General features: G+C 38.0%; 1 protein-coding gene and 1 pseudogene across 1 annotated transcript; both read left to right on the top strand.

Annotated features, from left to right (window-relative positions):
* The first annotated feature begins 20,770 nt into the window (after nt 1-20,770).
* Nucleotides 20,771-57,610, top strand: LOC140243845 (uncharacterized). Its single transcript, XM_072323517.1, has 4 exons — nt 20,771-20,866; nt 38,176-38,268; nt 49,497-49,650; nt 53,591-57,610. The coding sequence occupies exons 2-4, from the start codon at nt 38,266-38,268 to the stop codon at nt 56,740-56,742; spliced, it is 3,309 nt and encodes a 1,102-aa protein (XP_072179618.1). The 5' UTR covers nt 20,771-20,866; nt 38,176-38,265; the 3' UTR covers nt 56,743-57,610.
* Nucleotides 57,611-60,160: 2,550 nt separating this feature from the next.
* Nucleotides 60,161-62,617, top strand: LOC140243531 (uncharacterized; annotated as a pseudogene).
* Nucleotides 62,618-72,089: the final 9,472 nt, after the last annotated feature.

The raw sequence follows: 72,089 nt of genomic DNA, 5'->3' as shown, positions 1-72,089 counted from the left end.
TGTACATTTTGCTTCAAAATGCTACTCCTTCACCATTTCTAACCCGATTTTGATTCTATTTGCTTTATATGATGGCACTAGGTAAGGACTTCAAAACTTCTACACAGAATTTTGACCTTTGACTTCTTTGACCTTTGACCTTGATTTTTTACCTATATTGTACATTGCCTACAAAATGCTACTCCTTCTCCATTTCTAACCCGATTTTGATTCCGTTTGCTTAATGTGATGGCACTAGGTGAGGGCTTCAAAACTTCTACACAGAATTTTGACCTTTGACTTCTTTGACCTTTGACCTTGATTTTTGACCTATATTGTACATTTTGCTACAAAATGCTACTCCTTCGCCATTTGTAACCCAATTTCAATTCCGTTTGCTTTCAGTGATGGCACTAGGTGAGGGCTTCAAAACTTCTACACAGAATTTTGACCTTTGACTTCTTTGACCTTTGACCTTGATTTTTGACCTGTATTGTACATTTTGCTACCAAATGCTACTCCTTCGCCATTTCTAACCCGATTTCGATTCCGTTTGCTTTATGTGATGGCACTAGGTGAGGGCTTCAAAACTTCTACACAGAATTTTGACCTTTGACTTCTTTGACCTTTGACCTTGATTTTTTTACCTATATTGTACATTGGCTACAAAATGCTACTCCTTCGCCATTTCTAACCCGATTTCGATTCCGTTTGCTTTATGTGATGGCACTAGGTGAGGGCTTCAAAACTTCTACATAGAATTTTGACCTTTGACTTCTTTGACCTTTGACCTTCATCTTTTTACCTATATTGTACATTTTTCTACTAAATGCTACTTTCGGCGGGGACATATATTACGCACCGCGTAATTTCTACTTTTCCTTGTTTTTTTATAAAACGCTGACACAATTTAAATTCCACGGTGACCATTTTCGCAAGATTCCCAGGCCAGCGCTAGCTCCAAGTTATCAACTGAACCACACAGAAATGGGTGCAATACATTTGTAATACACATGCTAGCAAGCTGAGCGCAGACGAGTTGTCGTTCTAGGTGTACATTGTACCGGTCATTAGCAAACTGACAACCCGAACAGCTGACAACAGCTGTCATATTACGTAAGAGCATGATAAGGATATCTGCCTGTGGCAGACCATTCAAAGTGAACTCAATTTTCTCTATTCTTTCTAAAGTTTTCAGTTGTATATTCTATTGAGAAATTCTATGGTCATCCGTTTTACATTTCGACCGAAAAAATTTGACCCATGAATAACGAAAATACAGGAATAAGAAGGAGAGCATTGTAGAAATTTGCCGGGGCTGACAATGTGTAATGCATGCGTACTGTAGCGGGAAAGTCCCTTAAAGGCATAATTTACCATTTGCAGATGAAACCAAAACTCAACATTAGTGCTTTTAAATAGTTCTAAAATGTGAGTTGGGGATAGAAATAGCCACTGTAAAATTTGAATCAGTAAAATCGATGTTAAGTATTGTTCAATATATACAAAATGTGAACAATAGTTATAATGAAAATGTTTCCAGACTAAACCGTCTACATCAGTTACGGTTTATTGAGAAAAATTCTGATATCTCCTTATGTTTTAGGCTTTATTGCAAAAATTTTATATGGTAGGATGTTTTGTGGTACGACAGACCTACACATATGCATGAAATGTGATATCTTGAAAAAATTTTAAATCACTGCTCCCAGAGGTAAACAGGACCTTTAAGAGAGGGGGATTAAAAATATAAATATAATCTGATCTACGAGAGAGACCACACAACCAGAGTTGGGAAGACTTTTGCTTTAGACTAGCTCTCTGTGTGCTGCGCGTGCCTCTACGCAATCTATCAGAGAACACACTTACAGAATTGGAAAGTCTGGTACTTTAGACTAACTTCCTGTGTCTTGCGTAATGCGTGGCAAGACTCGATCACTAACAGCTGCCACCACCCAATGATCGAGTACATGTAATTTTATATACGGAGAACTGAGACCCCGTTATAGATCTTCATCGAATCTTATTTCAGCACACCTCACTTCTCCATGTGTAGCAGATTAACACCAGCACCAGCACCTACCAGCAATCATCATGGATTACACAGGTGAGTTGAAAGCTCACTGCAATCACATTCTAGCTCTTGCTTGTGCTTCTACTATATTCCGGCATGTGTTTGAAGCTCCTTGGTTTGATCAGGACATGCACACTTCTACACACACGTGTACTGTAAATAAAAATCCCCTGGCGAGCATGCAGTATGGTAAGGCGCAATGGCTAGGCTTCGGTTGTTTGCCGTATACAAACTACATATGATATAGGGTCTAATCTAGCTCACGAAGTCTCGGTACTGGAACAGTTTGTCTTGACCGAAAGATCGGTCTGTATCTGTCCGTCGGGGAATGTTCCGCGGAGGCTGCGTCTGGCTTCACGGATCCCCTCCGTATACATTTTCCATAGAGACAGTGGTTAAAAAGAATATCCACACAGCAATGGGTACTGGAACCTTCCGTCTGTCTACGGAGGACGGCGTTAATGGCAAAATACAAAAGAGTCCTCCGGACAGACGGATCTTTCTGTCTACAGTTTGTCCTACTCCACACTCAATGTCATTTCAAACGAGATATCAATCTCACAGCGTGTCACATTCAGAGACACATTCTCGTGATCCAGGCAATTATTTCATTATAGGCTCTGTTCCGATATAAATGATAGAATTGACATTTTTTTATCATGGACATTCTGTCCATATCATATATGACTGCATGAGACAAATCAACGTGCACAACGAATGGCATAGTGTTGTGACAACAAATATTGTTCACTGCCTCTACATTGTAATAACTATAATGATGACACCTTTTTTTTTTACGACAATAAGATTAGTTCACATCTAGAATATAACACTAATTACGTTATTTTAGTTTAATCTCTACAGATATTATTGGGTTAGTCTAGGTTGTATTTAAAAGGTAAATGATGCTTGTATTCCCATCAAGCCTATGTAATGGCATAATGCTCCTAAATCTTGGATAATATCAGGTCAACCCAGAGACACTGCCCTCAGCACAACGCAACCAGCCGTGAGCTCCACCAAGTTTACTTGTAAGTTGTATACAAAATGTATCAGCTCCCCAGTCACCTCGCCGGGATTTTCAACGGCACCTAACCCTTCTGACTACAACACTAGCTCACTTTGTCGGCTCAGTGTGCATCGCCAATAAAATAAACCAATTAACAATGCAGTCTCGAACTACTTAAAGCTCCTGAACATTGCCCGAATGCCTAGATACCAAAAATATAATCCTTGAAGAATGAACTCAAACGGTCACGAATTCCAAACAACATTGTTACCTGTATAGGTAATAGACTTTAAAGACATTTCCTCATGCCGTCAGATCGTTTGAGGCGAGTCCCCAACTGGGGTTCCCCAAAGTGGAGTGCGTATATTTGTCGTTTGGGAGTTGGGAGTCGAAGTACTTGTCCATTGCAAATAAACTTTCTGCTCAGACGTGACAAACCTGGAGGCCAAGCCAGGGTTTGATGACTCCAGCAGCTGTCGTATTACGTAAGAGCATGATAAGGATATCTGCCTGTGGCAGACCATTCAAAGTGAACTCAATTTTCTCTATCCTTTTTAAAGTTTTCAATTTTATATTCTATTGAGAAATTCTATGGTCATCCATTTTACATTTCGAACGAAAAAAATTGACCCGTAAATAACGAAAATACAGGAATAAGAAGGAGAGCATTACCAGTTTGCCGGTGCTGACAATGTGCTAGTGAGTTACAACGGGGAGGTGAGACTACCTCCCTGGTTTATTACAATCAGCCTGCTGACTGGATCATTGAGAAAGCAGCTGTCGTATTACGTAAGAGCATGATAAGGATATCTGCCTGTGGCAGACCATTCAAAGTGAACTCAATTTTCTCTATCCTTTCTAAAGTTTTCAATTTTATATTCTATTGAGAAATTCTATGGTCATCCATTTTACATTTCGAACGAAAAAAATTGACCCGTAAATAACGAAAATACATGAATAAGAAGGAGAGCATTGCCAGTTTGCCGGTGCTGACAATGTGCTATTTGGCAGTGAGTTACAACGGGGAGGTGAGACCAAGGAGGTACTAGGCTCGCCTAGTACCTCCTTGGTGAGACTACCTCCCTGGTTACAATCAGCCTGCTGAGAAAGAGAGAGAGAGAGAGGGAGAGAGAGAGAGAGAGAGAGAGGGGAGAGATGGGGGAGGGAGAAGGGGAGAGACAAAATGGAATGACAATAGTTCCAGTCACTGCAGTACAGGCATGCTCTGTCTGCATACGCTGAATGTCTACACTCACACACACACACACACGTACACACACACACACATGCACCATGGAGCTACATAGCCCATGCCAAAACCAAAACAATCTCCTCCTCTCGCGGTGCCCCCCCCCCCCTCCTGTGGTGCTGTGGCGATGACTGATGCTTAGATTAGGCCAGGGTCAAGAAACAGGTGTTTTATATCTTTGATTTTAAGTCATTGATTGCCAAGATATGCACTGGCATTATTTACGGGGGTGTAGCCTCTTCAAACGAGAGATTTGCGTCATGTAGACCGTTTTATAGCTATCAAAAATACAACTCTTAACCTTATCGGTTATCAAATTTTACCATTTAGCATTCATTACAAATATTACAGCCATATCCAATTCGTATGCAAATTGTACATAGCAGAGGTAAGAAACTTGTGTCGTAAATACAACACATTGTGTTGTCGTAGATCGAAATGGTAGAAAATAGATTAGCTACTGATTGGATTGTTATATACTAGTACACTAATGATTGGAATTAGCTATTTACATGGTACAAATGCTGGCTCTTATCTATTTACATTTAATTGCTGTGCAAGCTTATAATAAATCACAAATATACAAGCTTATTATAATAAATGGAAGCTTAAGTTATATAATAAATGGAAGTTTATATAATACTAAACTACGAGACTGTACAGTGACGTGTCCACACTAAGTCACTGCCTCGCGCAATGTTATCATTGTGCAAACTGTCGATAATAAAATATGAAAAGATGTGCATAAGAATTCGTCTCAATAAACTATGTTTACAGTACTATGACATGAGTATATTAAGTCTGAAATTATATGACTCATATCTTGTAACTGATAAAGAGTTACATTGTATGTCCCAAAAATATTCCACAAAAATATATCAAGACATAAGAATAAATGGATCATGACAGAGTTCATATACAACAAAGACAATAAAACAATAAGTCTCATATTATACTGCAACCAGAATAATTTAGCACAACTAGGACACTTTGTCCCTATAGGAGTCCTATGTATAACTTCTGACAAGACAATATCTTGAGACAATTCGTCCCATGAGACAATTTGTCTCATCCCAGAAAATCAAGACATTCAATACTTGTATCTGATAAAAAGAGACAGTTCATATAAAAAGAATTTTGTCTATCTAGTGCAGCTAGGACACCTTGTCCTTAATACATGTATAATATCTGACAAAACAATATCTTGGGACAGTTCGTCCCATGAGACAATCTGTCTCGTCCAAGGAAATTGAGACACTTACTACAAAAGTATCTGATAAGGATAGCAAGTGATAAACATAAATGTCCCTCAATAATCATTTAATGACAATGCCAGCATATTCTATCAAATCTATTGTCCTGTTAAAATGGGATAATAAAAGTAAGACATACCTTGAGACTGTAAACTTGGAGGAAGTAAAGATGAAAGATAGTTGACTGCTTACAGCTTAACAGGAGCTTCAAGTCAGATCACCCAGATAATTAGATTGTCATTTAATTTCTTCTCTATTTATAGGCTTATATAATATTTGCGCCAGTTTTGATACACCAGGATGCTCATAGAAACGATGCCCTAAATTCAGACTAAGCCCACTGTCTATCTCATGAATATTAATAACTAAGGTAACTATCAACTAGTGCGTTTGTTATGTATATGCATAGGAAATGCACATACAGCGCTCTCATAGCTGCAGATCGCGCAACGTACTTATGAATATTCATTAGCACAAAGAATATGCTGTACTCGCTAGTCTGTTAATCACGGTGTGTGACCACTACATAAAATGATAGTCTTCTTTTCCAGACTCTGGCTTACTCTGGCTTTAGAGAAATAAGGAAAGAGACCTCTCCGTCACAGTACACAGATCAACCACCTGCTTGCATCTACGTCTACATGCGCAATATGCCCTCAATCGCGCATTGATATGATAATCATTGGGATCGGCAATAGATTTTATGTTGATGTACAGTTCAAAAAGTATGAGGTCTCTGTGACAATTATGCTAAGAGATATAAAAACTATCAATATTTTACTTAAAAAGGCCCAATATCAGAGACTCCAACTCTCCCGTTTGCGACGGGAGATCTCCCGCCAAAAACCCATTTTTGCAAAATCTTCTATTATCCCGCTTGAGATTTAATTTCTCCCTCCCTGGCTCTGTGTCTCCCGTTGGAAAGGATTTCTCACTTATTGCTTTTGTATGTTGAAAAAAAAAAGCCTTTAATAGCACCAGAGAGCATCAAGAACCCTAGGAACTTCACGTTTCGCCCACATCAACTTGGAGTCTCCCGTTTGCTAGGGGTTTCAGGCGGGAGAATCTCCAGATCAGAAGGTGCTTTGGGTTGGAGTCTCTGCAATATTAACACAACTACAAAACTTGTGAAAAACTACTTTTTGTATCGCGAATGTATGGCGTTATGCCGGCGGTATTTTGGTAACCCGGCCGTCCCGTACACACATACCGTACCGGTACACGTGCGTGCATGCAAATACTGTAAAACCGTCTGTAATACTGTGACACAGTGCTCTTTAGAGTCTTCTCTAGTTTGACTATTAATATTAGTATGCATTGCTAATTTTGTGAGTTAGCACAAAATGCTCCGCAATTAAGGAGAAACACAACGTTAGTTTGTTGATACTTGGAGGAGCATTTATTCAACCAACCATGGTAGTGGTACAAGTCACAGTTATACTGCTTATTATCATAGATGGCGCTATTGCATGTTAATTCAACAACACCTTAACTGGCGTAATCACTTCTTTCTTCCTTACAGCAATTAAAAAATACAAAAATTAACAGTTTTACATACCGCAACACTTACCTAACTTCACAATACAAACTAATAGTGACATGAGAGCAAACACAATATGAAAATCCTATTTATAAAGTATAAATGTTTAAGTCACCTAACAAATAAACGAAACTTTTACACTATACTTTCTCCAATTAACATCATAAATCAGCATACATATTAATACCAATGTCCTTAAATGACTTACATGTAGGGTAACAAAAAACCAATATCACACCTTGTATCTTAAGAAATAACTGCTTACAGTCTTCAACATGGGAACAATATGTTATGCAAGCATCACACTGCACAAATAGCCATTTCTTGGTATCATAGAGACTATCAACTTTCATACAATTGATACAAATATACCTTACAACTGCTGCTCAAACAATTATTATAAACAAAATCTCAAAACAAAGCAAATCGTTGTTTTTGTTTTTGTTGTCTGTGACATCACCTAATAGTGCAACCAAAAAAATTCCAAACCTTGAAAATATTGATAAAACATCTGATCGCATCGGGCAAACATGAATATAAAGTGGATTTATCATAATTGAAAGAGAAATAAAGCTGGCGCCATAGGAATGGGAGAGACTGAGGTGACAGACTAAAAATATACCGACATATCTGATAAAGAAGGCATGTGATTAAAAAAAGGGGGATGCATGAACAATTATAAAAGACGTGTGAAACATTATACTCTGTATAAAATACAATATAAACTGACTGTTAAAATCGTACTATACAGCACTTGGAAACAATAGCACAATTTGCCTTGACTAGCATTGTACGCTATCTGATAACAAACAAAACAGCTTGGACCCAAGGACCTTATCATAAAGATTTCCCCTGCATAACAAAAACATGCCAGTAGTTAACACTCATAATCTGCATGATGTCAGACAACCTAATTAAAAAAAAAAAGAAGTCTCCTTCCTTGGAAGACCTTGATATTTCCCCATAGAACAAAAATATGCCTGTAGCTAGCACATATCATCGGCATGACCTATTAAACAACAAAAGAATGAATGTACATTGTATATAGTACATGTGAAACATAACATCAAATGTTTCAATAACAAAAATCACAGTCCTTGAAAAAAATTTACTACCCAGGGGATCGAATGAGCACCATGCAGGCACTAGTTACTACGCAAACTGTACATTGGTTATCACATGGTAGTGTAAAACAGCAATACTAAAGTTCAGACTACATTGTATGTCATTGACGAACAAAACCCGGGGGGGGGGGGGGGTGCTTGAGGCACAGATCTATTTGAGAACATAATCGGAGAGGTAAGGCGAGGCATGTCGGCTGCAATGGGGATATCGTCAGCTAGGTGAGGGCTCACCAGGTGTCTGACAATTGTCTGGAGGAGCGGGTGGGGGTATAGGTTCATCATGTGGGGTAGACAGTTCATGTGGGATATCAGGAGGTTCCGGTTGCCGGAGGTCAGGTTGCATCGAAGTGATAGCACCGGGATGCAGAGGGGGCATGTGGTCATCCGTTACTGTGGAAACCTTGGGAGGATGTGGCGGGGGTCTCGCTCTGTTGCATCAACGATGGGTAGGTCGCTCACATCATCACCATCAGATTCAGGGGACCAAGAAGGTAAAGTGGGGACATTCAGACACATTCAGAACCTTCAGACAGTCAGAACGGCGCACATGGTAAGATGTGGACCGAAGTTGGTTACCGACGAACCTGCGAACGTTGCACCACTCATCCTCAATACTACAAACGAGGTAGCGGGGTCGGGAATGCATCTTGGATCGATCAGTGCGGAGATAGACAAGATCACCGACGTGAATGGTGGTGATGTCTGGTGAAGGGGGCGGTCGTGTGGGTGCCTTCGACTTGACACTTGGAGCATGCAGTAGCACGACGTCGGTTGTGTTGAGTAATGATGATATCTTGGTCTTTGATAGGAATCTGTTCACTTGTGAACTGATCACGTTGAGTCCAAAGCTCCCGAGCAGATAGGCCATTACCACGGAGCCGACTGTTGAGGCGATTTGTAGCAAAAGCAAGGGCAAGGGGGGTAACTGGGCCACCATGTGGATCATCACGGAGTAGTTCGTCTTCCAGTTCCCGTACTGCTTTTTCAGCGACAGGGTTCTTGTTGACGTTTGTGGGTTGACCAAGTTCGAGGGTAATCCCCTGTCTACGAAGCAACTCGTCATTCCGGAGGGCTGCAAAGCCCGGGGCTGGATCTGTGCGCACTACAGCAAGAGGGCCCTCTAGCGGTCATAAAGGTGGGCACAAATGGAGTAGAGCATTGCGGAGGGAGCCAGCACGTTCATCCGGGATCAGCATGCATGAGGCATACAATGTCACTGTCTCTCTGATGACGAATATGAGCTGTCGTGCACGCTTGATGACATCTGCTGCAAATGATACACCCACCACACATGGCGGATCACTTGTGGATTGGGGTGTGGCATCATTAGGAACATTCCGAAGTGAGAGACAGCAGTGGCAACCTAGGCTTACCTGCTGAATGGCAGCATCAAGGTCCAAGGCATAGAAATACCGAGACACCACTTGTTTGAGCTGGTGTGGGGTAGGGTGACTCAGTTGGAGATGGAGGGGAGTGAGGATGCCAGGAAGCACCCTGCGGGGAAATACAATACGCTCTTGCCGTGGCTGGAACGCGCGTTCTTGCCGGACAACAAGGAGGCCATCACTAGCAATGGTAGCGACCTGTAGGTAATGCTTCACATCGCGAATATCCGTCAATTTCTTTTAAGGGCGGGTACCCTGCTTGAGATGGGCATGTGTACGATGGAGGTCTGCGCATTCAGATTGAATCCGTGCCCACGCATTGCGGGATGTGAATGACATGCGTGTACGTCCAGGGGCCCGTTGCATAAAAGTTACAATTATGGTAACTTTGCCATTCAATGGTAACTACCATGGCAATAAAACAATACTCAACAGCCAATCAAAATCAAGAATTCCATGGAAGTTACCATTGGATGGCAAAGTTACCATAATTGTAACTTTTATGCAACGGGCCCCTGATAGAACTTCGTCTATGGTATTGCGGTGAACAGCGGTGCCCTCCAACTGAGCAATGAAAGAGCAAATCTGACACTTGTGCTCTTGACATGGAGGAGCATTCCTACTGGCAAAATCAGCTGGTACATTCGCAGAGCCAGCTAGATGGCGAATGGATACCTGGTACCTACTCACAGTTGTTCGGAATGTGGAAACTCTGGGACTAGCAGAAAATTCTCCACGGCACAGCTTTTCATAGGCCTGAATACATGGTTTGCTGTCAGTAAGGATACAGACAGGGTGATGTGACTGAATAATGAACGGGCTGAAATGCTTGGTGGCAGTGGCGATTGACAGCTAGTGCCTCCACCTCACAGGGGAGCCAGGTGACTTGGCGGCCATGCAGCTTAGCACTAAAAAAAAACCAGCCACAAGGGGTTTCTTATCTCTTGTCACATACATGGTGGCACCGAGGCTATGTTTCTTGACTGACCCATCTGTGACAATCCACAACTGGTCGGAGGGGCGTGGCAGAGTGATAGTCCGTGAAGACTGAATGGCGGACTGAGCCTTGGTGAATGCACCATGCAACTCTCATCTGTCCATTGGATGCGGTCTTGTGACTTTAGGCCAGCAATGGAATCGTCAAGGGGGCTCACGTACGAAGCACAGCTGGGGAGCACACGAGCAAGCATCTTGTACGCGCCAATAAACGATCTCATGCCCTTCACCGTAGTAGGAGGGGAGCAGGTTGACAATGTTGTCATCCTGTGTGGACTTGCACGGAGGGTTCCTTCAGACCAGATCCACCCTAGGATAGTTGTAGTCCCGGGACAGACAGTAAGTCTTGGTCGGGGACAGGTGAAGGCCATTGGCAGCTAGGGCCTGCAGAACCGTATGCAGAATGATGTACGTGTGCCATTGACGAGACTTACATTGTTTTGCTAAGTCAGTTGATGCGGTATTAACAACGTATGTTTTTATTTGTGCAGATTATTCTTAGAAATAAGGGGTCTAGTAAAATGAGTTTGCATGAATTGCTAATGCCGCTCCTCCTTTTAGGGTAAGATATGAAGTATTAAACAAAAGTAGAAAGAACTCTAGATTTACTGGAAAAAATGGTTACATGTAGATACATTGTTTTGCCATCTTATGGCCACGCTGCTTCAGTTTAATGCATATGTATCACTGTGTCATGAAGACATGTTCAACTTTGAATTCTACAGCCTTCTTATAGTATGGGCACGCCTAACAGCATGGCCAACTTTTGACTTCCCAGCGGAACCATAGGAGTACACAGTGCCATCATCCAATGATATCTGCCGCTAAGCTGGTCGAATAGCCACATCACTGCGCTCCATAAATGGGGTCCCAGCAAGGACCTCAACATCCAAATTCTCTACAACCAAGCCCTCAAAATGGAAAACATGACTATCACGAGACAACGTGAGACGGGTTTCACCAACGACCTCCAAGGGGGATGATCCATCGGCTTAGTGGGCAGACTGGGATGTGGGAGCCACACTACATCCTAGTGCATGTGCAGTAGAGGCCCGCATCATGTTTCCAGTTGCACTGCTGTCAACAGTGACACGAACAACATGATGATTGTAAAAAGCGTCAAAGTAAGGAGACTGACGCACCTGAACACGGAGTGTAGCAGGGGAGTCTCTGGAGTCTGGCCCAGACACCGCATCTGGGTCAACCTGAGTGTCCTGGGGTTCAATGTCATCCACAAGCATCTCATCACTATCAAAAATCTTAGCAACCTGGCGGGCTTTAGCCATGTACTGCCTGTCAGATTCTGGGAGGTAGGGGCATACACTAAGAAAGTGATTGCTGGGGCGGCCAGCCTGGAGACAGAGGGGGCATGACCTAGCAGGCTTAGCGCGAGGTCGAACACGAGATTGTGGTTTAGCGTGCCTAGGGTTAGATTGATTGCGAATGCGCGGGGGAAGGGCAGCGGCGCGCATGGCCCTAGAACACTCAACTGACTCAAGGAGACTAGTGAGGGCCTGAGATATTTCAGGCTTAAGAGAAGCAAGGGTACGTGAGCGGAGCTCTGTGCCGTACCACTGTTTGACTAGCTGGGGGAGATCAGGATGAAGCAATTGGAGCCAATGCAACACTATGAAGTTTTTGATAGTTGGGAGTGAGCTCTTCGTCTTCTGTAATGGTATCACCATGGTGAGTAATACCTCCACCTGAGGTCAGCAGGTTATCCTCTACAAAGGCAAGTATCCTTTGGTACAAGTCCTCTGGCCGTTCATCACTTTCCAACTTGATGTTAGAAAAATCAAGAAAATGGGCACCGGTAGACTGAAAACCGTAATGGAGACGAATTTTCGACCAAATGTCATTGAGTGAAGTGGAACTGCGGACTATACAGTTCCTCGCAATCACAGGACAGAAATTGGCTATCTGTCCTAGCATTAGATCAAGCATGACAGCCTTTTGCTGAGCTATTTTGCGAGAATCTGTGGGGACAGAGCTAGTGTCATCAACAAAGCCCCGATCAGGATTTGTCTTGGTCTTTTTGGACCATGTCACTGACTCGCCTAGGAAGGGTGCAAAGTGCTGGTCGAGGTTTAGGGTGTACAGGAGATTCTAAGTCTCCAACTCTCAAATGAGGTGATGGTTTCTATTTTACCCAAGCACCATTGCTTTGGCACTTTGGCCGTAGCACACGCCATTGTGGGTGTGTGGGACTGTACCGTACAAACAAACTAGTTGCTATTGAAGTCCTAAGTAAAAACTTACGTTTACGGTGGACTTGGCTGTTTTGTCTCAGCAGAATTTCTTCCTGTGATGGGCAAGATTTAACTTCGGCTGTGGGTAGTATCCCAGCGCTGCCACCACGCAATTAAGGAGAAACACAACGTTAGTTTGTTGATACTTGGAGGAGCATTTATACAACGAACCATGGTAGTGGTACAAGTCGCAGTTATACTGCTTATTATCATAGATGGCGCTATTGCATGTTAATTCAACAACACCTTAACTGGCGCTCAGTGTTGGGGAGAAAACAAGCAGTGGATGAATTGGGGAGGTGGGCTAATGGCAAAAATTGTCGGCATAATTGTAAATGAGGAGGCAAGTTCCAGTTCCAGCGGCATCACCGCCAGTATAGTGCTAGCGGCACTACTACTAGTATGTACTTGGGTGACCCGCACCTCGTCATAGTTAATGTTTGCGCATATCTGAATCACATTTCGCCACTGAAATTCTTTGAAACCCAACTCACATACAGGAAAAATGCTGAAAATTCCAATGGAATCACAAGTTCACTGATTGATATCGAAAATTTCTGCTATCGTCGTCAAACGCGAACGATGCGAAAAAGTTGCGCGCTAAGGAAGGGGCCCGCAACTTGTCACCCGCGCTCCCATAGACAAAGCACGTAAAAGACGTGTGCGGGTGACCGTGATTATCCCATAGACACTTAAAAGATGCGTGCGGGGACAGTGGTAATACTTATAACACGTATTCCAATTGAATTTCAGATTTTCGCGAAAAAGTGTTCAGTTTACACCACAATTTGCTTGGTTGTGGTAGCCCTGCCAAGTTTTAAGCGTACTGAACACAGTCCCGGGCATAAATTTTTGTTTAGTGCGCTTAAAACAATTTTAAGCGGGGTGACGGTATTTGGGCCCCTGACGAGGTGCAGGCACCTCACTATACCCGCTACTACTGGGTGGCCTTCCTGGGTTATCCCGATGATGGAGCCATTGTGGAGGAATCTATGATCATGAAGCCTGTTCTACCGTATGAACAGCAAGATAGAGGTGAGTCTCTTTTTCTTCCTTTAGGCTGCATTCACATAGAAGTATACTCGTTTTTGAGGGCACAGGAATAGTTTGAATTGAACGATAGTCCGCTGATTTCCCCACACCGGTTACGGTTCACAGGCACTATTTGAAAGTACCGAATAGCATAAGAAATTAGAATATACATAGCAAAGTGGGAGCTTGTTCGATTTTCTTGCAGCGTATACCGTCTCTCGTTTATGAAATAATAACAATTTTGGTCTGGATTTGCCCAAGCATGTAGACTGAAAATACATTCTGATGCAGTTTAGAAATTGTTAATAAGATTTGCTGGGATGTAGGAGGGAGAAATCCTCACCGCACTGCCGCATGGGATGGTGAGTTGATGGTGCGGGTAACGCTGTACTGGGTGCCTGAATAGCGAACACCGTATACTTCTATGTGAACGCAGCCTTAGTGCGCATAAACCTCTGAGGAGTATCGAACATATCGTCGCACAGCAGTCAACAGTTGGTTGTCTGATGTAGTGATGGCGGCTGTGGCTGCGCTGTACTGCGATGCCGAGGCCAAGATCACAATCACTGTATGACAAATGGGTCTTTTTGATCCCATCTAATTTAACATTTATTTAAAATAGAGCAGAAATTTTCAGGAATACATACATTATTGGTTGATGAAACATTGATAACTAACATTAAATCCGGCTCAGGTCCGATACAATTGTGAGTTCCATGAAGCAGTATTCTACTATTCTTCACTTCATCGGCATAGACCTTATGGCAAATAGCATTTGTCGCGCAAAGGATTGTGAGACTGAATAGGGGGCAAACGCCAATTCAATTTTCGGGATCGCGAAGCCACGCACCGTACCGCCGCCTGCACGCAACGTAGTCTCCCGTTTAGGGTTTGGAAAAGAGACTAACTGTGAGCAAACGTGCCGAGTGAGTGCGAGATTGTGTTGGGTTAGCCATTGACAGGATAAGATGTTTGTGTGCGCATGCGCTGGCCGTCAATTCAGTGTAGCTCTCCCAGGTTCATCTTGACCAAGTCACAGTAAGTCATCAATTTGAACGGAAGACTACAGTGACAGAAACAAATGTTGCACGAACTATGTTGTCAATAATTCAACTTTACTGGTAAGTCATCAAATTGAAGAAATTTTTCTATCTTAAGTTGATTTTTGTCTGCGATACTACCTTGTTATGATCCTGAATGCTACAGTCAGTCGCAGCGGACGACTGTATTAAGTCCCCCAAAACCAACTAACGTTTTGAATTTTCAACCGTCATCGAGGCAGTGCGAATCGGGCGTTCTCATTTTCACCAAAATTTCACCTTCTCATATCTCCGCTATACATTGACCAAAATCGCTCAAACTTTCAGTATCAATGCAAAATCATGATTTCTATCTACATACGAAAAATCATGAGAAACGATCGAGAACTTTTTAAGTTATTCAACATTTCATGTTTCGCTGTCTCGGAAAACTACCGTCTGATTATTTCCAGACTCATCTGGATGCACCACTTAATATTCATGAAACTTCACATATTCATAAGACATGTGTGGACGTTAATGTAGCCCTGTTCGCTTTGCCGAAGACCTATTTTTGAAGTTACAAGTGAAGATAGATGAGGTATCTTGTCAGAAATCTTGGAGCAGCAAACGGAAATAATGACGTCATATTCTAAGAAAAACTGATTTGCGCTTGCGCAATGAATGGACTTTCCCCATGCTGCTTCGATCCAGCGAGCTGATTGGTCGATGCAATGCAGCGTACTGTTACTGTGCGATGCGAAGTGGCTGCTGCGGATGCCTAGTAAACTGCACATGCATGCTATGAGAGTGGGACGCGGGGTGTCGATTAGTCCAGACTGGACGATTTTAATCGTTCGCATTCCCCACACTTCTTAAAGTGGGGTTCCCACTATCGTGCGATCCATTGCGAACGCCGTAACTGATTGTGGAAAATTTGTTGAAATCGTCTGAAATTTCACGTTTCGATACGACGTTATGCGAGTCAATACGTGTTGATACGCTTGGATGTGATATGGTCACGATTGTCTATTTCAAGCGATATGATCTGTCACGATCTGGTCTGCCGCTCAAATACGATCCAACAGGATTGTCCTGATTGAGTTCTCGATTGGTACTGATCTAACATGACCATTATGATCAGGATCCCTGATCTGGTACGTGTAGCAACGTACTGATACGTTCCAATACGAATACCGCGAACCAATAAGGGCTGCTGAGATAAGATACGATATCTTTTACGATCGGGATCAGAAGCGACCCCCATTTAAGGCGCGATTGGACCCGAATGGGAATATTATAGTCCGGCTGACGATAGATTTCATTGTTTCCCTTAAATTATGCAGAGTGATTAGGCCTATTAATTTTATCCACAACCATTGATGATGGCAAGGCTTGACAGGTTGACGATGATGACAACGTAACCTTTGCAGTATTGCTAATGACGATTATGTTATCAGAGAGAAAGCAGCACCCAGGCCAGCCATAACCTCAGATATTCCCTCGTCTAATATTAAACGTAAAGAAATTAACTCTTTATGTGCCATGGTGGAAACCCCCTGTGTGCCACGTTATTTTGAGACAGTAAGGTAGTCATGCTTTGAGAAAGAATTCTGTTTTTCCAATTTGTATAACTTCTACAAATTTCTGCTAAGATGGGAATAATAGTAGGCAAAGTTAAAGAGGAATGCCAAGCTTTGTTTCGATATAAATTGTATGACGAATCTATGTTAAATTTTTCTTTTGAATGACCAGTTGCTACATTACTGTAAAGGCATGACTTTTGCACATAAAACTGTGACAAAAACTTAGAATGTTCGATTAAATCTAGTTGGGAACACCGCTTGATAGTCAATCACCACATAGACGGCAAGCCGTATATGAGAGGAACAAAAGCACGAGAAACGCTTTCACTGTGCCGCCGGATTAGCAGTGATTAGGAATTTATCGATCGGTTTTGGCGGCTTTGTTTGTTGAGCAGAATATGCGAAGTTGGCGCGCCGTCGACTGAGTCGGACGTGCGAACGTGGCACATAAAGAGTTAATAGATTATTAAATCGACATGCTCACCCTCCCTCCTCACAAAAAAAGAATGAAATAACGAACCCAAATACATAAGATCAGATGATTGCCCCTCTTCCCCAGAAAAAAACACAAAAACAGCAAGACTAAATGACCTTTCTCTCCAATACATGAAGAAAATAATTACATGATGAAATGGAAGCTAAGAAAGAGGATGGGATCATTTTGAATGTTATGTAACTTAGTATTGTGTGTTATGTACGCTCGATATAAGAAAGTTGGCCGAATGGATAGTATTGCTTAATGTGTGTTCGATTTCATAGGATTTCATAGGATAGTATTGCTTAATATGTGTTCGATTTCATAGTCGCAAAGTATGTGTATCATATGCCTTTTTATTTCAAAATGTCGTTATCTCATGGGTTATTAAAAGTTTGGTTTATTCGGTTTTATTTAGTGTTTTACTTAACAATGTTTAACATAACTGATACACACACATAACAGAAAAGTGACTCCCTAATCAAAATGATGTCTCTTTTTAACAAAAAAGGAGGTTTTACGCAAAATTATTTCGCAGGGGTATATTGCTACACTTATTGAATAACTAACTGTGAAAAATAATAAGAGTGATCTTCATTGTCATAATCATAGGAGTGAGCTCACATCCACGACAATGGTCACTTTTACATTTGCAGTAATAATAAGAGTTAAAAATAACCATTTTCCTCTAAAATTATGCTCTACCAAACATATAAAAAAAAAAAAGACATTGAAAAGTGTCAAAATAGATGTAAAGGCCGGGGTCAAACGATGGCTGATGAAACAACAACTCTTAGTTACTATGCACAGTACACAAACAGCAGGATACTGCACCCCTCTCCCCCCCCCCCCAAAAAAAAAAAAAATACTCTGTAATATAATTTTGAAAATCAACCATTTGCCTTTGATATGTACCCATTCAAGCACGATTCATTAAATTATTCTCTTCTTTGTACTGACGTTAGTCAATACGTGCAGACATACAATTGCCATTTTATTTTTGCTCATTTTTTGTTTTCGTTACAAAAGTTATCCCATATCCTATTTTGTGTGTCTGTATAATGGTAATAGCAACTCATTAACATAATGGATGAAAACATCTAAAAATCTGTAATACAACTTTCATTTTATGAAATCATTTTAAAAAATGATTTTGATAATGTACCTTCAAAATTACGACAATTAAACCCCACACCGTCATACAATTTACCGTTTGGAAAAAATAATCTAAAGATGCAGGCTACCACCTATCAGAATACAAAATAAATCAATTTATGAGTAACATAAGGGCAAATGGGCAAAAAATAATAATAATGATAAGCGGAAGTAAAATGAAAAACTCGATCCCCATCAACACGATTAAGAAGCACGATTAGAAGAGATTTGCTGCGTTTGGATACGATCCTAGACGATCTGATGCGATGATCACGATCAAAAACTAATCATGATAATCGTAGAAAATTTTTGAACCGTCCAAAATTTTTCTACGATTAACGCGATTGCCACGATTGACCTTAAGATCTGATACAATCTGATAAGACCATCACGCTTGCTGCACGATTAAGACCACGATTTCAATCGTGGCGCAAATCGTGATAGTGGGAACCCCGCTTAACACACGCATATACACATGCATGCACCCACACAATGCGCCCAACCGCTGATTGCGACACTCCACCAATTGGTACTCCCGAAAAAAATGTATTCAGGAGGGGTGATCTTGTGTATTACAGTGTACATACAGACACCATCAACGTACGGAGACGTCCGTACGTACGCGGGTACACTGCATACGAATACAGTCCAGGAAGTGCACTAGGTGTCGATATTAAGTACAATGTAGCAGTGTGCTGGGGACTTCGCCACCTCAAAAACAAGCATTTACGTTATCAGAACTGGCCTACTAAAAAGAATGTAGGAAAAATTTGAGATTTAATCAGCTATGATACCATTTATGCTGTTGCAAATTCATGACATTGGATTATTCGGACTTTACGCAGATTTTACTGCACCAGTAAGTAACATTACAACTACGAATTCCCGGTACGAGTTACAATCAGAATACAGCAGTGCCGTACGGCACTGAAGTACAGGTGATGTGAGAGCGACAGAGATGTGGGTACGTGGGACTGTACCCTGTCTTCCCATGTGCGAATGACTGAAATTTCATGCTCGGAACGAAGGTAGAAAGTGCACCACGTTCCATTATTTCCAGACATATCCGGACGTATGACTTCTCGAATGTGATATTTTAGAGTTGCGGAAAGAAATACAGTAACGTACTTGAAAGTTTTTTGTTGTTCATGAAGTCAAAATGTGAAATTTTAGCAACGATTTCTGACAATTATTTTCCGTTTTGAGAGTGAAGTTATGCTCCATTTTGGAATATTTTATTGTCGTTATTTAAATAAGGTAACATAATGGCAGGTTAAAATGAGGTTTTTACTTTTCATAACCGTTTGGATTATCAAAAAATATGAATAAATAGTAAAGTTACAGCAGTTTTGCGGTTTTCGTGCAAAACGTGTTCATTCAAGAGGAAAGCGAGGTCAGTTCAAAATGAAAACAGTGAGTTAATTGCACCCGTCCGCTGCGACTGCAGTCCGCAGCCCCATTCACAATATGCTATGCATATGGGGCCAGCTGCTGGTCACAGTTAGTGCAATACATATGCACGTGAGCCAAAAGGTAACTAGCATGCAATGCATGCTATAAAACGTAGCCTGCAGACCCGTGCGGCCCGAACGTGATTACGACCGGTCGATGAAAAAACATTTTTTGCCTTTTTTTTTTTCATACTTTCTTTAGCTTAAAATGGATAATTTTGGGTTTAAAACCGTTCACAAATTTGCTCAGAAGATGAAATTTGTGGAAAAAAAATCAACTTGAAAGAGCAAAAAAAAAAAAAAAACGCGACCCGAAATTTTCGCAATTTTCGGTCTGTCGCGAAGGGCAAACAAACCATTTTTTTTTTTTTGGGGGGGGGGCCTTTAATAGAGCATGTGTATGGGGCTTCTGGTCGCATTTACGTGTACAGTACTACCTCGCCGTACTGTGGCGAGTCAAACTAACGGCTCTGGTACGAAATCATTATTGCATGATTACTAAGACATGAGAGTACTTTGGGGCAAGTAAGTCTCACAGTGTTTATAGTTTAATATGAAAGGTACTTTAAAGATCTTTATACTATTTTAAATATATGCATGTATAACAGACACACGGAAACATTTCCAATTTGGACCTTACAGCTCAACAACAACAAAAGAAATGTTGATCAATGTTTGCCAATGTCTCTGACTCTGAGCAAAATGTACAGGTGTAAAAAGATGAGTGGCTATTCAAGTACACTTGTACATTTATGTGACCGTACATGTAGTTGATCATTATCTTTCGTTTGTATTTAATCTTCTTTGCTCTATAAGTATAAAGAATAAATGACTGTGTGGTATATGTCTTGACATTCATGTTAGAAAATGCATTATGCAGGAATGTATTGAACATTTCCTTATACCTATTTTTGTGTTATTGTGTTAATAGTATGTAGATCTTTCTGAGTCCAAAGTTACTAGTTTTAACCACTTTTGTACTTGAAAAATTATATTTATTGTTTGTTTTTGTTTTTTTAAGATGATGAGCCTCCTCGGAAGCTTGCCAAAAGGAAAAAGCGATCTGTTCAAGGAATAGAAGACCCATCCACCGACGTGGCTTCAGAAGTCTACCATCAACAACAGCATGCCAAAAGAAAAAAGGCATCAGTACAAGAAATTGATGACCAATCCACTTCCATGGCTTCAAAAGTCCTCCGACAACAGCATGCCAAAAGGAAAAAGGCACCAGTTCAAGGAATAGATGACCCATCCACCTCCACTGCTTCAGAAGTGCACCTTCACCAAGAGGTATGAACTCACCATTTCTCCATGATGTAAAATTTGTGTCCAATGTCTCCAAACTTAAGGGCAATGATGTTTTAATTTTGCAAATCCAAGCAGAATTGTGTCGTGAGAGTAGTTTTATTAGCCCTGGATGAGACATTCATTTTTGTTTTTATGCCTCCGCCACAAAAGTGGCCGGAGGCATTATGTTCTCGGGTCGTCCGTCCGTCCCATTTTGTTTTTGTCGATATCTCAAGAACCGTGAGATGATTTGATATCAAACTTGGGATGAGGGTATATCCTGGGGGGATAATACTTTGGTCTGATTTTGGGGTCACAGGGTCAAAGGTCAAAGGTCACGGGTCATTTTGTGAAAATCTGTACGTACGTCTGCCCGTACCTACGTCCATCCCGTTTTGTTTTTGTCCGTATCTCCAGAAACATGTGATGGTTTGACATCACACTTGGTAGGAAGGTATATCCTGAAGGGACAATACAAGGACATTGTACCGGTTTTTTATTTTTTTATATGTTGTTCTTTTAATTCTAAAAGACCCAGAGGTGCAAACAGAATCAAAATTTCATAACGATTTAGCCCGTAACTTCATGTTGAAAATGGAACTTTTTTGGCGAGAATTATGCTAATGAGTTAGAGCGCGGATGTTGTGATGTCACAGGTGCCAAATATATCTCTGATTACAAGCCCTCGCATACGCGTGCGTTAAATTGTGCCGAGTAGCAGACGACGCTTAGGCCCAATTTAGCTAGCAGGTGGCACTTGTGTACTGTCCTATCCATGCAGCTGTCTCAAATTTTGCTGAACCAAATCGCACCAAAATTACAGGATATACTTCTAAGCATATTTCAAAATACTGCATTATATTTGAGCGAAATCGGTAATCGAGAAGTATCAATATTGACGCCGACTTTCAAGTTGTCACAAAAAAAAAACTCACTCTTCGCGAGAGATCTTAGTAAACACGACATGCACAATCTAGAGCTGAAGTTAGCCGACTAGTACTGTGCGAACGGGGAATTTACGCGGGAACTAAACTAAAAAATGTCATGATTTTGGCAATTTGTGTGATTTACGAACTTTATTTTTCATTCAACTGAGCTCAAATAATTTATAAATTGATTTTTTGCTCCCGATTACTTGAAAGATTTGTCTCATGATATTAGATGGCTAACTTCAGTCTGTGCGTGCGCAGGCCGTAGGGCTACTACGCCGCGATCACTCTTGTTTAGTCCTACAGAGCAGATTGTTTTTAGCGACGACAGGAAAGTCGACAACTTCACTTATGCTTCCCAACTTGCGATTTGGTTCCAATTAGCGTGAGCAAGTGGACATGAGTCATAAGGCCCATTCTCAGTAAAAGCGTTCAAATACGGAATTTTGGTGTCGCCGACATTCCATGACAGTTTGCGGTTCTCTGAAACCTATTAGATACTATTTAAATGTTTATAATATATCACGAGGACTTTATTTGTTAAAAATAAACACGATCAAATGCGGTTGTCTGCCTTTTTGTATAAAATTTTGCTGTTAAACCTCGTTAAGACCCCCAAAACGCAGTGTCGCCGGCTATTTCAGAATTATGTTTTATTGCTCCTCTCCGTCCACAAACACACTTTCCAAATATCATTTTCATGGACGATGAGCATATCATATGTGCTAATCACAATACTCAAAAAGTTCCAAAATTTTTATTAACTTCTTTTTTATAGCCTTTTGAAACCTGTCGCCAAGTTCACCGCCAGATACGTTACCAGTTTCTTTAGTGTTACAGCATTGCGAAAATAACAAGACTATGCAATGACCCTGTGTATATGAAACCCTGAGGATATACTTCATACATTGCAAGTACTTAGATTTTTTGTGCAACAGCTCTTTTTTGAGAATACGGTACAATGTTTGAAATATCGGTTTTCTACACTTTTATTTGGACAGATACGTGACATACTTTTCACGCCACCCACTGCGACAGATATTGCAATGTCAGACAAATTGTATATTATACATTACTCCTCGGAATGACGCATCGATTCAACATTAAAGTTTAGTACAAGTGAGAAATATTTGGTAGATATCGCTCTCATAATAATATGATCGACCATATACGTTACCACAGATACGTTACCCCAGATACGTGACCGAATTTTGCTCATTGGTCTTGTGCTTTCTGGGGATCAAATCTGGTCAAAATTCATCCCTACACATTACATGCTTCGTTTTGTTGGACCTCAGGATTGTATTCTTACACCAAAAGGACAGAGAGGTGAAAAAGACCAACACTTCCACATGATTTTTCTTTCTGCGTCAGTGTCTCACAACTTAATGCCAAGTTTTCCGACAGATACGTTACCACATAATCAAAATGCTGAAAATAAATTGTAAATGTTTTTACAAACAAATCGTTGTGTGCTCATAAACTCCAAAGTTCTATTCTATAAAACCCAGCCACTTTCATATTCTATGCAACAACTTTGAACGTTTATTTTACAAGACGAAGCTAAGATTCAGCATATCAGTTTTTTGCTTTTCAGACATAGCAGATACGTTACGGATAATTCAGGGCACCCACGGTGACAAATAATGTTATGTAAAACAAAGTGTTCATAAAACAATTCTGCATAGAATGACGCTTCCATAAAAAAGTTATGTTCAAATGAAGAATATTCAGTAGAAATTGCTCTGTAACTTCACCGACAGATTCATTTACGGTACGCCAGATACGTTACCAAACTTTGAAAGAGTAAAAAGTAGTTTATGAAACGCTTCCGAGAAAAGTTTCAGTGTTCTGCTGCATATTTATTCTAGTGTTTTTCAACATATGAAGAACTACTCAAGATTCATTGATAAGTTGAACAATTATTTATTCATTTTCATTAAAAGGGATGAGCCAAATACGTTACCATAGGTCAAACAACTGTTTAGCATATCGAGTTCATAGAGACTGTACCTACTTCCTTCTAAGTGCCTGCAAAAATATATTTTTTAAACCTTGTTTGCATTATTCATCAAAACTTAATGAATATTTATAGTCAGATGGATAAATACATTCAGACGTAAGATGAGAATATTCTGTGAATGAAGAACTCAGCTCTTACATTTAGGGCTCTTTTCCACTACATTTCATAGTTTAAATATTACGTACAATGTTTATAATGGTTAATTTGGGCTTACATCATTCATTTTTACATCAATTCATGAGGTAAATAATTAAACAGGTGATATTTATTAATTCATACACAACTAAAATTATTACTTATATTTTACCAGATACGTTACCAAAGGTGATTCCATGTTTTTCCAATAGTTATTTCCCCAGGAAAGCAATTCATATTTGTTTCCTGTGAAATTCCAGATCGGATCGTTCCCTTTGCATGATTTGTGGGATTCGAAACTTTATTTGTAAGCGAAATTTGCTAAAAATACAAAGTGAATTTTAAGGTTATATTTCATTTCAGCAAAAAGCATATTTCAACGTACCACACAGAAATAATTTCTACCAAATAGCATGGGATGACAACATCTTTACCTCTTGAAAAATCCCAATATCTTTAGGGGTGACAGATGTCTTTTCCTGAACAGAAATTGAATCAAAACAATAAATTTAATTCAGAGTTAGGAGTCCATTACAAGATGTAAATTTGCGGTAACGTATCTGCTTGGTGATCAAAAATCATATATGATGCTCTATTTCAATTCATTTTTACTCAATGAATGGCCATCATTTAGAATGTTCCAATTTTTGTTTCGTATTTGACCGGTTTTGAAGTTTCCGAAAACACATCTTTGAATGTATTACTTTGTGGTTGATTTTTCGGTTTTACTCACATGGAATTGAACACTTAATCTGAGAATGGCCCATAAAATATTTCTTGTGATTTTGGTGCAATTTGGTTAAGTGAATTTTGAGATATCTACATGGATACGGAAGTACTCTAGCACTATGCCTAGCGTTACACCAGCGCTTGGATCGCGAAGCGGCGGCACTGTTTGTATCTACGTGGTGGTCAGGCCACTCTTCCGAGGTATGGGTCCTACTAAAACTAGATCTAAATTAGTCCATGGTGTTAATACGACCACCATGAGATTTATCTCGACTACAAAAACATTGAAAATCCATAAAGCAGATACCTTACCTGCAAAATTCAGCACAGAAACAACAGGGCCTGCAGGACAAGGGCCTAGATCTAGCGGCAACGCTAGACCTTGGAGTCTTGACTTTCGTCTGGACTTTCTTCAAGTTCTGGCAGCAGGGGTATGTATTGCATACTAAACGTTTACGCTGTGCCTATTGAGCGCTGTGCACGTACAGCTGTCGATGGGGCGGCGAGTAGAATCTTCTCGGTCCATGACTGCTCACTAGTCCTAGTCCTAGTTCTAGTCTAGAATCTATATGTACTGGGTGCTGTCTTCTTCTAACTAGGCGTAAACCGTGATTGCCGTTGACTATTTTTTGGATTTAGATTTTAAGAATCAGTCAGTCCTCATCTTCGTTAGATAGTTTGAACTGTGGTGATGTCGAACCATTATCGCTTATCATCAATGCATAGTTAGTGCAACGTTACTTACACACAGTTTTCTATGGGCAGCACGTTCGGACAATGATGCCAATTTCATTTTGCATATCTGGAATATTCCCCACGAATTTTATCTAAATAAAAATCTTTTGAAGAGATTCCTTCTAAAAATTAATAAATATTGTTTAACATGTTTATTTCAGCTCCATATTGCAATTTTACTAAATAACAGTTTTTGCAGTACTTCGTGTGAGATTTCATCAGTAAATTGACATGTGTAGTTCGCTTTGCTAAAGTCGGAGGTTGGCACCTGTGACGTATGCCAAAATGTGTGGATCGTTCCTTGGCTTGCTCGTTTTCATTTTTTTCAAAAAATCATTACAGGCTTATCCTGGGTTTTAGAATCCTCTCTTTCCAGTTGTAGGCATAAAAAATGTAGGTTAGAATTATCAGACAAGTAGAAAATGTCAGTACAGGTTTCTTTTAAGTGAGATTTGGGGGTCACATGGTCCCAAAGGTCACAGAGATCACTTAGTGAAAAAATGGCTTATATTGCAAAAATGTATCTCAGATTTGTGCAGTTATTGTCCCCGCCGAACGAGTTCAGGGAGGGGACTATGAAACGGGTTCCGTACGTGTGTGTGTGTGCATGTGTGTGTGTGTGTGTGCGTGTGTGTGTCTGTGTGTTTACATGTGCGTGTGTGCTCGAAAATGATTAAATGTGCTTCTTTTCTGTCATTTCTAGCCTGATTTTGATTGAAATTGCTCTGTCTGATGAAGATAGGTGAGCACTTCCTAACTTCTGCACAGATCTGCATAAATCATTAATTATGCAAATCAGTTTGGTATTACAGTCGTGGCCTTTCAACTTGTCATTTGGGCCATTCTCCGATAAAGTGTGCAATTACCGTTGTAGAAATGACAAAAAATCAACATCAGAGATTTCATTTATTTTTCATCATTTCAGAAACTTTAATCCCTTAGGAATACAAAACAATCAATGGGTGATTTTTGAGAGCCCATACTTTTCCTAGAAACGTTTCCAAACGTAGAGTCCTTTTTTTTTGCATAATCACTATTATTAAAACCAAATACCAGATACGTTACCAGAGGTAGCATCACAAAACTGTTGATTGTCTGCTTATTTCTTGCTTTAAAATGGCAATGATAATGTAAAACTACAAGCTTAAACATCTACAAGCATCGTGGAAACATTTTGGAGTCAGCTTTGATCTAATCTGTAATAAGAATGATCGTAATCTATAAAATGAAGGCTAAATAAAAATCAAGAACATGTACATATTTCGGCTTGAAATATATTTCCCTAATCTAACTTTTTACCTGCATTTGAATTACAACAATAATCTCATTGATTACGTATGCAACTTTATGAACAAGTATTATACCTCTCATAAATAGCAAATGCCAGGTAACATCTCTGTCAGTAAATAAATTTCGGATCGAAAGAAGAACAGTGTGTGGTAACGTATCTGACGCACCAGACGTTCCGTTAGTATACAATTTTAAACCCAACACCAATCATGCCAATATATTCATTTTAACTTGTAAGAACATCACAATATGATTATTTTCGTTAAACACGGCACTTCTAAACGTTAAAAAAAAGATGTTCTCATCATCGATAGATTGGATCATTCTTCAATAAAACTTTGAGATGTACGTAAAATACGAGTCAAGCAGGCACAATTCCACAATGCTTCTTTTCTGATATAGTTCCAAAATTTTGTTATTATGATACACGGAAGACGGTAAGAATGAAATTGGAAAAGATATAAGCAAGTGATAAATATAAATTCAAATTCCATTGTTCCTGTCTGTAATAAATTAGGTCTGAAGAACCAATAAGCGATGGTAATGTATCTGACAAAGTATTTATGTTTATTGACATAATAAACTACCAATTCACATCAAACCCCGATCACTCAAACATATGATTCAAAAACCTGATGCAAAACGTTAGAAATTGTTAGACATCAAATCCTATCGATATTTTCAGAACTTAAACCTGCAACGAAGGGAGTGATCTTGACTTTAACCATAATACTAACCCCATTTTATGTAAATAAGATGCAACATTATGATGAAAGGTAATAATGAAAGGTAGACCGTTCATGTAGTTGCGTTTGCTGTGAAGTTGAAAAAAAAAAGGTGGGTACCAAAACTCAGCCTCTAAAGTCTTTCTATGTTATTGTGGAACATAACACGCACACAGGCACACACACAAACACAACAAAGCAGAAAGAAAATGAATTTGTAACATGTCTGACGGCACTTTTTGTAAATGCCACAGTAAGTGATAGTACTGTACATTTCTGCTTTAGATGAGTGTAGGTTTTAACCTTTTGCAAGATAATCGAAATCCACTTACACGAAATACTTTACAGCATATAACTCTTTGAAGAATTAAGTATTTACTTCATGAAAACGGCCCCGAAGTGACTGAGATGTCCAAAATAAAGTACAAAGGTGTCCAAATAAAAGGAGATGAGCCACCACATTTTGTTTGAAACTTATTCTTTTACTTTATATTGGACATATCGGGCACTTCACAACCGATTTTCTTCAAATAAACTCCTAATTCCTCTTGGAACTATCCTTTTAGCAAGTCATAACAAGAGAGCCCGTTGTAAACCAGTTAATTCTGCGCGCAAAAGCGCGGCGCTGAAAACCTTTCATTTTGTTGGTAACGTATCTGACACTTTTGATGGTAAGGTATCTGACGTGCCGTTACCGTTCTCATACTATTATCTACTAAAATATTCATTTTCTCAAAAAAATTTTGTTGTGTGATTAATCATTGCCTTATGTATTCAAAAGTATCTGAGCTTCGTTTTTATTTACAGCATACTTTTTTCTAAATGAATCAAAGTTTAAGTAACGTATCTGATTTCAGCTTATCGTAACATGAGGCTTCCGCGGTTTCGGATCAGTATATTTATTTTGTAACGAGATTCAATGAATAAATCATGGTTCCATGTATGCGTTAGGTTGACTTTGTTTAACACATGAAATTACACTGCCATGCGGCATTTCTTTGATCATGATATAAATTATCTCTTAGAAAAATATCAAAACATCATATTGTTATGTAATATTATTTTTCATTCAGGCACTCGAGGGGCAATATAATGAGGTACAAAAGATTTGATCTGAATGATATTATAACAAGTAACAACTTGTTATATGAACACTTCCTGCCCTGGCGACATGGGGTTTTTAGGGTTACATCAAACTTCGGATCGTATTTCTAATATTATCCCGGACGTCCCAATTATTTTACAGGTCCGACCTCTCAGATGAATTTAAGCAAAAAAATTGATTTCTGAGGGACAAAATATCGATTTCAACTGTATAAACATGCTGGCGACACGAAAATCGCAGTTTTGCACGCTTTATCGGAGAATGGCCCAGTTGATTGCAATGCTTCATAACCTGTATAAAAATGCTGATAAGCAAAGGAATGTATCAACTATGGTTTTAACAGATTTTTCGAAAGCATTTGACCGATCACAAAATTCTGATTCATAAATTGGTACTTTGAATGTGTGTCCATTTGTTATTTCATTAGTTATGGATTTTTTATATTGCAGACAACAGGTTGTTAAATACAATGGCAGTATCTCTGATGTTAGAGAATGCAATAATGCAGGGGTTCCGCAGGGACAAAACTTGGACCGGTTTTGTTTTGGATTATGATAAATGATGCTTGCAAAGATTGCCCTTTTTCATTTTCCACATGTAGATGTTGATGATTTGACTATTGTAGAGGCTAGGGATACAGAGGAATAAGCCATCTCAGATACAAAGAGAAATTAATGCACTGGCAAGTTGGTCATTGTTGAATAACATGAAACTTAGTCCTCAGAAATGTGTTTTTATGACAATTGCTTTCATGAAGCAATCAATTCAGCAAAGTTTGTGTGTCAACGAATTTTTTTTGAAAGAAACAAGCACTGTTAAGATTTTAGGTGTGTATTTTGAGCAGAACCTCAAATGGGATGCACATGTTTCCGAAATGGTGAAAAGATGCAATAGGAGATTGTTTATGTCATGCAAATTGAAACATTTTAATTTATCAATAGTTGATCTCATTACAGTGTATACAGGATATATCCGACCAATTTTAGAATATTGTGCCCCACTTTTTCATTCGAGTCTTACAAAAAAACACATCTAGAGGTAATAGAAAAGATTCAAAACGTGTATTGAAAATCATATTAAGTTGTAATTACATATATGGCCTTACAAGTGTGCAATTTATTATCTTTAAAAGAAAGAAGGAAATTGTGCTTAGATTTTGCTCTGCAATTAGAAAAGCACCCCAATCATTCATTGTGCTTACCGGATCAAAGAGATGTTAAAATCAATTTAAGAAATGTTACAAAATATTCCCAATTGTATTGTAAAACTGATCTGTTTAGAAAAGTGCAATGCCATATTTCATTGATATACTGAATAATTATTATTATAGTGATTCTTGGTAGAGTTTTTATGCCTCCGCCACGAAGTGGTGGCGGAGGCATTATGTTTTCGGGTTGTCCGTCCGTCCGTCCTTCCGTCCGTCCGTAATGAATTTTGTGGACAAGGTAACTATCGAAACCTGTTGAGGTATCCTAATGAAACATGGCATATATGTGTATTAGGGGGTGAAGTTGTGCCTATCAACTTTTGGATGCACATGCTCAAGGTCAAAGGTCAAAAGGTCAAGGTCAAATACATAAAATTTCACTATTTCCACCATATCTATTGAATGCCTGAAGATATTTTCTTGAAACTTATACCCCTTTCAGGTAATCGTGGATGCGGATAATAGGAGCACTAAGTCGTAAAATTTCGATTACATGAACGGGAGAGGAGTAGAAAAGTGCGCATTATTTTGATGCTGCTATTATGCGCATAATTGCAGCATGAGGAGTAGATCGAGAATACATGAACGCGTTTTACGACTTATCCGCACTAACATTCCACAGTTCGGTCAAAGGTCACTCGATTTCCCGCACAACCGCTGATTGCTGAGCTTGAGCGCGCGAGAGGTGTGCATACACGTGAGGATATTCACCGGAAACATTACGTCATTATAGAGGCGTGCGCTGTAACCATGACAAATAACTCCGTCTTTCGCACCATTATATGAACGGGTGCTCGTAAAAGTAGTGCGCACTTCATGGGATATATGAACGCGATTTTGACTACTTCATCCGCATTATTTGGATGCGGATAATTGAACCGCGATTACCTGAAAGGGGTATTATGTATTACCCAATTAAGATTCTCTGGTGAAAGTTTGGGTCATGAGGTCAAAGGTCAAAGGTCAAAAGGTCAGGGTCAAATACATAAAATTTCACTATTTCCACCATATCTATTGAATGCCTGAAGAGATTTTCTTGAAACTTAGTGTATACATGTATTACCCAATTAAGATTCTCTGGTGAAAGTTTGGGTCATGAGGTCAAAGGTCAAAAGGTCAGGGTCAAATACATAAAATTTCACTATTTCCACCATACACGTATCTATTGAATGCCTGAAGATATTTTCTTGAAACTTAGTGTATACATGTATTACCCAGTTAAGATTCTCTGGTGAAAGTTTGGGTCATGAGGTCAAAGGTCAAAGGTCAAAAGGTCAAGTAAAAATATTAAAACTTCTTTTTTTTCTCCGTACCTTGGAAAATTGTTCAAGGTATCTTCATGGAACACATGTACTGACTGGAAGTGATTATCTAGAGAACGTAGGGTTCATGGGGTCAAAGGTCAGGGGTCAAAGGTCAAGTGCAAGACTTCAAAATTTTACTATTACCCTCATATTTATGCAATGCCAGCAGGGTTATTTTTTTACACTTGGTGTATGCGTGTGTAACCTAATAGAAATTCTCTGGAAAGTTTTATTTTTCTCTTTTTGCCTCAAAGGTCAAAAGGTCAAAGATCAAGTGAAAGTGCTGAACTAACTTTTTCCTCCATATCTCGGAAGTGGCTCAAGTTACCTTGAAACTTAGTACATTATAGGCCCGTTCACACACAAGGGAAAAAGTGCGATTTAAAAATCGATTTTCTTATCGCAATCAAAATTTCGAAATTTTTTCCAGTGTGGACAGAAAAATCTCACTAATTACCGCGATCCTTATCGCGATCCAACTCGCACTATTAGTGCGATTTTTCAGAATAATCGCGATTATTTTGCCAAGCGTCGTGTGTGTGTGAGCGCGATCGAGATTCGGAAATCGGTATATTTAATCCCATCGTTTGTAGCGCGTGCGAAACTCTATTGGGATTGCGGGGTCAGTCTTCGGTCATGCAAGTTTCGCGCATGCGCAATTTGACCACTGATCGTTCTTTCCTTGCTGCGAAGTGCGATTTTTCCCTGTGTATGAACGGTCGAAAAAAAAAATCGAAATTTGGATCGCAATTGAAATTTCGATTTTCGTTGTTTGTGAACGGGCCTATTATGCATGTTCTACCTGAAAGTAATTATCTTATGAATTTTAGGGCGAAGGGCCAGATGAAAATGGTAACAATTTACTATTCAATTCAGAAATTGCACTTTTTCTCCACACCTGTACCTTGAAAATTACTCAGTGCCTAAATGTATGAATGGGTCAAAGTCAAGTTAAAGTCCTTAAATCCCTAGATACATGCTCTCCTGTTTATCCAATTAAACCTACGTCAAGGAAGGTGAACATTCAACACATTTGTGACAAACTTGTCATTCCAATATTTTGCCAATTTTGTGAAAATGGAATCACACAGTGTCCACATGTACTATCTAGACCTATTCGGAAAATCATACATTATGGTGGAGGCATACCAGTCGCCAAAGCAACATTTCTAGTTTATTCTCAGTACTGTCTAATATGTTGGTAAATTTATTCTTATAGTTACTTTATATTTATAGGAGTTTGCAGGGTAGTGGGTAGGGAAGACAAATGACACATTTGATTAGGAAATTTTTATGTATTATATTGCATACTAGGATACCCCACCCTTGCCACACTGCACTCAAAGTAATGTTATTGTATCATAGGGCTGCAGGTGTCGTGGGTATACCCGGCTGTAAAGAGTGCAGATCTTTGTTTACAGCTGTAATGAGGCGATACATTGTATCTCTCTAGTTTTTAGGATGGTTGCTAGACATTCACATAATGTACAATAGGTGGGCCTGCACTCAGCACAGGTACATTGTATGGGCTTGTGTTGGGTGTGGTCTTGTGGGCATGACATGCTTGTGTGTGTGTGTGTGTGTGTGTGTGTGTTTTCCCTGTGTGTACGTGTATCTTTTCTAAATGTGTGCGCGTGAATGTATGTGTGGGTGTGTACATATTGTACACTGAGCATGTGCACTGAACATGTACACTGTACATGTGCCTATGTGGTTCATGTGCGCTCGCGTACGTTTGTGTGTGTGTACCTGTACGTGTAATGTGTGTGTGCTGAGCGTACATGAACAATGTGTTTATGCTCATGCGCGTTTGTGGGTGTTGTACAGATGCGATCTACAGATATCACCTCACCAACAAATGTTTTACATAAAAGGGCATGATGGGGCCTTTCAAACTTCTACACAGAATTCTCAAATCATTAGATATGCAAATTTATGCAAATTCATGAGAAATGCTACTTCTCCTACATTTCTTAGCAGATTTTTTATCTGTTCGTTTTATCTAATAGGGCGTGGTGGGGCTTCTGAACTTTTACACGCAATTAAGTTTGTTAGATAAATCATTAATTATGCAAATTTATGCAAAATTCTTCAAAAACACTACAAATGCTACTTTTACTCTTACAGTGGATTTTGATTCTAATTATTTCATCTGAAAGGGCTTGATGGTGCCTTCCAAACTTCTACACAGAATTCTCAAATTTATTAGATATGCAAATTTATTCAAATTCACACAAAATGCTTCTACATTTCTTAGCAGATGTTGTGTGTGTTTGTATTATCTGATAGAGCTTGATGGGGGCAAAGATCCCTAAGTTTCTGTACTATGCTATCACAATAAACTGCGATGTGCACTCTGAAACGAAAATTAAAAACATTAATGGCAGTTATAAAATGGGTTCAAGAATGTAGCCAATTGGAAGCGCTGAAATGAGTCACGTGTGCGTGCATTAATTTCTTCAGGTATGCACTAAGAAGAGTCTCTCTTCCACCTCCCTGGTCTGACGTACGTCACAATGTTTACACTAGCAGTGCGCACTCAATCAGTTGTTAAGTGCGTCACGCGCTACTATACGCGCTGTCAATCCTGTAAACAACTTCTAGTTCGGGCCGCAGGCTGCCACAACAGCCGGTGGCCTTTCTTGTGCATAACAGTACGTGGCGTACGTATACTCTTATACGTGTACGTACGTACAGTACTTATGTGCGGGATTTCCGAGTGCGTCACGTGCGACGTGTGTAAATGTTTGGGACGAACATCTTCGGACATCTTGACTTTTGAGCGAGTGCTACATGTAGCTGACTGGTATTGACCCACAAAGGTACGTGAATAATGCTGTTAGTTTTCGACCCATTTTATAAAACAAATGATGCACAGGATTATTTCGTGGCGTTAGTGAAGGTGCGGCGCACTCTCGAGTATTGACAACGGTTGCAAACATGCACTCGGCTGCGCCTCGTGCATGTTGCACCATTGTCAATACTCTCGAGCGCGCCGCACCTTCACTAACACACTCTATCCTGTGCATCATTTGTATACTAGTCCACAGATCTGCATTTTTGGCGGGGACATATTACGCACCGCATAATTTACTCATTCACTTGTTGATCATGCACTCGACGGAGGCATATATTTTGACCACGCGTGGTAGAATATCCATCTAGAATAATATATGACCATTAACAAATAAAGACTTCACCTGTGTAATATCTGATATAAATTTGTATGGAAAAATGAGACCCAGATGTAAAGTTTTAAGCCTCCCTCAAAATTGCCCAAATGTTGTTCAAACAATATCTCGTAACTAATGTATAGAATTGTATTCCTTATTCATTTTACATGAATAAGTAGAAAAGGACATCATTTCATTGTAACAGTCTAAACAGTAAAATAAAATGGATAAAGCTCCTTCCTAGCTTCTGAGCTTGAGGTTTTCACTGATCTCGTATTAAATTCCTCTACAACATGGTAACACCACCCGAGTGTAAACCTGTGGGGCTGGCTGTACATTATTTGCAGTACATGTACAGGTACATGACATACATGTACAGTATACAAATTGTACATGTATCTCTTGCTGCGGAATGCTATTTTAAAATCAAACGTAAGATGTGAAAAGAAAGAAAAAAAAAATCACAATATTTCTAATTAACGCAGTACAGTGTATCTATCATCAAGTCATCCATGAATAAAGTTGTTTGAATTTACACTAATTATTGATAATGGGGTAACATCACAATACATGTAGAAAACTCCATGATACTGTTAAACATGATATATTCGCGGCATGAAATTTTCACGAATTGGAGCCGACAGCCTTTTTCGTGGCATGAAATTTTCGCGAATTGCTACTGGCATTCAATGCATGTAGTGTAGACAAAAGCTTTCGCGTGCATTTTAATTTCGCAAATTTTGGCGCTCGCGAAATTCGCGAAATTAAAATGCTCGCGAAAATTCCTCGTTTTACAGTATACGAACACTGTATATTAAAGCCTCCCTCTCAGCACATTTTCAAAATGGTTATACGGGGGGGGGGGGGGGGGGGGGGGAATGGCTCTGAGGGTCTCATTTGTACACTTTATTTTTTCTGTACTTGATGGTACATTGACTTACATTGTAATACATGATACTAATAACAACATGTTCATGTAGTCAGGTTAAAGGGGTGATCAATATTTACTTTTGTGTTCAAGGTTGAAGGTAATGGATGTACATGTACATGGAACGTGTACCATATTGTATCTCATTTGTATGGGAAATTCAATTATAGCGTCCAGACATTACCACTTCGTCCCACAGGATTCCACATGTACCGGTATGTTAGCAAACTTTGATAATGATGTATGATCCAAAAGTTCTGCTATGATGTTCACGTAGGTACATACATGTGGGCAAGTCCAAGCTTAGATAACGTGCACGCTACGTATGGGACATGAAATCAGAGACTTTTATGACCTGAAAAATAGTGTTAATGGCCTTTGATCATATTGAACTTCACCATGGTGATTGATATGTAGAAGAAGTATAAACATGTAAAAAATTGAGAAAAATGACCTTGACAATTATATTCTAGAAGAGAAAATATGTGCCGTTACGTATGGGACCAGAAAAATTTTGTTTTTTTGAACATTTTTTTCAACCTCAAAACTCTCTGAAAGTATATCATTCTACAACTTGTAACTCACTGTGATGAAAGTCACAACACTCAAGATTATCACAGGTAAGTTTCATGTCATTAGGCAAAAAGCTCTAATTACAGTTTCTAATTGAAGACAGACATGATGTGTTACGTATGGGACAGTTACGTATGGGACAGTTTGTCCCCCATTCATTTAGTGTGTGAAGAACCATGTTTATGGGTATTTTGCATAATTATTGAAGTAAAATCAGTAGAAACTACTCAAATACTGATCCAGATTGTCAAGGAAACAATATTCCCCAGATATTTACCATCATAATATATATACCCATTTAAACAAATTTTTGCATAATTATTGAAGTGGAATCAGTTGAAATTACTCAAATACTGATCCAGATTTACAAGGGAACAATATTCCCCAGATATTTACCATCATAATCACATTCAATCATATTCTATATTTTTTACGTCCAACCTGAGTATGTATGCCCTATGTTTATCAGGATAGTTACTGCTGAAAAATTGAATAGTTTAAAGTGTTTACTTGCATTGATGAAGGGCAGTTTGCCATTTACTTTCAATGAAAAACAACTTGACACAAGAAATATTAAGTTTAATAAATAAGCAATACCTGCTGTGTGGAACCCCAGTGATCGACTACATGTAGATATGATGTCTGTCTAGCAGTCAGGTCATTGATTCGACTTACAACTCAGTATGTATACCCATGAATTTTGTTGTGGCTACTTGAAAACTGAATAATGGACAATTTGTGTATCACTTGCAATAAAAAAAAAAAATCATTTAACTTTTTTTTTCTTATCACAACCATTTCAAATTGGATCTCCATCACATAAACTTTGAATTCCTCTAGTCTTAGGATTTTATGCTCTTACGTAATTCATATAATTGGTTTCCAATCATCTCTTTAAATGTTGAAAACTGAATAAAAAATCTCCATTTCTACAAAAAACTATACCATCCCTTTAATGCTGATTTTTCATTGTGTATTTTGCCATTTTCCCCTTCCCCTTTCTGAAAATTGTTCAGTCAAGTTCAAGAGAAGCTATGATGTTGGGATGCTTTCTTCAGGATGATTGACCATTTGTGTACTACTGTAAGAGATCTTCCCAGCTAGCTACATGCATTCACATGCAATATGTATGAGGATGTCCCATACGTAACGAATTTGTCCCATACGTGACATTATTTCAATGCCTAATAAAAAATAATTATTTTACTTTTTTTCTTTTTTTCTCTGGTATTTAATTTCTCTAAACAATAGATTAGAACTTTCCAAAAGGGCATTCAAATAACCTTAGCAATTTCAGAAAAAACCTACAAAAATGACCTCATTTTGTTACGTATGAGACATCTCATGATAGGACACGAGCTAATTTGCATAATCATTTGCATAATCCCTAAATTTTCATACCAATTTAAACTATGTGATGAACTTCTTATGTCCACATATTAATCAAATATTATTTGCTTTCCTATGAATTAATATGAATTTTTATAAATGTCCCATACGTAACGTCGTGTTTCACATTTATGCAAATGAAGCCCTTGAAATTTGCATAAATTTACATAATATCATTTTTTTTTTTCCTTCACAGAAATCAAAACTTCAACTCATAAGCTTCAAAATGATACCAAACATGTCAATATTGAGCAAAGATGAAATTTTGCCTTCTGAGGGGACCTTATCTTGGACTTGCCCATGTGCATAAAAAAAAATGCTGAAATATCCCAAATTAACTCAGAACTTTTCAAATTTTCACTCAAAGTCTCTGCTGCATTTTTAAAGTAATTGTCATAATAAACAATGCTGTACTTGACATTTTGTTTTAATAACTCATTTGCATATACAGCTGTACATGTACAATTTGTACATGCATTGAGTACAGTGTACAAAATTTTTGTGTGCATAACGGTTAACCTGCCATAGCCCTGTTCTACATTATTATCATTATTATTATTATTATTTTTGTTACTAACATTTATAATGCGTTTTTCCCATAAGGCCCAAAGTGCTTACAACAGATCGAACTATTATAAATACATGTACAATGTACAAAATTTTGTAGTGTACATAATAAACATACAACAATGTATGACAACTGAAAATTATTGAAAAGATACTGTTATGTCTTCAATGTCCTTGAAACTTACCATACTGTGCTCACTGGACCATATCTCTTCATGCATGAATGATCAAAGATTCTAACTACAATAATGCAAATCAAAGACTATTGATCTGGTATAAATGCATTGTACTAAACTATCTGTTCACCACTTGTATGATTCAGTAATAATCTGCAGTTGTCATGTTATTCAATTTGCCAGAGTGTACAAAAAGCAAGAGGGGTTTGAATAATTCTGCATGCAATTGTACATGTGTACACTTGTACATTGTACATGTTCATGTAAATTTTTGTGATTTCTTCATGACATTTTAATACATACTGTATATCTTTGAAATGACAGGTTCTACATGCAGAAAATCAACCTGAGGTGGGAGGAAAAGATGAGCACCTTGTGTATCGATCGAGGCCTTATATTTGTGGAGAGATCTACATGGTAAGTGTTGTGTAAGAATTCATGATGTTATTAATTTGAGTCAAAATATTACAAATGCATTGTAAACATGGTTTTCCACAACTTTTAACATGTAACACTGATAGTAGTCCTGTAACCTGAACTTGTAATGGTATGGATTAACCTGCCAGTATGCTGCCGTGAATGGGTGTGAGCCGCGACAGGTTTCCTTCCCAATCCACATTACCATCTGGCATCAAAAGATGATTGAAAAATCTCTAAAAATATCAAAACATCATATTAAATAAAATAATCACTCTCATAGTCTCATTTGCACTAAACCTCAGACAAGTTTGTAAGAAACGTGTGGTAAAACTTTGTCAAAGCTTTTTGCTCTGCATTCCATGAACTCCTAAGCACCCCACGTCTCGACCTACACGTAGCCCCTGGACGCTCCTGCATGAGCGGGCTGTCACATTAACTTACTGCCTTCGGTATTTGCAATGCCAAACCTGCAGTGTGCTTTCCGATGTTGGAAATTTTTTCTATTCAATTAATTTAACTTTAACCTCACTCTAAACGATTTACTTTCTTTAGACAATTGTCCATACATGTTAATGGTTAAGTGAGTGAAAAATTTCCTTTGAATTTTGAACTTCACCGTGATACCTGCCTGATGGCATGGAGACTGCCATTTTTTATTGTACAACACCTAATAAGAATATTGCAATCTGATTGGCTAAGAGCTCGTAATCGATCGATACTTCGAGTGAAGGAATTTTGGAGTATGCACGCTCCAGCTGTGAGACATCCAACCTGGATGTGGCATGCTAGCTCGTGAAGTAAAATGTGACCGTTTTTGTTTGAGATGATACATTAAATTTAAAAAAATCACAGTCAAGATGTTGAACAAAACAACTGGTTTTTTTTTTCACTTACAGCAGTACAATGACAGGTATTCTGCACTTGATGAAAGCTCGCGACCGCACTGTTACGTGTAAACAAGCTTTCATCTTGGGTGAAATCCCTTGCCATCGCACAGCTCTGCGTGCAACATTTGACTGTTGCATCACTGCAAACTGCATATTTACACAAAAAATGTGGATTCTAGGAGTGTTACTTACTGATGGGTATTAAAGGTAGGGAATCCATTTGCATGCCTTAGATGAAGAGTTATATAAATACAGTGGTATGTTGAAGAGAGTATCATTTTAGAAACTCCCATAAAGTATTGAAAGTAGAAGGTAACATTTAGTACATTATTTTGACCGTTAGATTTTGAATTGAATTTTTTTCGGGGCTCACCGTAAATTCCAGTACATTACTAGGCTAGCTTTGCAGACCCATGCACTGCATGTGTGTTCATCATGTATATTTTGTGAAGAAAGTTCATCAACACCAGCCTCATTTCTATATACATTCTTGCCACACACTCTATATGTTATTACATCAGCTCTTGTACTTTTAGATTTGTGTTTATAGATAACAAATGGGCAATTCCATGGTAACTGACGTTACGTGTAAGGATTTTCATGAAATTGTTCAGGTTGTAGTTTGGTGAATGAAAGCACTTGGGGCTTGTAATACGGATTGATGAATGAGTTCATGAGAAATGAAGGAATAGGCGGAAAGTTTTTCTCTCAAACTGCATTTGTTATCACATAGCAAGTGAAAATGTGTTGGTAACTGACGTTACGGAAAAAGGACATGGGAAATTATGGTATAGATTTAAATGGAAATATCTCGTGTCCCTATGAAGTCTAGTTTATATGTGTTTAATATGGCAATACACCTAGGTTCTTAGGAACAGTTGTGCAAAATAATGTGCACTTTAGTTATTTCCTTTTAGACCATGCCAATTTCAGTGAAGGCATGACGGTAACTGACGTTACGCTTACATTTGCCATAGGGTTTACACATGTATGCAAAACCATGATTTGGAATAGTTTTGTGATATTTCATAATTCTGACCTTTCAGTATGATTTGTTTGATATGGAATCATACCTTGGTTCATCAATTATAAATACGCAAATGAAATGAAACATTAGTCCATTTTCTTTGTGTTCTATGAAAACTTAAAGATCATAAAAAGTTTTGGTACAAGGTTGTACCTCAAAAGTTTCCCTGAATTTCCTTGTCTTGGTTTATGTTTCAGGTTAAAGTACGTTGTCTGTGAGAATCACTCGCCCCAAAGTGCTCTCATGTCTTAGTAATCATGCAATAATGGTTTCGTACCAGAGCTGTCGCGGTACCGCGGCGAAGTATATATATTGTACAAAACCACTGACTGCGACCAGCAGCCCCATACGCATAGCGTAATGGGGCTTCACATTGTAGCATTCAGGATCATGACAGATTTAGTATCACGGGTAAAAGTCAACTTAAAATCCAAAAATTTCTTCAATTTGAAGACTTACCAATTAAGTTGAAGTATTGCAAACAGGCGTCAGACAACGTTTGGTTCTGCCAATAGTCCCTTTCTGTTCGAATTGATGACTGAATGTGACTCGGTCGAGAGGACCTTGGGAGAGCTACATACACTGAATACTACGGCCAGCGCATGCGCACACAAATATCTTATCCGTTCATGAATTTGGAATTTGTGCGTATGTGTACGCTATGCGTATGGGGCTGCTGGTCGCAGTTAATTGCATGATTACTAAGACATGAGAGCACTTTGGGGCGAGTAAGTCTCACAGTGTTAAATATGAAAGGTACTTTAACCTCAAACACAAACTAAGACAAGGAAATTCAGGGAAACTTTTGAGGTACCAAAACTTTTTATTATCTTTGAAGGTAAACATGTCAGTAACTGACGTTGCACATACTTTTGCTATGGGGTTTACAGAGAACTAATTTATTTTAACAGGTTATTATACTGCTGCAGTATACCAGTAACAATCCCAGGCAATTACTTAGCAAAAAATTAAAACAAAATCTAAAGACACAAATGGGGTGGGGCCCTTAGGGGGACATCCCCCCCCCCCCAATGCCATAGCACAGTTGGGCAAAAATAATGTTAATGCACCGGAGGATATTTTTTGACATTCGTCTTAAGACTGTATTCTTATTCAACAGTTATGATTACACAGAACCATTTAGATTAAGCAGTTCAAAGTATAAATATATTGACATAACTTAATGGTTTTTTTTTTATGAACAGGAAAGTTTTTAGAGTGCCCCACCCATAATACCCTGCAAGTACTACAAAAAACATGGATATTTTTGTGTGTGAAAAAAATATCTTTCAGGTCATGGGGAAAAAACATACAAATGTATGCATAAATATGTATGAAATCTACTGTGATACATATTTCTTCTTCTTTTCTTTATTTTTCTCCTTCTCCTTCAAGGCATTGTTAGGGCCATTAAAAAATGATCTCCATCAATTCATTTAAATGAAAAGAGTCACACTTTTAATATTTTTCTGTGGAGAAGAAACATGCTCTCTTTTTTGTCAAGAAAGAGCATTATTGGTATAGTCCTTGCTTGAAGTAATATAACTGTTTTTCTTTTCCTTTCCACTGATATATCAAGGCTTGCAAGTACATTCCAGATACCAAGAAATTGGACTTTGCAATGAAAGAATTCTAAGATCAATATAAACAAATATTCCTGTTCATAATCATCATGTATTACAAAATGTCACTGCTTGAATGAAATAAAATAATCAACAAATATGAGCATTTTTTAAACCCTAGAATCACCTCTCACTTTGAACAACATTAGTGTGAAGTTTTAAGCAGTAATGAGTACATGCCTTATGTACCATAATACAAGATGTGCCACATTAACTAAAGTGAGCAAAGAAATATCTGTTTGTGCATTTGCCATGAGGTAGAAACTTAACTAAGCTTCCAGAAAAAAAAAAATGCTAGCAAACGCAAACATTACTAAAGATTGTAAGACTGATGGTATACAGCTGTGCACAAGCTTTTGTATAGAAAAGGTGGTTACCATGCAACCACATCACTGATTAGGCCTACAAACTTTGGTAGCTTTATCATCCGTAGGACTGGGAATGTACTGTATAGTAATTTGAGTGCATATACTGCATGTGTCATGGTAATTCTAAACTTCCAGATGATAAATTAACCTTAGACTTGTGCTAAATCGAAAATCAAAAGCTCAAGCCCCCCCCCCCCCAAAAAAAAAAAAAATGACCATCATGATAAATTAAAAATAAAATAAAATAAAATGAAATAAAAATGTATCCATGGACATGTACATGTACCACGGTGATGACATCATTCCCTCTCAAAGGGATTGCTGCTCTTTGTTGATAACTTTGACTTCCCAGATGTATTGAAATGGCCTAAAGTAAAAAAAAAAATTGCCTCAGTTATAATTACTGTCATGGTAACTGACGTTACATACTCGTGTATGAGGTTTCGGTAGATGATGTTACACATTTTGTAGCGTTCATTTTGACTCTCCAGTATGCCAAGTATCCTTACTTCTGGTATTAAAAGGAAGGCATATGGGCATACATTAGAAATCCCAAGTTACATCATACAGCTCACTTTCTGTGATGAATAAAGTTAAAAATTCCTTGTTTTTGGTAACTGACATTACATCCATCATTGTCAAACTAATTAAAAGTTTTTATCAAATTCTTTAAAGCAACCAGCTTTTTTTTTTCTATCGTGTGGTAAAAGACTTCTCTGGTAACTGCATACATATAAAAGATTGTTGTTTAGAGTACTAGTAAAGTGGATATACAGAGAGTAAGTTGTGTGACAATACACTCTTTTTACCATTGAGTTATAGGTATATTTTGGTAGCCATTTTGAAAATCAAAGTGGCTGCTTTTATTAAAAAACAATGATTCTTAAAACTTCAACTCAAGTATTGTCTGAAAATGTATTGTGTTTGAAACGAATATCATTTTGAATTTTTGGCACCTGTGTCCTATATATACCATGGAATTGCCCACATACAGAAGACTGCAACAAAAAGGCTTATAAGTGTGGCTGACACACAGAACTACTGAGTAGTTGAGCTTTGTGCATTATTCAAATTTTAGATAACTGTTGACTTCCAAATTTCTCAGCAGTGGCCTAAGCAAGTCCCCTGAGGTTCATATTTAATGTTTTGCTGCATTTTGGGAGGTTTGTAAAAGGTATCCCCTACTTTTAAAGGTTTCCACTCAGTCCCATCTTATGCACATTATGGATTTCTCATCAGCATTCAATACCATAGTAGCAGGGAAGCTGATCGAAAAACTTCGGAATATGCGAGTTGACCCCACCCTCATTCACTGGATTCGCGATTTCCTTGTTAACAGAACCCAACTAGTATCGGTTAGCGGTGTTCTTTCACGCCCGATGTCAAGTAGTACCGGTTCTCCCCAGGGTTGTGTCCTGTCCCCCATCCTTTTCATACTTTATACTAATGACTGTCAAAGTGATTGTGAGGACACAAGCATACTGAAATACGCTGATGACACGGTCATAATTGGACTGATTACAAAGAATGACGAAACAACATACAACGTATCACTGGACTCTTTCGTAGAGTGGTGTGACTGTAATTATCTCAAACTTAATGAAAAGAAAACAAAGGAAATTGTGTTTGATCACAGAAAAAGACAGAATGATGTTCCAAGACCAGTTGTCACCCACAACTCGGTTATTGAAATTGTTCCAAAATATCAATATCTTGGTGTAATGATTGATCAGTCATTAAACTGGGAAGAGCAGAGCAAACAAGCACTGGCAAAAGGCCATGCAAGGCTTCACTTTTTGAGGAAACTAAAATCCTTTCATGTTGATAAACCCATTCTCAAACTCTTCTACACCGCTGTTGTCGAGAGCACCATTCTATATGGTTGCCTCTCCTGGTATTGCAGTCTAAGGAAAAGAGACCAAATGAAAATTCAAAGGTTATTGAATCAGGCAGGTAAAATAGTCGGAGAAAATTTCAGCCTAGATGACATGTGCACTGTCCGTATTCTTAGGAAGGTAGAGAATATCATGAAGGACCCCCGTCACCCCCTTCATCAATGTTTCTGTTGGTTAAGATCTGGCAAGAGACTGCAATCTGCAAAATGCAAGACAAACCGATATCTGAATTTTTTAATTCCATTTGCAATTAGACTTTTCAATAGTATTCGTTAACCCATTAGTAGTTGAATTATCTGAGGCCGCCCGTGAGGTTGCTCACTGGGCCACCCGAGGCCGACCGCCCAAGTTCTGATAAATTTGTGTTTAATTGTTTTCATTGTTTTTCACACAGATTCTCAACAGTATCTGTTAACTCATTAGTAGTTGAATTATTAGAGGAAGCCGTGGGGTTGCTCCCTGGGCCATCTGAGGCCGCCCGCTTTTTGATGATTTTGTGTTTAACTGTTTCCATTGTTTCTACGTGGAATATGTGATTTAGTAATTTGAGGAAGGTTACGGGTCAGCAGGGATGTGTCAAAATTGTTTTTGTGATGAGTAAGTTGTTTGGTAGAATCATGGGCTTTCAAATGGATGTAATGTGATTTATTTATTTGTCAAGTGCTATTCCATGTTGTTCTTTTTGTTTTTTGTATATATTGTGTTTGTTATGCCTTGTCATTTATATGGGTCAATCCACGTCAAATCATCCAATTTTCAGAAAAGTTGTCACCCGACCCCCTCCGATTTTCTTTAAAATCGCACCAAATGTTCCCCAAAGTGTCTGACGGAAGATCCCAAAATATTTTGCCCCAAGGTCAATTGGTTGCTAAGATACAGCCTCACATAGCAACCGGTGCGCATTCCAAAAAATTAGTTAAAAGAAAATTAGGCATTTTTGATTGACTGTTTTAGCTTGGATATTTATGCAAAAGTGTTCATTATCTGGAAATTGAGAGAACTTTATAGTCTTTGCAAGAAAAACTGACTGTGACGCGAAATTGACTTTTCGTTAACGTGCATGAGGTCACCGAAAATGGTGTTAAATGTTAATTTTGAAAATTTTAATGCATATTTAGAAGCTAATATCTTCCACATTTCATCACCTTAGGTTCTAAAATATTATGCTGTTGAAGGCTTTGACTTGCTCAGTAATTTTGAAAAAAATCGGCGCATTCATGATCACCGTTTTTACGGAGAGCGCCCTCAAAGTTGACAAAAATGAAAAATGTGCCAAATTCAAGGTCACGGATCACCCTTCGTCCCACCTAGGAATGGCATCAATTTTTGTATATTGATAGACATTTACCTATATTATCTTGGGTTACCAAAGAAATTTTGCTCCCGAAATGTTCAATGGCAAATTTACCCCACCGAAAATGGTCGTAAACGGCCAAATTCCCACGAAATATCACATATTGGGTTTAGAGGACATTTCAAATGTCCACGCTTTCAAAATGAAAAGCACTAGCCCTGTGATATTTGCAGTAGGGATAGTCTGTTATACATATTTTAGTAATATATACCACAAAACACTTTTATTACATAATAATGACCTTGAAATTTAACCCAAAATTTGATAAAAAACAATAAATCGCTCCATTTTCCTCATTGCACTGCATGTAAATGTGTTTTGAAAGACTTTTCACAGAGCAATATTTCAAGAATTATGAAAGCTGACAGCCTACAATATTAAGGTTCTAAAGTATTTGCGCTCTTCTTTCAGATTTTGTGTCAATTTGATCATGAATGTAATACCCTTGACCTTGAAGTACTTCTAAAAATAGCTGTAAATTTGTAAACTACAAAGTACACACACGACAGGTGTTTTATGGCATGATATTCTTGTGATTCTTCCACTAACACAAAAGCTTTTTATAGTGTAAATGTTATATACTGGAATTAATCTATACATGCTTGCAAGATATGTTCCAATCAATTGCTTTGTTCTGACAATGACCCTCAATTTATGACCTTCAAAATCATGAGAAATGCCTATTCCTCTCCATAAAGACATGTATTAAAGTACGTAATAATAATTGATAATAATGGACATTAAAAAATTCGTATTCTAGCCTGTGAAATGTACATTAAAAGGACTGAGAGTCTTCTTTTTCGGGGAATTTGTTCTGTACCTAATGAAAACTTTCAAAATCATTTCAATTCTTATGTATTTTCTTGTTTTTGGAATTTCTTATGTATTTCTTTGTTTTTATTTTCTCTAGCATAACCATGTTTTGTTTTTTTTTATTGGAAATTGTCACAGCCCACTTTTCTACCATAACTAGAATAGAATTAACCAATCAAAGTGATAGATAGTAAAAATGGTCAAGTTTTTATGAGTTTCACCACAAAAAGAACTGTTTTCCATAGGAAATGCACACAAAATCACAAAATATTACCATCCCAATTTTTGATTGAAATTAAGGGTCATTGTCAGAACAGAGTAATTAATTGTAACATATCTCGCAAACACGTATAGATTAATTCCAGTATATAACATTTACATCATAAAAAGCTTCTGTGTTTGTGGAAGAATAACAAGTATAAATATTACCATAAAACACCTGTTGTGTGTGTAATTTGTAGTTAACAAATTTACAGCTATTTTTAGAAGCACTTCAAGGTCAAAGATATAACATTCATGATCAAATTGACACTAAATGTGAAAGATGAGCAGAAATAGTTTAGCACCCTAATATGGTAGAATGTCAGCTTTCATAATTCTTGAAATATTGCTTTGTGAAAAGTCTTTCAAAACACATTTACATGCAGTGCAATGAGGAAAATGGAGCGATTTATTGTTTTTTATCAAATTTTGGATTAAATTTCAAGGTCATTATTATGTAATAAAAGTGTTTTGTGGTATATATTACTAAAATATGTATAACAGACTATCCCTACTGCAAATATCACAGGACTAGTGCTTTTCATTTTGAAAGCGTTGACATTTGAAATGTCCTCTAAACCCAATATGTGATATTTCGTGGGAATTTGGCCGTTTACGACCATTTTCGGTGGGGTAAATTTGCCATTGAACATTTCGGGAGCAAAATTTCTTTGGTAACCCAAGATAATATAGGTAAGTGTCTATCAATATACAAAAATTGATGCTATTCCTAGGTGGGACGAAGGGTGATCCGTGACCTTGAATTTGGCACATTTTTCATTTTTGTCAACTTTGAGGGCGCTCTCCGTAAAAACGGTGATCATGAATGCGCCAATTTTTTTCAAAATTACTGAGCAAGTCAAAGCCTTCAACAGCATAATATTTTAGAACCTAAGGTGATGAAATGTGGAAGATATTAGCTTCTAAATATGCATTAAAATTTTCAAAATAAACATTTAACACCATTTTCGGTGACCTCGTGCACGTTAACGAAAAGTCAATTTCGCGTCACAGTCAGTTTTTCTTGCAAAGACTATAAAGTTCTCTCAATTTCCAGATAATGAACACTTTTGCATAAATAGCCAAGCTAAAACAGTCAATCAAAAATGCCTAATTTTCTTTTAACTAATTTTTTGGAATGCGCACCGGTTGCTATGTGAGGCTGTATCTTAGCAACCAATTGACCATGGGGCAAAATATTTTGGGATTTTCCGTCACACACTTTGGGGAACATTTGGTGCGATTTTTAAGAAAATCGGAGGGGGTCGGGTGACAAGCACTGGATGATTTGACATGGATTGACCCATATGTGAAAATCCCGCAATGAGTTTCCTGTAATACTTTTTATTGGACGAATAAAGATGAATTGAATTGAACTGAATTGAATTGCAGGTTAAAAACGGGTTTTGCAGAACCGGGATAATGCAGGATGGGTTAATGCATGTGGTTTACACCACTAACAGGAAGGATTTGCCCGATGTGTTTTTCAAAGTTGCTGGCAGTTTGAAGTAATTGAAGATAGCTTCGAAATACGAAAAATGCATCCAAAAGTATGAATTTTCAGTAAAAACTTTACTTACATTGTAAAGAAAAACACGTAGCTTGATATAGTACTCACGAGATGCGACTATCAAGACTGCAGTATATGCAAGGCTTCGAAGTTACAACACCTTATTCTTCAATGCGGTGACAAAATAAAAGATGGGGTTGGGGCATCTCAGCTGGTAACGTGGTTGATGTAGTTCATAGAAATTTATTTTTTACTCGAGCAAAGATTGATTGCGAGTGAAGAACATCATGGAAATTTGTTCATGATACAAAAATTTGTGACTTGCTGTCTGTTGATTACAAAATACCATAAGTTGGGTAATGAACATGACTGGATATTTACAATAAGCCAGTTCACAGTTAGCTCATGTCTCAATTGACCCCTGCACCACAGATTTCTGTACAAGAGGAAAAGGTCTTGTAAGTGTTTTCCGAAAATATGTGAAATTTCAAAATGTCGTGTAACTTCCTTGTTTTTTATCTGATTTTCATCATTTCCGCACTGTTTTGTTGGAGAATTTTTCTCTTTTGTTTCTTGTGAGATTTATTAAATTCTGAACCAAACTGTCCCTTTGAAAATATCTTAAATACATAGTTCTTCATGTCTCTGTTCTGGTGTAAAATCAAAGTCCTAAAAATATTGCTTTTTAAAATTATGCCTTAAAGATTGAAATATCTTCTGGCTGCATGATTTTTCATAGTAGCTTTCTCACGTAGACTGCGTGTAGAATAAATGACTGACAAACTTAAATTATCATGTACTTTGATTTGCCCATAAATATTGTACTTACAATTTTTACAAATATGTTTTCCAAGCTTTTGTATTTAAGCCATTTATTCATCCATCTTAGCATCATTGTAAAGCTCCGACATCGATCTTTTTAATTGAACTTCCACGATGTTACATGGTGACTTTAAAAGTGCATTTAACTGATTTTAATAACACAATAATTTTAAGCGGCATAAATTTAATCAAAACTGGGCATTAGCATATGAATTTGCAGTTGACACCTCTCTCAGTATAATGGATTAATCCTCATGAATATTAATCTCTCATTCTATAATGTCACATACCTAGATAATTTATCAATCTTTGCCAATTTTCTGAGCTTCTACTGGATGAAATGTGGAGCTTTTATACTTTTACCATTTATGATTTTCCTTATGTGAATTCTTTGTTATAAATACGTGATATTCTTACATTACACATTTCCCTTTGGAACGATACTAAATTCAGAGTTTCAGACATGTTTAGAATGAATATGTATAGGAACTAAAGCATTTCATATGTGACCAGAAATTATATCTCAGAAAATTTCATTCTAAAATTAAAACATATGTTTAGATTTTTAGATTACATGTAACACTTGATTTGGGCATTGAATGTATTTTGTGTCTTGTATATATACATGCTTTGAATAATTATTTTCTTTTCAATTATTTCATACAGGCAACTGATCTCAACATGGAGGTGATGTTAAAAGAAATAAACATCTTTACAGAACATGCTGTTGTAGTTCCACTACAAAACAACTCCCTAGTAGCTGACACCACCATATCTCTGCCGTGCAGAAAGCTTAAGGACATCAGCATCAAAACCAAAGGTAACTTGAAAAAAATTGGGTCGGATTTCAAACAGAAGGCCTTTATGGCTACAATGAGGAACCTGAAAGAGCATTCATACAGGCACAACAACTACCAGACACAGCGGAAGAATGCCCTCCTTTCTGTCACTCAAAGTGCTTTAGGGAGGGGGAAGCATGCAACAAGTGCAAATTTGGGTCCGATTCTTCCAGAAATAGACAATGATCTGGTGCCATTTCCAGATAAATCAAAGACTTACAGCTACCGTAACCACAATATCACCCACCTTTGTATTAAAGTTGCTGGGCCCAAACTGGGACACTGTTGCCTGTGATGGTATTACAAAGTTTGTTACTTCTGTTAGAATGCGCGTAGATTGTAATGATATGTTAAATGTGAAGTGAAGTGTGCACAATATCCAGGTATCGCACCTTCCCGTTATTCCCTGGAGGAATATATTATGAGCTAAAATGTCACTTGTAACTCTCAGGATGCATGAGTTGTGTTCACGGTTCGGTGTAAAAATGGCAGAGGTAAAAATGGCAGGGGTAAAAATGGCAGGGGTAAAAATGGCAGAGGTAAAAATGGCAGAGATAAAAATGGCAGAGGTAAAAATGGCAGGGGTAAAAATGGCAGGGGTAAAAATGGCAGAGGTAAAAATGGCAGAGGTAAAAATGGCAGAGGTAAAAATGGCAGGGGTAAAAATGGCAGAGGTAAAAATGGCAGAGGTAAAAATGGCAGAGGTAAAAATGGCAGAGGTAAAAATGGCAGGGGTAAAAATGGCAGAGGTAAAAATGGCAGAGGTAAACATGGCAGAGGTAAAAATGGCAGGGGTAAAAATGGCAGAGGTAAAGTTGTCAGTGGTCGAAATGTCAGTGGTCAAAATGCTAGAGATAAAAAATACCATTGATAAAAATTTAGTCGTTGAAATGCAAGAGGACGAGGTAAAAGTGACAGAGATTTCTTTTTCTTCATGTTTCTGACACCTTTCTCGCAATACGCGCTTTTCGTGCCTTCTCCTGAAATAAAGCACGGGGGAGACCGGGGAGAAATATGGGACACTCATAACTTGAAAAATGCTCGGCCAGTCAACAATCCAATTATATCAGTAAAAAGATGAGCCTCGGTACACCTAAAAATGGACATATTAACCATTATACAGCTCTACAGGTATCTTGTCAGTAAAATATCAAACTTACTTTAGATCTGGTAGGTCCTATACTATGTTAATAAGTATTTTAAAAAGTGTGCAAACTTCTGAAAATAAAATTGCTTGATAACAGACATGCAGGTATGAAAAATTGGCAGGGATCTTTTACTGTTTCTGTTACCACTGGGAGAAATTTAAAAGGGCAGTGTTACATTTCTCCCCGCGGCACATGTAAAGAGAGTCTTGCAGAGCTTCAGCGATCCCTGTGTAAATTGAATCGCGATCATAGGCGGTGATTTCAATCTACCTGGATGGGTTTGGATTGGATTTTCTTACTGTTGTTGTATAACGAGGGAACAACGTCATTTTCGGTGGCTGAATCTACCAATCTTTAGCAACACACCATGTTGATAACATAATGGAATCTGACTTTGGAGCAACAGCTAAGTTTGAAAGGCATCAAACATTTACATTTTTTTTTTTCGCCTGCGGATTCATTCAACAATGATTGAAAGAAATCCCATGGCAAACTATCAGTTTTTACTCTCACTAGAACAATTTATTGCTAAAGTTCGTCTCCAGTTTTAATAGGCATAAGTTTGAAAAGTGACTACAAAGTGTTCATTAAACTTCGAGATATTTGTTTTTGCGCCGTGTGATACTTGAACAGTGTGATAAAATATTTTGCAAGAGCTTATTTGTTTTTGCGCCATGTGATACTTGAACAATGTAATAGAATATTTTGCAAGAGCTTGCTTATGTCTGCCGATACATCTGCTGTAGTTTATTTTTTGCGTTTTGTATTTTTACGTCTACATTATGTCGTGATCAGGCCTTGTGAGATAAATAGGCTCCTACGAAACCTGAATGTGAGAAAATGATATTGAACAGGTGAAAAATTAGCGGTTTGCTTCGACTATGTCTCCTTCACTTTTTTACACTAAACAGTTCAAAAAATGGACAGTAATGACAATATACTAGCCTGGACGTGAGCGGAATTCGTTTGTGTAAGAGTGTGTATGTGAGAGTATGTATATCTGCGTATCTGTTTATACCAAAAGTGGGTTCGTGTGTGTGTGTGTGTGTGTGTGTGTGTGTGTGTGTGATAACTTCATTGGGCGAAACAACGTAGGATTATACTGTTTAAGGGCTTTGCAGCATTGTTGGAACCCCCATATAATGATAAATAATCATAATCATAATAATAATACTGAATAATGAAAATAATTTCCCATAGGCCTACTAGGCTCTTAGCTGGTTTATTATTTCTCTGCACACAGACAGATTACGCCACTGCACTTGAATCAAACTCAGAATAATGAGAGTGCTCTTATCTTTTTAAAACATAATTAAATCAATATTCTTCAAATCTGCAATTTGGATTTGTTAATTCGAGAAACACAGTTTGCTGTGATTAGGATATCATTCAAGACCTCTTCATACGTTTATATCTGACGAAATGGTAACAGCTCGTTATTCCGAAGGTTCTTTATTCTGAAGGCTCTTTAGTCCGAAGATTCATTATTCCGAAAGGTTCATTGTTCCGAATTTCATTTTCGGATTAACGATTCTTCGGAATAACGAACCTTCGGAATAACGCCACAAATGTTCGGATTAACGAACCCTTTTTCATTTTCGGATTAACGAACCCCTAGGTAAAGGGAATTTGTGTGTTTCGGATTAACGACCCTTCAGAATAATGAACCTTCGGAATAGCGAACCTTCGGAATAACGAACAGCACCCGACGAAATCGCTCTCATTACTTCTGACATTTTACTTCTGCCATTTTTACCTCTGCCATTTTTACCTCTGCCATTTTTACCTCTGCCATTTTTACCTCTGCCATTTTTACCCCTGCCATTTTTACCCCTGCCATTTTTACCTCTGCCATTTTTACCCCTGCCATTTTTACCTTTGCCATTTTTACCTCTGCCATTTTTACCTCTGCCATTTTTACCTCTGCCATTTTTACCCCTGCCATTTTTACCTCTGCCATTTTTACCTCTGCCATTTTTACCTCTGCCATTTTTACCTCTGCCATTTTTACCTCTGCCATTTTTACCCCTGCCATTTTTACCTCTGCCATTTTTACCTCTGCCATTTTTACCTCTGCCATTTTTACCTGGCACCGTGTTCACATAGGTCAGCTGCTCACATGGTATCTTATTTTCAAACTAGTCTTAGTATAGACTTGTAATTAGATATTGTTATAAAAGTCTAGAAAACAATCAGACTTTCACTCTTAATTAATCACTTAATGATATGCATTATGAAAATTTTCTTTTAGATATTACACTATAATCAAACTACATGTATCATGACTAATTTTCTACCAGCTGTGGAAATTCTCCAACGTTTTAATCCAGTGATTGACAAGACAAAGGCATTTTTAAAAAGCATGTCATTGATCCTTATCATGTTCCTGATACGGACTACACATGACATTCTACACAGTGCAATGAGCAATTTTTGCCATCTCTTTCATAATGGTTTTAAGAATGAGGTGATTTTTGTCTGCATCATTCACAGTTGATATAAACTGAACTTAGGATGTAAAGTTTTGTTATTAATTAAATTTTATTTTATGATTTTCTCACAAAGTCATGCATGTCAGGTTTCTTATTACTGATACTCTGTGCATAGTTACAGAAAATAAAAGCCATTGATATACTTCGTAACTATGTATTATGGCTGTCATTTGCAAGAACTTTTATAACAATAGTGTTATGTGTCATCTCGATTTGATGAGCTATTGACACACTTAAAAACACTAATTTCTCTTTTACCCTTGAACCTTATTCTTTTGCAGGTGCAGTCATGCGTCAGAAGAACTTGCACAGTAGTTCTCTGTATGTGAACAACAGGCACGATGGTGTGCACATCCTTCTGTATGCAAGAGATTGGGAGGATGCATCAATTATTCGTGAACCCCGATCACCAACCCTTCCTCAGTCAAGACAGCAACACAGTCCTCACACACTGTTCACACCAAGTTCAAGTACGTATCACGAGGACTTCCCAAGCGTGGAACAAAATACAACACCAACCAAGACGCACAGCAAACAACACAAACGAACTGTATTCCGACAGCCAGATGTCCCATCTCCTCCAAAGGTCAAAAGAAGAAAAGATGTACGAAGCAGACATCATGTGGACCCACAAAAATGTGTCACAACAAACAGAAATGGAAGGATTGTTGTGAACCTGCAAGAATCAAAAATGAAAAACAAAGTAGACAAGCCTCCCGCATTTGACAGGGACAGTCATCATTTTGAGCAAGGAAATGTGCACAGTGAGAATCGGCCTCCAAATGACGCAGAAGAGGATACTCCACACAAAAGAAAAACTTCTTCTGAGAAGTGTCAAAACAATGTGTGTAAAGCAATGCAAGAGGTGAAAGTAGAACGCGATTCTGAACAAGAAAATCCTCCAAACACAGAAAAGGACGATCCATACCAAAGAAGCAAAAAAACTTTGGAGAAGAGCCAAAACATTGTCGGTGAACCAGTCCTTGGGGAGAAAGATCATGATTTTGAAGAAAAAAATCCTGCAAATGTAGAAGGGGATATTCTACATGGAATAAGCAAGAATGCTTCTGGAAAGAGTCAAAACATTGTGGGTCAACCAATGCCAGAGGAAAAAGCAGGTCATGATTCTCAACAAGAAAATCCTCCAAATGCACAAGAGGACTCTCCACACGTAAAACTGGAGAAAACTTTCGAGGAGAGCCAAATCAATGTTGATGAATCAGTTCAAGGGCAGAAAACAGAATACCATTTTGTGACTCTTCAACATGTAGAAGAAGGGGAGACTGCACAGCAAAAAAATGAGGAAAATTGTGTGGGAGAGTCGATTCCAGGGAAGAAGGCAGATCACAATTCTGAACAAGGAAAGAGTCAAAACATTGTGGGTCAACCAATGCCAGAGGAAAAAGCAGGTCATGATTCTCAACAAGAAAATCCTCCAAATGCACAAGATTACTCTCCACACGTAAAACTGGAGAAAACTTTCGAGGAGAGCCAAATCAATGTTGATGAATCATTTCAAGGGCAGAAAACAGAATACCATTTTGTGACTCTTCAACATGTAGAAGAAGGGGAGACTGCACAGCAAAAAAATGAGGAAAATTGTGTGGGAGAGTCGATTCCGGGGAAGAAGGCAGATCACAATTCTGAACAAGGAAAGAGTCAAAACATTGTGGGTCAACCAATGCCAGAGGAAAAAGCAGGTCATGATTCTCAACAAGAAAATCCTCCAAATGCACAAGATTACTCTCCACACGTAAAACTGGAGAAAACTTTCGAGGAGAGCCAAATCAATGTTGATGAATCAGTTCAAGGGCAGAAAACAGAATACCATTTTGTGACTCTTCAACATGTAGAAGAAGGGGAGACTGCACAGCAAAAAAATGAGGAAAATTGTGTGGGAGAGTCGATTCCGGGGAAGAAGGCAGATCACAATTCTGAACAAGGAAAGAGTCAAAACATTGTGGGTCAACCAATGCCAGAGGAAAAAGCAGGTCATGATTCTCAACAAGAAAATCCTTCAAATGCAGAAGAGGACTCTCCACACGTAAAACTGGAGAAAACTTTCGAGGAGAGCCAAATCAATGTTGATGAATCAGTTCAAGGGCAGAAAACAGAATACCATTTTGTGACTCTTCAACATGTAGAAGAAGGGGAGACTGCACAGCAAAAAAATGAGGAAAATTGTGGGAGGAGCGAAAATTGTGTGGGAGAGCCGATTCCAGGGAAGAAGGCAGATCACAATTCTGAACAAGGAAAGAGTCAAAACATTGTGGGTCAACCAATGCCAGAGGAAAAAGCAGGTCATGATTCTCAACAAGAAAATCCTCCAAATGCACAAGAGGACTCTCCACACGTAAAACTGGAGAAAACTTTCGAGGAGAGCCAAATCAATGTTGATGAATCAGTTCAAGGGCAGAAAACAGATCACCATTTTGAAGAAGCGAATCTTCAACATGTAGAAGAAGGGGAGACTGCACAGCAAAAAAATGAGGAAAATTGTGTGGGGGAGCCGATTCCGGGGAAGAAGGCAGATCGCAATTCTGAACAAGGAAATCCTCTAAATGTGAAAAAAGGAGATACTCAACAAAGATGCAAGAGTACCCTTGTGACAAAAATTGACGAAATTGTGGAAATGAAATTCCTTGATTTTCTGGGGCATAGGGTAGCCACGGCACATGTATTTGGAGAGCAATACATATCTTGTGATATTTTCAGAACTGCTAATTTTGAAATACGGAAACGTGGATACACTCTAATTGATGAGATCTTGTCTGAATATTACTGTGGTGAGCATCCTGCTTTTTTGCTTCAGGGGAGAAAGAGAGCATGGGTATTGAAAGATGCACTGATGACTGTACTTAGGCAAAGTAAAAGTAGGGGGAACAAAAAGAGAAGAGCACTTCTGTTGCATGAATTGATGGATATGGAATCTAATCAAGAGCAATCTCATGATCTTGATTACAAGGAGGACTCCAATAGTGTTCAATGCGCAAAAGCCAGTGAATCCCAAGAACACACAAAAAGAATTGAAGAAGAAGACCTGACTTTTGATTCAGATGTGATGAAGTATTTTTCATTATTTGGTAAGAAAGTACCATGCTATCTTCAAGCTGAAAGTGTCTGGCTTGAAATGTCTGCGATATTTCAGTATGTTGGGTTTATGCCCCATATTAAGAAGAGAGGGTGGAAGTTTGTTAATGAATGCCTCAAAGCAAATGGCATAGACTCCCAATCTGTATTTGATAATCCTAAGAAAAGAAGTCGCACAACTTTTCCAGCACTGGAAATACTGCTAGAAAAGTTCAGAGTTGGTGACAAGCAGAGAAAGATACAAGTTCTGACAGAGTTGAGGGCTGAAAGGGATAGACTGTTAGCTACTGTTCTCAAAACATTGCATCTTCAAAAGTGTGATATCTCTGAAAAGAACAAATAGCTATCAGCGAAAAGTCCAAAACAGTGCTTTGGGGATAACCTACAAAATATCAAGTTGTCTCAAGCACAATCACAACCTGACAAAGACCCTTCACATGGCGCAGTTTGTGTCATCTCGATTTGATGAGCTGTTGACACACTTAAAAACACTAATTTCTCTTTTACCCTTGAACCGTATAACGCTGGTGTTTACTTGCTGGTAGAGAAATGTATGGTTTCATAATCTAAAAAATGTTTTCATATTCCAAAACAATCAAATAATCAATGCCCAAATGTTGATTGTTATTTTGGAGATATGCTTTAATGCTATACGTAGTATGATATGGTTCCGATTGGCACCATTGTCATCTGTAGGAAAGTCATCTGGAGTAAATGTAATGTATATCACATTATCACATATCTTTTGACTTGAAGGCATTGTATCAATACATGTACAATGATCTTTGACAAATGGACAAAGTATTTGATCCCTCTCAACCCAGGTGTTAAACGTACTTCACAGGTACAGTGTACTATATGTCACAAAATACCTGCAGTGTATCTTGATAATTTATTTTATTACAAAATACTTGTAGCTCCATGAGGGCATCAAGATACATGTATGTGCTGGTTCTGCATACCTTTCTTATAGCATGGACACATGTAGAAGAGACTTTTTGGAAGTAAATAATTGTATGGAGCTCTTGTTGCATTCTGATTAGTGAACTAGAAGTCATTGGGAAACTACATGTCCATACTTTTTGCAAGGCATTCTCAACGATGTTGCCTTGTATATATTTGTAAAGATGTTAGCATGTAGAAGCAATTTAGTGAAACAATTTCTCTATCAGTTTGTACATATGTTTATATGTGTATATTATATACATACACTGGAACTTTTGGGGTTTTTTACCCTGTTTTTTTTTTTTTTTTTTTTGTAAGCTCACCTGTGGATTTTCATTCTTTGGTGTAGTGGTTTGTACTCCTGACTTGTAATCAGCAAGTTCAGGGTTCGAATCCCACTCAGTGCCTATGCCCCTAGAGTGCTAGACAAGGCATTTTGTCCACATTTGTCTCTCTCGACCCAGGTGCAGTAAATGGGTACCTGGTAGGAATTTATTCCTTGTAATGCTTCAAGCGCCTAGAGGCTCAAAATGCCAAACCTTGATGTTAACTACACGTTTCAGACCATTTTGAGTTTTTTGAAAATTTCTGCACACGCGCATCATGCACAAAAGCTAGAAATGCCGGTTTTTCTCTTGATTCGGGTTCCCAATGCAATACCTACCCATTTCTATTCATTTCCAGTCCCTCTTGACCAATAATAAGGTTATACGCGTGCGTCAAAGTTTAAAATCTGCACGCGTGCCTATACAGTAGGCAAATATACAGTGTAGTGAAGCATTATGATACTGGAAATTGAGCCCTAGCTCCTCAGAATGTGTGGAGACCCATACAGTTTATCACATTTGGAAAGCAAAAGAGTTGTAAATATGATGTTATGCGTCAAAATGGCTGATCAGACATTATGACGTCATCATATTGGGGTTTTAATTTAAAAATCTGGATTTTGATGTTTTACATCATAAATTTTGGTATTCATTTGGGCATATCTCGCTTATCCTTGGTCAATTTCTCCCAAATTTCAGTGTTATATCTGAGAAAATTCCTTTTCAAAACAATGACAACCATCTTAATTTGATGATGTCATCATGGTCAAATTTTTAATTGAAGGCGACAATGCATAATTTGTCATAATTGCTTGTTATATTTGTGGGACGTCACATGTATTCCACCCATTTTTTATCCATTTCCACCCAAATCTCAGTATATTGAATTCATGACTTCAGATTTCGCTGTCATATTCATATCAATTTCTGCATATGTGCACTATATAAGCACTGTGTTATATATATATATATATATATATATCACATATGATTTGTCGAAATCACAAATCAAATCTAGTTGAATAATGAATTTCTCATATGGGTAGCTCCAACAAACTAGCAAAAATTACAAACAATGCCAGTCAACAGATCTACACATTAGGAGGGGACATACATGTACCTTATATTATGCACCATGTAATTTACTGATCCACTTGTTTGTATAGAGACTCTCTTTTTTATTCTGATCAAATGTATGCCAAAAAAGAAAAAATGAAATTGGTATCAAAATATGTTTCCAAATATTTTGGGAATATTTCTTGTTTTGTCTTTGTTTTTCAACATAGCATTTATTATTGTATTTATTGACGGACATTGTGGCATACCGAATGTAAAATTGATTCATTAGAATCAATACAAGTTAACAGTGAAACATGAATTTTGGCTATATACAGTATTGGATTTGAACATAAAATCATGGTTTTGAGCAGTTTGGTGTCTGACATGCCCAATGCACATACTAAATGTTCCATAACTTTGTAAGGTTAGAACTGCGTATGTGGGTGTTGCAAATTTTATCTCAAAAGTTGCACAACACTTGAATGAAAATGCATAAAATGTACATGTAGTAGTGAAACAACTTATTGATGACTTCTCTACATGTATGTCCACAGGATGAGCAACTGGGAGTGTTACATATTGTATTGATAAAAGGGAAAGAGAAAAAAAAATATTTATAGAATGAACAAGAAAAATCTAAAAAATCATGTATTTAGGTTATTTGCTTTGTTTGCTCCCCAACAGTGAGTATTTTGTGCTTATTACATGTATTTGAATAAAGACTAATATATATCACTTTCGAAATGCCCTTCGTTGTCAGCACTTTCATGGTGTTATGAAGGCGACTTGTGGTATTGACACATTAGCAGAACTCTATTACTATGGGGTATACCCCTATGATTGACAAAGGAATGTGAGTGGAGAGAATGAACTTTTTGCCAAGCTTATCAATCTATGTCGCATGAGGGAGGATTACGGCCCGTCGTGTGAAGTGAGGGAAGATTTGTGGAATTACTTAGCATTACATGTCCTAGAGGAACATCATCAGCAGAAATTGTGGAGGCCTTTGATTGTTTTAAGGATCTCTCCAGCAAGTTTCTTGTAGAACACAATGTGAGAAGCTATTGTTCCTCTTGCAAACACTTTTGTAGGGTGAGCATTGGACTTGACCCAGTCCATTACTATGACCATGGTGTGAATACTTCACATCCGGGTAGCCTGCACTCTGGTCTGGAATTCATCATAGATCGTGCAATAGCATACATGTGTAGAGACATGAGATGTGACATCTGTCATTCTTCACTAGCAGCTGCCGTGTGGAGATAGAAATCAAAATGCCAAATTACTTGTTGCATCAACTAGCAATAGACAAGAAATCGAGGAATGCGCAAAAATCCAAACCCTGTAATTTGTGAAAGTAAGTCAGTGAAGGGGACTGCATACAAATTAACAGGAGCTGTTCAAGTACTTCCAGGTCATTTCTATGCAGTGATGAAGCGCCGCAACGAATGCTGGGTATTGGATGATATGAAGGACTTCCCCTTGAAGTTCTCTTCTTTTGCAGGTGCAGTCATGCGTCAGAAGAACTTGCACAGTAGTTCTCTGTATGTGAACAACAGGCATGGTGGCACATCCTTCTGTATGCAAGAGATTGGGAGGATGCATCAATTATTCGTGAACCCCGATCACCAACCCTTCTTCAGTCAAGACAGCAACACAGTCCTCCTCACACACTGTTCACACCAAGTTCAAGTACGTATGACGAGGACTTCCCAAGCCTGGAACAAAATACAACACCAACCAAGACGCACAGCGAACAACACAAACGAACTGTATTCCGACAGCCAGATGTCCCATCTCCTCCTAAGGTCAAAAGAAGAAAGGATGTAGGAAGCAGACATCATGTGGGCCCCCCCAAAAAAATGCGTCACAACAAATAGAAAAGGAAGGATTGTTGTGAACCTGCAAGAATCAAAAATGAAAAACAAAGTAGACAAGCCTCCTGCATTTGACAGGGACAGTCATCATTTTGAGCAAGGAAATGTGCACAGTGAGAATCGGCCTCCGAATGACGCAGAAGAGGATACTCCACACAAAAGAAAAACTTCTTCTGAGAAGTGTCAAAACAATGTGTGTAAAGCAATGCAAGAGGTGAAAGTAGAACGTGATTCTGAACAAGAAGATCCTCCAAACACAGAAAAGGACGATCCATACCAAAGAAGCAAAAAAACTTTGGAGAAGAGCCAAAACATTGTCGGTGAATCAGTCCTTGGAGAGAAAGATCATGATTTTGAAGAAAAAAATCCTGCAAATGTTCTACACGGAATAAGCAAGAATGCTTCTGGAAAGAGTCAAAACATTGTGGGTCAACCAATGCCAGAGGAAAAAGCAGGTCATGATTCTCAACAAGAAAATCCTTCAAATGCACAAGAGGACTCTCCACACGTAAAACTGGAGAAAACTTTCGAGGAGAGCCAAATCAATGTTGATGAATCAGTTCAAGGGCAGAAAACAGAATACCATTTTGTGACTCTTCAACATGTAGAAGAAGGGGAGACTGCACAGCAAAAAAATGAGGAAAATTGTGGGAGGAGCGAAAATTGTGTGGGAGAGCCGATTCCAGGGAAGAAGGCAGATCACAATTCTGAACAAGGAAAGAGTCAAAACATTGTGGGTCAACCAATGCGAGAGGAAAAAGCAGGTCATGATTCTCAACAAGAAAATCCTTCAAATGCAGAAGAGGATTCTCCACACGTAAAACTGGAGAAAACTTTCGAGGAGAGCCAAATCAATGTTGATGAATCAGTTCAAGGGCAGAAAACAGAATACCATTTTGTGACTCTTCAACATGTAGAAGAAGGGGAGACTGCACAGCAAAAAAATGAGGAAAATTGTGGGAGGAGCGAAAATTGTGTGGGAGAGCCGATTCCAGGGAAGAAGGCAGATCACAATTCTGAACAAGGAAAGAGTCAAAACATTGTGGGTCAACCAATGCCAGAGGAAAAAGCAGGTCATGATTCTCAACAAGAAAATCCTCCAAATGCACAAGAGGACTATCCACACGTAAAACTGGAGAAAACTTTCGAGGAGAGCCAAATCAATGTTGATGAATCAGTTCAAGGGCAGAAAACAGATCACCATTTTGAAGAAGCGAATCTTCAACATGTAGAAGAAGGGGAGACTGCACAGCAAAAAAATGAGGAAAATTGTGTGGGGGAGCCGATTCCAGGGAAGAAGGCAGATCGCAATTCTGAACAAGGAAATCCTCTAAATGTGAAAAAAGGAGATACTCAACGAAGATGCAAGAGTACCCTTGTGACAAATATTGACGAAATTGTGGAAATGAAATTCCTTGATTTTCTGGGGCATAGGGTAGCCACGGCACATGTATTTGGAGAGCAATACATATCTTGTGATATTTTCAGAACTGCTAATTTTGAAATACGGAAACGTGGATACACTCTAATTGATGAGATCTTGTCTGAATATTACCGTGGTGAGCATCCTGCTTTTTTGCTTCAGGGGAGAAAGAGAGCATGGGTATTGAAAGATGCACTGATGACTGTACTTAGGCAAGGTAAAAGTAGGGGGAACAAAAAGAGAAGAGCACTTCTGTTGCATGAATTGATGGATATGGAATCTAAACAAGAGCAATCTCATGATCTTGATTACAAGGAGGACTCCAATAGTGTTCAATGCGCAAAAGCCAGTGAATCCCAAGAACACACAAAAAGAATTGAAGAACAAGACCTGACTTTTGATTCAGATGTGATGGAGTATTTTTCATTATTTGGTAAGAAAGTACCATGCTATCTTCAAGCTGAAAGTGTCTGGCTTGAAGTGTCTGCGATATTTCAGTATGTTGGGTTTATGCCCCATATTAATCATCACGGGCGTTCTTTTTTTCTCGGAGGTTCGTCTAAAAATATAATTTCGGTTCCTATTTGACAAAGGATGTACAGAAACTAAAAACAAACATAATTATCGTGTGGCTAGATCTTAGTTGATTACGACTCGGAACAATATTGCCAATAACGTTTAATGGGCTAAACGATCTTTATTAGAAAATGGCGGAAGCACGTCCGTGACGAAAATTGAGTATAATTTTGCATAAAAGAATGTTACGTCCCATGTACAGCCAGCAGACATACAATTTTTGCAGGATATGTTCATTAGGTGGAACAATTTTTGCATACATTACAGTTGGGACAACAAAGTAGAATTTGCAGCAGCGATAGAAATAAAAGCATCACGGACGTTCGTCTGTTTAGGGCTGTGATATTTCAATTGTTCTTTGTAATTTTATACGTGCTCATAAAGTTTTTATAATTTTGTGGTACATACCCATGATATGTCAGATCCAGAACATGGTCAGGTATTGGATGCCACGTACCATAAAAAAGGCACGTCATTAGTTTGAAAAACAAAAATTATTGTGAAAATAGTGTTTTTACCGTATTTTTACGCTTTAAGTCCTTGTCAAATGAAAAATATCACGCAAAAGTCAACCAAACCATACATTTCCTTAAAGGGAATTTACCAATCTTTGAGATGACATGAAAAAGATCTGGTTTCTTAGATCATGCTGGCGTATTCTAAGGGAAAGAATGTCATAAGGTGCGAAAATTGGCAATTGTACATCGTTCAAAATTCTCACCCAAATACATGTACCTCCAAGAATGTGGTATTATACAAAATTAAAGCTAAAATACAATGTGTACATGTACTATTCATCCTTGATTTTGTGTGACACAAGTTTGAATAATCAATGGGCACGTAATAATGTAATATCAAGCTAAAAATGTACACTTTTGTACAGTTATAAAGGTCATGAAAATAATGAACATATTTAAAAATATGTTTGTTATGGTCATAATGTGACAAATATCACTTTTGGCACCTGTCACATACATTAAAATAAAATGAGGTAGTGTAGTGATAGTATTATGTCACTTTATATACACAGAGACTCATAACAAAGGAAATGGTTATTGTGGACTTATAATGACTTGAAATAATAGAAAACCCTAAAGAATATGCATTAAAGACATGACCTTTTGTTTGTAAATATTCAAGATGATAAAAGTTGACTAACAGAGAAACTTGTTGGAGGTGGGCAGAAGTACATGTATCATCGTACAGTGTACGCAAAAGTTGGTGAACTGATGACACGTCAGCCCTCGCTAGTCCACAGGAAAGCAATGTATCCCCCCCCCCCCCCCCATTTAGTGGCCTTAGAACCACTTTAGGTACTACATGTATTAGGGGAATTTGCAAGGCAGTAGTTGAGTTGGGCACCCGTGGCAATCTGTTCTCACCTTGGATTACCACAAGCCCTGTGAAAAATGACCCCATACTTGCAGCAAGTGTGGGGACCCTGCTTAAATCACCAGTATGCAATGAGCTCTTAAACAAGACATTTAATCTGCTTACGTGTCTATTGTAGTCATCGCATGGCAATTTGAATTTAGAATCATCAGATTCATCAATGTAAAAGATCTCTCTTGCAGCAGGTAGTTCATAAAGCTCAGCGAGAGTGGTAAAAATCATTTCTTGACAATCCCTCCGTTACAAATTTTGCTGGCCATCTAATTGTGGAAGAACCATAACTATTCTAGTACACCAAGAAGTACATACTGAATAAAAATGTATTTTTAAATACAGTGTAGCATATATTCTTTTTGTAATTATTCTTCTTAATTATAATGTGAGCAGTTGACCTATGTCTTTTAGAAAGGTATGCAGAACCATTTCCGGAGTTCATCTGTTTAAAGGTGCAAAGAGAAAATATTTCCATGTTTTAATTAGTGTGTGTGTTTGACTGTTTACACTGTTACGTAAGACCTACACAAGTGGACAACTGAGTTACCTCACAGAAATGAATGTTTCTTTCATATTTAACACTTATTTGGAATTGTGATGAGAACCCAAGAATAAATGTATATTTTAAATGCACTATTAATTGAAAATTCAACGTATGTGATCTTGTATACTGTATAATTTAACAAATCTATTGGCTGGTTTGTTATGATACAGAATTACAATCTGACATCAAGATTTGAATATGAAGGTACTCCTAAAATGATCTACAGCACCTGGTAATATTCTTTAGAATAGTTTCTGTAGGAATTATTGATTCCGTAATTCCTGTGCAAGTAGGCTTTTAGTTCTATCAATGTCAGTACAGGTACAATTTGTCCGTACGATTCCACCACGGTACTGTTAATTATTGTATGTAACCAACCTTTGTCTCCAATGATTCCAGTCTCCATTGGTCACGGAGATGTTGCCATGTCATCACAGAGACATAAAATGTTGCCCTTTTATTATACATGTATCTTATTGTTAGGGCATGCCATTTTAGTAACAAAATCAAGTTTAATAAAAAAATGAAGCAGCCATTAGAACAACCAGAAGTTTAAAAAAGATTCATAATTGTTTTCACAATATGCTTGCCCATTGATTACCATTGACCCCACACTACTTGGAATCAGCAGCATGACATTTGATAGGTGATTGTATTAGGGGAAGCAACACCCTTACATTAGGTGTGCTAGTCTCAGTGGTGCAGACCCACTTGTGACGATTTCAAGAGGGAAGCCCTGATTACATGTACGGTCCTTCTTATATGCCTTTATGTGTATTTACGCTGTGCATATTATGGGAAAGTTGATGCTTGATCCATTAACTTGCGAAATTTTCTCATGTTATCGTATTCAATTGGTAGATTCAATTTGTCATGCCTTGGGCCATATTTGATATGTGCAAGAAATGTATGATCTTACACATATTGTACATTTCTATACATTTATCTTGATACTGTGGACTTTAGATATTCCTTTAAGCATGTCTCATCCCATGGACCTACTACAAATGGACATTCACCAATATGTTAATGTATTCATGCACATGTCAGGGTGAAAAGCATTACAATTTAAGCATTTTGCTCATGCTTTTCCGCTTTGATCCTATCATGACCGCTGCCAAATTGTGGGAGAGAAGCAAGATACTGAAGATAGTTGTTAGAAATTATACCAAACTACATGTGCAAAAGATTGTATCATTCAAATTATCAGAAATGAATGTGCAGTTTCGTTGTACAATGGCATCTTATCATAAATCATTTTTACTGGCAAAATTAGTGCAGTTTACACTTTACTAGGTGTAACTGTAAATGTGAGATATTTTTAGAAAACTTTGAGCAAGTACATCCCTTCAATTATGCCCGTGCTATTTCAGATTTACAAGATAATGTGCTGGTAGATGATACATACAGTGTATATCTCACTGTTAGACTGCTCATGTTCGTGTCCACCAATGTCCACTGCGGTCATCATTAATTTCATATCACTAAAATTGTCAGATTTTAGCTACTCTGCTTCTGTTTTCGGTTTGTATATTCCGAGACGTACTGTAAGTGGAAAGTCAGCAAATTAAAGCATTTTGGTAAGGATATACTGTATTAATGACTTAAAATGCTTACGCAATCGACATTGTCACAGCAACTGAAAGTGCTCATCAAGAGGCACATAATCAGGGGGCGGCAGTTATGATAGATCAAAAACAGTCTTCCGTTGTTAGTCCATTTGTAGGTCCATGCTCATCCTTACCCTCGTTCCTTTTTTTTTTTAGGGGGGGGGGGGCATGTTTAAAAAGGCTTGGCTGATTTGCATGTTTCTGTGTGATTGTTTATTTAGTTAGCTTCTCTTTCGTGAGAAATATGTGTTTTTTTATAGATGTTTAGCATATATGTTTCCTTAGTTTTCTTCATGTATGTATTATGTACAGTACCAATAATGTTACTTCAACAGGGCTCTAATCTGAACAGTGAAAGATTTGTATTCTCCTGTATGTTCCTAAGTTATGCATGCACAGTTCAAGCACTCATCTAGACTTTACTCCAGAGTGTCCTCTTTTGCAGCACAAAATGAAAAACGAATTGAAGCATAATATGAATTGGGCCTTGTAGTACGTGGGTCTGTCCATGGGTTGGGTTAACTCGAGTCCAAAAATGAACCAATGTCCAAGTAACGTGTATGTATGAGATTCTTGTTACACATTCATGACAAACGTGACTTTTAGAAAATTTTGAATGGAGTGAAAGTACGACTTGTGTTTTACTAGAATCATGCTTGTTTCAATAACTTTGTCATTTTTAATGGATTTGCTTTGACACTTCCGTCATTTTTACCTACCTGTACATTACATGGACATTACATTCATAAAGCATTAATATTTATCACAATTTCCAACAAGCAATATTGATATACCGTATCAAAGGAGTCCGTACAGAATTGGCTATGTACGTGTACGTTTTAAGCCATTATTGTATTGATAAAGATTACTTGACTGAATACTGAAGCACATTTTCTTAGTTCTGGTATGTCATAAAAGTTGACCCAACCGCATGGACTGACCCATATGTACATGTTTTGTTATATTGATTTAGATTCAGGTAGATTTAGATCGTTATTTAGTTATATTTATAAATGAAAAATATTATATGTATAATGATTGTTAATCAACAATAATAACACGGATGCTGAATGTAGGCCTACATTTAAACCAGAACACCAACACAAAGCTACACCTTGTACAGACATAGTAAAATGAAATTATGTCATGCTTAATCATATTTTTTCTTTTCAGATCTTTAAAAATAAAAATAACTCTGGTCCATTGAAGATCATGACTCATATGCAATAGAATTGGCTAGCAGTGTATGTTGCAAACTTCTAGTACTTAAACAAATACATACTGCTACTGAACGTCTTTGACGTGCACTCTTCGGAGTAGAGTACTTACTTACGTTTTCGACGTGCACTCTTCGGAGTAGAGTACTTACTGCAACAAAGCAACACAACCTTTCAGCTCTTGGTGTAGCATTCAGTGGAAAACTTAACGCACTCAGTCAAGTTAATTCTGTATATTTTACAGAACTAAATTTAATTTCCTGCTAAATTTGTGTACAAAAAGGTGCTTACATTTTCTCATGTTTGCACAGGCAACAGTGTTCTAAGACTTCTAAGTGAAGGTCGCAAAACTTTTTAGAAGTATTTAAGTCCAAGTTACCGGCTAATTGAAGACAATAGTGAATGAACATCAAGCAAGATCTATCTGACATCCGCACATCATTGAAAATGAACTAATATGAAACAAAAGGTATCCTCAATTTTGCAAAAAGATCAAGATTAAAGACAAAAATTCAATGTTAGTACAATTCCTTTTTGGCCAGGAATTTTGTTTAAGACTATGTTATTTTCAATTAGTGAAGGTCAGAAGCGTCATCACGAGTGGTGGTATCAGAAGTTTGTTCTGGTTGAGTCTGACTATCACCGAATGCCGTAAATGTTGGTACATGTACATAATCACAGGTATAGTGCTTACCACTTTTTCTTTTATATTTCATTATTACAGAACACAACTTTGTACATATAATTCTGTGTTAACTGATACATATAGATGTTTGATGTAGTGCATGTGTAGATTTGTGAACTTTGTGTGTCTAAAGAAACAGATTGTTCAGAATATGTTGCCTTAAGAGTATTGGATAATGTAACAACTCAGGGAGAAAAATAACTACCAGTAAGTGCAGAGCAATTTACTTTTGTGAACACCCTTGAGATCATCATCATCATATCCTACAAATTATTCACTCACAGTACATGCGCTTTTTGCATTATCATAAGCTAAAACTACATTTAGGCAATTACTTCAAAAAGTGCAATCTAAGACCTCTATTCTGCAAATGTACCATGAGTTTTTCCCATTTCCTTCTTTTCTACCTCATGTTTTCACCATTTTTCTCAACACTCACAATCATACACACACACACACACACACACACACACACACACTCATATTCATATAATGTGTGTATGACCTTGTCTGCTGCCATCATTTCATGCTGGTGGCTGAAGATCGCTATCAGTGTGTGAAACGTATGGTTTGCGGCAGACAGGACCAAGTTAGTATGAAATATCATGCTCTGCCCCATCTGCATTGAGCAATTTTGGAAACCAAATCTGAATCTCTGCAAAGCAGGTGTACTTGTATACATGTAGATGTATATTGTGCATGCTTTGATGTCTACTATACATGTACCATAAAATATTCTTTCATAAATGTAAGATCTGTCAAGTGGATTTGTTATAGGGCGATGTGAGCTGTTTGTTATTCACGACAGAAATTCTGTATCCATGAATTCACGTTTCGTAGTACAGGGAAACCCGGTTATAACAAGGTCGGCGGGACCACCTATTGTTCCTCGTTACAACCGGTACCTCGTTATAAACATATGCATCTTCTTTCCATTTTAATATGTGTAAGTGAAAATGGGAGCAGTAAAATCTCTGTTAAAAACTGTATCTCGCTATATCCGACCTCGTTATAACGGGGTTTCCCTGTATATTTGACGATGTTAGGTACATTTACATGTACATTGTATGTTCTATAAGGTGTTGTGTAAGATGGTTGAAACTTAAATATCAGGGAGGAAGAGTATCATTTAGAATGGAGCATGCATACAGCATTAATATTAAGTCATTATTAGGTCGCAAAGGCAGCCAAATTATATGTAGAATACAGATAGCATGGTGTTGGTGCAATGAACTGTAGTAACTAAATGTGTGCCTTGGCGTAAAAAAAAAATTGTACAGAAATTGTTGATGTATATCCAACAGTTGTGTATTGAAAGTTTTCTAATTGGACAGGTACACTCTCTTAGCAATTTGATGAAGCAATATTTATACATGTATTTTGATATAGTTCAGGTGTAAATTGGAGAAATTTTTAAGCCTCTTCCATGGTCAAGTGATGCCAAAAAGCAATATAAATACATGTAGTACGTCTGAAAATATCAAGAGATGTTAACATTGTGGTATCTTGCCATTAACAATAATATGCTTATTTGCCAAAGATTACAACTGTTCATATATTACCCAAAATAACCTTGTATGATCCTTACATTTCAGTACAAACATCTTGCCATCTTTATCATGGTGTTTCAGTGTCAAAAGTTTTCGAACAATAAATGTATTTCTATATGAATTCTATTTTTCATTAATTGTCTTCCCATTTGTCTGTGTATTTAACTGGAATAAACACGGAGGATATTGGTCTGCAGGAATGTCATGAATTGTGATGGTGATGAATGCATGATGATTTAATATTTTGTGCAACAGTGACCCCAAAATATTTCATTTAATTGTGGGTGCAAGACCACGTAGAGGTGAAGTCATTTTATCTCAATTGGAGAACATGGTTTAACACAACTCAGACACCTCTTTGGATACTGCCCTTTCTTCTCTCTTCTTCCACTCTTTCAAATTTTATCTCTTTTTCTTTATTTCATCACTACTTGAAAAACCATAGGGGGGGGCAGTCGCCCCTTGTCCCCTGACTTTTGTGTATGGTATATAAGCACATGGTATGTGGAGTGAGTGTAAACAAGACTATTGGAGCTTTGAATTCGGTTGCAGACATGATAGAGCAAAGTTTGACTGGGTAGCCTGAAATGAATAATAGTGTAGGACTTATTAGTACGAAATGAAATATGATTTTTCAAGAATCATTCTCTCTTAAAACAAATATTTAGAGGGTTTTACACTAACATTTTGAAAACTTTCTCTTTGGGCGGGTAAATTGGTCACTTCCTTATTTTTTACTTGCTCTGAAAAGTTTGAAACATTAGAAAATACATTTTGTTTTCCTGTTGAAAATTCTATCCACATATTATAAAAGTCCCTTTATATTGTTGAATTTGGAATGTTGTTGATTTTGATTTTATGGCTTGCAAAATTATTAATAATCAGGCATTTAAAAAAACCAAAAGATTTTCAAATGATTTCCTCACTTTATTTAAAGTTTACCTTGCCCGGTTTGGCAAGTACATTTTTTTTTTCATTTTATTCTCACTTGCCTAACATGAATTTTTACTTGCCCCAGCGGGCAAGTGGGCAAGTTTTAGTGTCAAAGCCTTATTATTTAGAAGACAACACTTAAAGAAAGGACTTTCTTATATATAAGAGAAGAACAATAAGTCAAAAGTAGCACCTTTAAAAAGGTGTTATTTTCTGCAATTTTCTGCGATTGAAGTGTACTGAATGACACTGATTTTTCTTAAAGGACAAGTCCACCTTCATATACATAAGGATTGAGAGAATGCAGCAATATCAGTAGAACACAGTGAAAGTTTGAGGGAAATTGGACAATCCGTTCAAAAATTATGAATATTTTAAGTATATGCGCAGTCACTGCTGGAAGAGAAGACGACTACAGTGTATGATGTCACATGCGTACAACTATATAAGGAAAATAAAAGGAGAATTTCACAAAACTTTACTTTTTGAATAAAGTGCACATTTCTTCGACTTGCTATACTGACGTATGTTAAGGGTAATAATTCCCCCTGCCTTCTGAGAGATCAAGTCGAGTGTTCTTTTGTTATGCGAGACAAATGGAAATATGTTGAATTTTCTTTATTCTTTCTTTATATCGTTGTACTCATGTGACATCACAAGCTATAGTAGTCTTTTCATCCAGCCGTGACTGATCAGAAACTTTAAAAATTCATAACTTTTTAACGGATTGTCCGATTTTGCTCAAACTCTCACTGATGTGTTCTATTAATATTGCTGCATTCACTCAACCCACATATCTATGAAGGTGAACTTGTCCTTTAACATTATTTATTTACCTCTAATATGTATTCTTTTGAACAAGGTAATCTAGAAAGGATACGTTTCGGCTTACCTTAATACTGTTTTTTAGCTCACCTGAGCCAACGGCTCAAGTGAGCTACATGTATTGCAATCGCTCTTCGTCCGGCGTCCGTCGTGCGTCGTCCGTCGTGTGTCGTCCAGGCCCAGCGTCCGTCGTGCGTAAACTTTTACATTTTCATCTTCTTCTTGAGAACCCCTTGACCGATTTTCACCAAACTAGGCAGGTAGCATCCCTAGGGGGATAGGACCTCAAACCTCCCAAAATTAAGGAATCTTAAAAAATCTTCTTCTCTAGAACCAGAGGTGATAGAGCTAAGTTGATACTATGAATTAGTACATTGATGACTGTAGTTTCAGATTTGTTCATGGCGGAATCAGGGGTGCCCCCCCCCCCCCCTTGGGACCCAGGGGAGGGGGGTGGGGAGGGGTCCTAATGGGGCCCAAATTGTACATTTTCAATTTCATCTTTTTCTTGAAAATGCCATTATGAATTTTCACCAAAGTTGGCAGGTAGCATCCCTAGGGGGAAAGAAAAGTCTTTATTCCTAAGCTGCATAATCCAACATTCTAAAAAGTACAGTGTACTTGGCAGTATTTTTACCAGTGTGATGAAATATGTAAATGGACACCATGCCCCCATTCTCAAAGTTACCCCCACCACAAGTTTCCAATGTTCTCAGGTAAGAGTCCGCAAGAAT

This window comes from Diadema setosum, chromosome 20 (genome assembly GCF_964275005.1).
Source record: "Diadema setosum chromosome 20, eeDiaSeto1, whole genome shotgun sequence".
Taxonomy (NCBI): Eukaryota; Metazoa; Echinodermata; class Echinoidea; order Diadematoida; family Diadematidae; genus Diadema; species Diadema setosum.
The sequence above is the reverse complement of the archived record's forward strand: the minus strand, read 5'-3'. Positions and strand labels throughout refer to the sequence as shown.

Excerpts from the sequence above, each read along its gene's own strand:
- LOC140243845 (XM_072323517.1), top strand. Across the intron at positions 49,651-53,590 it reads CATCAGCATCAAAACCAAAG|GTGCAGTCATGCGTCAGAAG; the intron begins GTAACTTGAAAA and ends ATTCTTTTGCAG.